A 72089-nucleotide genomic window follows, 5' to 3' on the forward strand; every position below is an offset into this window, starting at 1 on the left:
TGGGGAAGGTGAGGCGAGACTGGCAGAAGCTGGGCCCCATGGCTCTGCAGAGCAGCCACCACACCACCATGTGCTTTTCTGCGAGAGAGTAACACACTCTGCCTGTTTAAGCCACTGTTCTTCGGGCTCTCTGTCGCACACAGCCAAACCTGCTGACAGTGGACCAACGAGCAGCCTTGTACCACCCCACATCCTTTCTCTGCCCCCTGCAGGCAAGACTAATCTATCCCCATTCAGGGGTGACCTCATCACCAGTGCTCCAGCCGGACACTCCCAATCACTCAGAGCTGCCCAGAGAAATAAATCCAATGCCATCCCGGTCTGGAGGCTGAGAGATGCCACAACCATGTTCTGAAGGCTCCCTCTCTGCAGACAGGCATGTGTCCCATTGGCCTGTGCAGTAACCCACTCTCACTGTGCCTTGCGGGGGAGGATAGAGAAGGAGCGAGCCCCCACGGGTGCCCAGGAACCTGGCCCAGCCCGCTCGAGGATGCCCAGCCGCGGCTCAGGAAAAGATTTTGCATTCAGAATTCATGTTCTTCTGGGTCTGCTGTTCAACATTCTGTTGCAAAACAAAGGCACCCAGTTGGCTCCTAGCAGAAGTGCTTGAAATGGTTTTTTGAAAAGAGGAAGGGAGCCAGAGAGGTACCCAACAGAGAAGGCCCACGTCCATCAAAGATCCAGGACAGCTCCATCTGGGTTTTATTGTTGCCTAGAGGCGGACTGGTTTCCTGCCTCTGGTCTGCTCCTGAGGGATGAGCAGACGTGTCCTGGGGTCATCAGGTGCTGAGGAGGAGAAGATGCCATGACAGAGAGCCAGGCTCCAGGGCCAGGGGTCAGGCTGGAATCCCAGTTTTCTCCTCCCAGCCGGTCACTGCGGGCAAGGAGAGAGAAAGGCACGAGAACCTCTCTAAACCTCTGGCTCCTGGTCTGCAAAATGAGAATAACAGTGCGCAGCTCCTGGGCTCTGGGAGTGAATGGACGGACCTGCTTGACTTCAGAGTAACCCTTGGATATCTTCTGGGCTCTTCTGTGAGCTGAGGAATGAGAAAGACTGTATCAGAGATTAATACTCCTGGGACCCTATTTCAAAACACTCCTGAGCCTCCAGATTGTCCTCCAGTCTTCTTAGCGCCTGGACCCTAGATCTGCTCTGTGGAGGAGCCCAGACAATAGGCCGCCATGTTCCACTGGCCAGGTCCCAGATAGGGGGAGAGGCAGGGCCGGACCGGGCCTGGCCCACAGGACACATTGTTCTGGCTGCAGGGTAAAGGCCAGTCCTCCCCGGGGCACTGGCCACCCCCACCAGCATCCACAGCCCCCTACGTGGAGCAGGAGTGCTGCCAAGCACCTTGCCACATCAGCATCCCTCCCCTGGGCGGAGCTGCTTGGTGGCTGTCTGCATCTCCCTGCATTCTCTGGTGCTGCCACTGTCCTCCGCGAGCCACACTGTCTCTAACAGAAAAGTGCAAATAATAAAGCCGCCTCACAGGATGGTTGTGATGATTAGATAGACCACATATAGGAAAAGACTTTTCATTCTAATGAATCGTGGGACCAATGTTAAGTATACGTCTGCCAAGGAGAGGACCTGCATCCCTCCATTGAGCGTCGCTCTGAGCGGCTGCAGAGCTGTCCCAGGGCCGTGGGTTCTCCTTCTCTGGCTGTTTTCACGATCAGACAGACCTGGGGGTGACTCTCAGCTCTCCTCACTACCTCGGCCATGCATCACAAGTTTCTCGAGAACCAGTTTCTTCATTTGAAATATTAAGATAGCTCAAAGCTATTGTAAATGTTATAAATGTCATCACGATTAGAGATGAGAAATACAGTGGTCTTTCCTTGTCCACGGTTTCGCTTTCCACAGTTTCAGTCACCTTTGGTCAATGATGAACCAAAAATATTAAGTGGAAAATTCCAAAAATAAACAATTCATAAATTTTAAGCTGGCACCATTCTGAGTAGCGTGATGAAATCTCACATCGTCCTGCTCCATCTCACCCGGGATGTGCTCATCTCTTTGTCCAGTGGATCCACACTGTACACGCCAGCCGTCTGTTAGTCACTTAGTAGCCATCTGGGTTATCAGATCGACTGTCATGGTACCCCAGTGCTTGTATTCAAGTGCCCCTTATTTTACTTAATAATGGCCCAAAGCACAAGAGTAGTGAAGCTGGTAATTCAGATATGCCAGAGAAGTTATTGTTGTTAATGTCTTACTGGGCCTAATTTATCAATTAAACTTTATCACAGGTATGTATGTACAGGGAAAAACACAGTGTATACAGGGTTCAGTACTGTCTGTGGCTTCAGGCATCCACTGAGGGTCTTGAAAGATATCCCTGCAGATAAGAGGGGACCACTGCAACGTCAAACATGTATGAAATCAGGGCTTTTACTATTAACATTACTGTGACTCAGAGCCAAGAAGTGTGGGCTGTCATGATGGGGGAAGGATTTTCAGGAGGGACATCATCATCGTCCCCTGATGAGTATCGCTCCCCTCCCTCCAGTTCACCTGATCTCCCTGCTACGCCCACTTTTGCACCCCATTGTCTGACGCTCTCACACACACAGTGACCAGTGTCAGCTTATGATCTCCTTTTTTTACAGAGAAAATGGGGCTCCCTCTGTACAGAGGTGGCAGAGCCAAGACCCACACTCAGTAAGCTCTGGCTCCGGACACAAGGCCCAGCCCTCCACCAGGCTGGCTCTCCTTGTTTGCATGAGTTACATTTGGTTGCAGTTTTTTATGTTTTTTGGAGGAGAGGGGTTTAAATAAAATTATGATTAGTGCCTCTTCTAACTATAGCATCATCGAGTACAACACAATGAAAAGGGGAATGAGGAGCTGCCAAATCCTGATTCGGAGATGGATTTGGTGGTTTCTTTGTGTTGATTCCTTCTGTTTCATTGCAGCCCTGTGTCTTCTGCCAAAGAATAGCCTGGAGTTAATCCAGACTTGGCCTAGATACTAAGTCTCCTATTCTTGATACCCAGAGCAAGGAGCTTCTGTTTCCCAGGCAGAGCGGCCTCCCAGATGTCTGGACACTTAGCCTTTTGTTTGCGGTTGGGACGGGATGTTTTCCTGTACATCTAAGTGTTCATCTCATTGACTCGGGCCCTAGGGCTCCCAGTCAGTTCATCTGGGCCTGCTCTTATCACCAGCCCTTTCTTGCCATCCCGCCTGGCACTATCTGGCTCTCCAGGTGGTGGGGAAGGGCCCCAGGTGGTGGAGGAAATGGCCTAAGGTTAAATGCAGAGACTCCTGTAAACTAGGAGACCCACCACCACCACGGAGTCAATATTCAGTAGTGGCCCTGATGGACACAGGAGAGGCACATCCCCGACTACAGGCCTTCCAAGGGATGACTTGCCAGCAGGAAGTTATGGGGCCCTTACCATGTGCCCTGTATTTATTGGACAATTTGGAGAGTGCAACCTGCCTGCCCTTGAGGAGACAAGATATATTTACTTGAAATTCAGTACAGTTTACAGTAAAATGTATACAAGTGGTATATACCTCCAGGTAAGTTACAGGGTACAGGCCAGAGGAGTGTCAAGAAGGCGCTGAGATTTCCCATGCTCGCCAGCTAGCAATTGGCCTGCCACACTTTCAGGGATGTGGGCAGACGGCATACGACTGCTGGGCCAGAGACAAAGGATTTTAACATTCACAGCACAGCAAGACTCATGAGCCTCATGTTCACGTCAGCTCCCCTGGTCCCTCGAGTTCAGGGGTGACACAGAGCAGCCTCGGTGGGTGGTTGTCACAGTGGATCTTTGTCACAGCTCAGGAGCCCTGTGCTTTGGGAAACCCCCCATCTTATAAGGAGGCTGCTGGCACACCTGCTCAGCCTCAGCCCCGGATGGAGACGTTCTTTATTATCCTGGTCAGGAAACAGATCTGCCTTGTGTCCCAGAAGGAGGAATTTTTCTACCTTTCAAAGTTGTTTGCTATATAAACATCCTTGAAAACTCACCCAGAACAAAGACCATCATTGTCTCTGCTCACAATGCAAGAGACTCACAGAAAATTGTCTCCTGAGAAGCTATAAAAATCTATAAACCAGAAGTTAGAAATTGAAGAAGACTGCATCTAATTAAAAGAACAGGAGGCACTTCCAGTTGATCGAGGACACAAGCTGTGATTTTTTTCCAGCATTTTCCCTGTCTGATTATGTTTAACATTATGCCAGCAATCTGCATAGAGAGATTTATTTCTTGAGTACATGCCCAGGGGAGGAGTGACTGCCCAAACGATGTTGGGAGAAAGGGGGAAAACAGCCTGGAAGGTATAATTTTCTTGAAAGTGATCCAAAAGGTGGCTAATTCCATGCAGGGGATGAAAATCTGTATAAAAAAAAAAAAAAAAAAAAACCCTGGAGCAGAGACCATTAAGGGGCATCCTTCAGACATGCTGACCTAGGAAGCGAGGGAGGGATCGGCAGTGAAATGCCCTTGAAATGCTCTTGCGGGCGGGAACTTTGGTCCCCCTGTCCTGTTGGAAGTCTGGATTCGAAGATAATGATCAGGACCCTGGTTCTCAGCTGGCTGAGCTCACAGAGCGGTGTGCAATCCCAAGGAGAAAACCGTCTGGAAGCCTTGCTTCTCTCAGCCTTGGGAAGCATTCTGTGACTCAGGCCATCCTGCCTTCTCCATAAGGAGGAGGGAAACCGACAGTGTGGCACGTTCCCTTCGACTTCCCAGGATCGTGTGTTTCTTGGGTTTGTGTAGCCAGCACTGTGCCAAAAGGTACAGACGCCACAGGATAAAAGTAGCACATTTCCCTGGAGCACCAACTTTTTATTCATTCATTCACTTACTCAGTAACGAATTCGTTCATTTGTTTTAAACAATGAATTTACTCAACTTGCCGTAGACTAAGTCTTTTCACTCCATAGGTAATTTAAATTATAGTTTTTTGTAGTAAACTAACATAAATATTTTGAAGTAGGATGAAAAAGTCACATCAACTTTTAAAACTACACCTATAGACATTAAAAACTTTTCCCACTAGTTCCTTCCTTCATTCATTTATTCGACAAAACTTGACCAGGCACCAACTATGCAGTGGGCATGGTTCCAGGTATACAAATAAATGAATAAGATAATTTTAGGAACAGATGAGTGTTGTAAAGAAAATAAAACTAAGCAAAGGGATGAACAGGGATTGGAGGAAGAGATGGCTCAATTAGACAAGGTGGTCAGAGAGGAGGGGACATCCGAGTTGAGACCTGAATGATAACGAGAAGCAACAAGAGGTGAGCTGGCGTGGGGGTGGTGTTCCAGGCAAAGAGAATGGCAAGTGCAAAGGTCCTGAGGTTTGAAGTGTTCAAAGGGTAGGGAGGAGGCCAGTGTGGCTGGAGAGTTGTGAGCAAGGAGGTGAGAGGCAAGAAATGGCAGCAGAGAGGCAGAAGGAGACCAGCCTGTGCAGGCTTTTATAAAAAACCATGGGGAAGAGCCCCAGTGTAATAGGCCACCTTGGGGGGCTTTCAAGAGGGGAGCTATTTGTTCTGATGTATACTTTAAATAGCAGCCTGGGCAAGAGTGAAGGTGGGGCATCGGTCAGGAGGCTGATGTTAGTTCATATGCACCCTCCTCTGGCATTCAAGTACCCGGATGGAAAAGTCACATCAATACTGGGCACAGGTGGCAGAACACCCCCGGCATGCATCTGGAATACTTGGGTCATGTATGCCTCTAGACGCGGATGAAAATATATGCCAGAATCTTCAGCATACATCATAAACCTACAGACCATCAAGTGGACGGCTGCTGATATGCAGGTAGGAGCCTCAGGCCAGGAACTGGCCTTCTAGAAATAAAAAAGGCAAGACTTACACATCCACCTCCTAAGTCCGCCTCTTCCTCTCACCCTAAACTCTAGAACTTCTGATTAGCAGCAACATTCTGAACCTGTGTGTACTTTTCCACTTGAATCCACCTGCCCAGCAACATGGCAATTTGGGAGTAAGAGATTGCAAAGAGAAGAAGGAGAAACCAGGCAAGTACATCACCACCGAGGAATGTGTGTTGAACCTGTGTGTGCACAGTATGCAAAGAGCTGTAAGGCCTGGGCCCTGCCTCCTGGAGCTCACGGTTTGGATGGAGAGGCGGACGGAGGCATCCGAGAGGCACATCACAGGCTCCTCCAGTCCTCCAGGCAAGGGAGACTGACTCCAACACTCTTTATGAGATGGCCAGGCCTGTGCAATGCAGCTGAAGGTCATGTCAGGGTCAGGAGCTGAGCCAGGGCCCTGACTGGAGGACCTGGCAGAGTCTGGCTGCCCCAAGACCACTTCACAAAGGCATCAGAGACCACCCTAGAAGCCTCCCAGGAGGGGAGGTCCTGATGAGGAGGGGTCTCCACCCCCTCCTCCATGGCTGTCAGGCCACAGCTCACAGGCCACCAGGGCGGCCAAGCCAGGTCAAGGCGCAGGCCCAGTCTCCATCTGTCAACCATGTTGCCGTGCATTGTTCTCTCCCTAATTTGTTTCTCATTGCTCTCTCCCTAACTAATTCTTTCAAGCCTGTTGAAAGACCTAAATTATTATTTTACTTCTCCAGGAAAATTGCACACAATTCAGTGAGGGCACCGAGGCATGTTTGGAGTTCCCCTGTACCAATCCCGGGCAGGAGTCTGAAGCTCTCTGGTTTCTGGGTCTGAACAGTCATCTGTCAGCTGAGCCTTCAGTAAAGGATGGAGCAGCCACCTGGCCCCCTTGAGTTCTCAACTTCTTGGCCACTGTATTAGTCATGATTTGGGGTTGCAAACAACAAAACCCCACTCTGGATAACTTATGCAGAACAAGAATTTATTGAAAGGGTATCAGATAACTCTCAGGACTGAAGGGAGGTCTGAGAAAGAGACCAGAACAAGGGGGTGCCAGGTGGCTGCAACAGCGGCTGAATTCACACACGGGGACGAGTCTGGCAGGGACGCCATGGATGCTGCCACTGCTGGACCTGCCAGATTCAGTGTTAGAGCCTCCATCACCAGTGCTGGTGCGAAGTCTATAGGGTCCCCCACATCTCCACCTCACTCACTCCAGATGCAAAGTCCTGGCGGGAACATCTGGTTGGCCAAGAGTGAGCCACATGTTTGCACTGAGGGAATCCCAGCCTCTGACTCCTGTTCCCCAAACTTCAGAACGGCTTTGAGATGCTGAGCTGCAGAAAAAAGTTACAAATGTCCACGCTATCACTGATTGCTGTGGGGTATTAGGCGAAACCTTTTAAGTGCTCTGTGCTTCAATTTCCTCCTCAGCAAAGATTCATTAAATTGAAGTGACAACAAGTTTTGAAAACATAAACCAGTAGGAAATAATCTGATTATAATATTAGAAGAAATTATGCAGGCCTAAAGGACTTGAAATAGCACAAGCACAAAGGCCCGTTCGTGCAGCTGGCTGGAGGGATAACTCTGAACCTGGGATGGACGCTAGCCCTAGGCGGCCTGCTCCCCACAACCAGACCATGGACACTGACCCTAAGAGATCCGGCCACATAGTGGAGTCATCAGACATGCATCTTTAAATGACCATGATTAAAATGTTCAAGGAATTAAGTAAGATGATGAATTTTATGAGTAAACTGTGAAGTATTAAAAAAAAAAAAACCAAAAGGATCACTACAGCAACTATAATTAAACATTTAATGGATAGGCTTAGCACCAGATTGGATAGCCTTTAACAGAGATCAGAAGAAAATATCCAGAGTGAAGCATGGAGAGAAATAAGATAAAAAACACAGAAAAGAGCATAAAAGACATATTGGACAAGTTAAAAATGGTTTAAAACATGTGTAACTGGAATCCCAGAAGGAGAGAGGAGAGTTAACGGAGAAGAAGCAATATTTAAAGAGATAGTTAAAACTGACAAAAGACAGAGCCCAGATTCAAGGAGAATAGGAACTCCAAGCAGGAGAAATACCAAGAAAATCAAATCTACGCATATTACAGTAAAAGTGCTGAGGACCAAAGAGAAAAAGGGAAAATCTTAAAAGAAACTAGAGGAAGAAAAGTATGTTACCTTCAAAAGACCAACAATAAGACCAACCTCTAACTTTCATCAGAAACACTAGAGGCCACGAGACACGAACTCACATCTTCTAAGGGCTGAAAGAGAATAGCCGACAACCCAGCATCCTATAGCCACCAAAATATTCTTCGAATGTTAAGGTGAGCTAAAAATATTTCCAGACAAACCTGAGACCATTTGTTTCCAGCACACACAAACTAAAGAATATTCTTTAGACAGAAAGAAAATGATTTGGGGTAGAAGCATGAAAATGCAAGAAGGAATGAAGAGCCCTGGAAATTGTAAATACAGTAATAGATAGATCTAAATCAATACAAACCATATAGCTTAAGGCAGGAAGAAAGGATTTAAATATCCTAAGGTCTGAAATTTCCTGAGAAGTGGCAAAAGGACTAATTTATACTGGACTTTGATAAGTCAAGGATGCACGTTGAGATCACTAGGGCAACCACTAAAAAAATAGTAAGAAGGCATATATCTAACAAACTAACTGAGGGGTAGAATAAAGACAATTAGAAGACAAGATAGACGGGGGTGTGGGATGGGCGAAATGAGTGAAGGGGATCAAGGGGCACGAACTTCCAGTTATAAGATCAATAAGTCCCAGGGATTTAATATACAGCATGGTGACTACAGTCAATAACACTTTATTGTATATTTGAAAGTTGTTGAGTGAGTACATCTTAAAAGTTCTTATCATAAGAAACAAATTTTGTAACTATGTGAGGGTGATGGATGTTAACTACACTTATTGTGGTGATCATTTTGCAATATATACAAATATTAAACCATTATGTTGTGTACCTGAAACTAATATAATGTTATATGTCAATTACATCTCAATTTTTTAAAAAAGAAGAAGAAAAGATAGGAAAGAGTAAGAACATAGAATAGGAGTAACCAAAAGAAAACAGTAAGATTGTAGATTTAAACAAAAAAAAAAAAACAAAAAACCAGTGTTTACAATAAGTGTAAATGGACTAAAGAACCCAATTAAAAGATCAATTTTCTCAGACTAGATTTAAAAAGAAATAATTATATGCTTTTTGTAAGAGCTAGTCCTTAAACGTAAGGATGAAGAAAGTTGGAAAGTAGAAGGATAGAAAAAATATAAACTAAAAGCTGAACAACAATGAGAGCTTAAAGTTAGACATAAGGAAGACCTTCCAACATTCCAGAAGGACAGCAGAGCGAGCCATGGGAGAAAGTTTCTGGGGTGTATTTAAAAATAAAAGAAGATCCTCATTAGCCTTCCAGAAACAGGAAGATAGAAGAGGCAGCCTCAGGACAAGCTCTCTTGTTATCTCATGTTTCTGTAAAATACATGGAAAGAACATGGTTGGTCATTTAAACAAAAATTAGTAATTCATCATTCGATATTAATTAGTCACTTATCAGGGCTTTTTATACTGCCTCCCCAGGACATTTAACTGAGAAAATATCACAGTGAAAAGTCCAACTTTGAGGTTAGTCCATAGCACTGTCCCCTCCCCGCCACTTTCACCTGACCCTTCTAACCTTGACCTTTTTACTTTCTAAATATTCTACTGCTGACCTGGGTCAGCTATTAAGACCGCTTAAATCTATGGACAAGAGTGATCCTTTTCTGTCTGGACCACTGGTTTACCCCTTGGCTTCTGGTCCTTCAGAGGTTGCCACATGTATTGCCCTCCCCAACATGCATGTGTTCGCTCCCATTATCCACCTCCCTGCCCACCTTTCTCTGCCCTGGACTTTTAGATCATTTTACAATCCTCTTTCTTGGTGGCCCCAGGAACCTGAGTTAATTGAATTCTAATTTCTTTTTTTTTTAATTGAGTTAACGATAGGTTACAATCTTGTGTGATTTCAGTTGTACATTAATGTTTGTCAGTCATGTTGTAGGTGCACCACTTCATCTTTTGTGCCCACCCCCCACCCCACCTTCCCCCTGGTAGCCACTAATCTGTTCTCTTCATCCACATGTTTAAATTCCTCATATGAGTGGAGTCATACAGAGATTATCCTTCTCTAACTGGCTTATTTCACTTAACATAATTCCCTCAAGGTCCATCCATGTTGTTGCAAATGGGACGATTTTGTTCTGTTTTGCAGCTGAGTAGTATTCCATTGTATATATGTACCACATCTTCTTTATCCATTCGTCTGTTGATGGGCACTTAGGTTGCTTCCATGTCTTGGCTATTGTAAACAGTGCTGCAATGAACATTGGAGTGCACAGGACTTTTGGAATTGCTGACTTCAAGCTCTTTGGATAGATACCCAGTAGTGGAATGGCTGGATCATATGGTAGTTCTATTTTTAATTTTTTTTTTTTAAGGATTGGCACCTGAGCTAACAACTGTTGCCAATCTTTTTTTTTCTTTCTCTGCTTTATTTCCCAACCCCCCGGTATGTAGTTGTATATCTTAGTTGCAGATCCTTCTAGTTGTGGGATGTGGGACGCCACCTCAACGTGGCCTAATGAGCAGTGCCATGTCCCCGCCCAGGATCCGAACCCTGGGCTGCCGCAGCAGAGCACGCGACTTAACCACTCGGCCACGGAGCCGGCCCCCTATTTTCAATTTTTTGAGGAATCTCCATACTGTTTTCCATAGTGGCTGCACCAGTTTGCATTCCCATCAGCAGTGTATGAGGGTTCCACTCTCTCCACAACCTCTCCAACATTTGTTACTATTTGTTTTGGTTATTTTTGTCATTCTAATGGGTGTAAGGTGAGATCTTAGTGTAGTTTTGATTTGCATTTCCCTGATGATCAGCGATGATGAGCATCTTTTCATGTGCCTATTGGCCATCAGTATATCTTCTTTGGAGAAATGTCTGTTCATGTCTCCAGCCCATTTTTTGATTGGGTTGTTTGATGTTTTGTTGTTGAGTTGTGAGAGTTCTTTATATATTATGCACATTAAGCCTTTGTCAGATATATGACTTGCAAATATTTTTTCCCAGTTAGTGGGTTGTTTTTTTGTTTCAATCCTGCTTTCATTTGCCTTGAAGAAGCTCTTTAGTCTGATGAAGTCCCATTTGTTTATTCTTTCTATTGTTTCCCTTCTCTGAGAAGACGTGGTGTCTGAAAAGGTCCTTTTAATACTGATGTCAAAGAGTGTACTGCCTACGTTTTCTTCTAGAAGCCTTAGGGTTTCAGGTCTTCACCTTTAGGTCTTTGATCCATTTTGAGTTTATTTTGGTGAATGGTGAAAAAGAATGGTCAATTTTTATTCTTTTACATATGGCTTTCCAGTTTTCCCAGCACCATTTGTTGAAAAGACTTTCTTTTCTCCATTGTATGCCCTCAGCTCCTTTGTCAAAGATAAGCTGTCCATAGATGTGTGGTTTTATTTCCGGGCTTTCGACTCTGTTCCATTGATCTGTGCACCTGTTTTTGTACCAGTACCATGCTGTTTTGATTACTGTAGCTTTGTAGTATGTTTTGAAGTCAGGGATTGTGATGCCTCCTGTTTTGTTCTTTTTTCTCAGGATTGCTTTAGCAATTCGGGGTCTTTTGTTGCCCCATATAAATTTTAGGATTCTTTGTTCTAATTCTGTAAAGAATGTCATTGGGATTGTGATTGGGATAGCGTTGCATCTGTAGATTGCTTTAGGTAGAACGGACATTTTAACTATGTTTATTCTTCCAATCCATGTACATGGAATGTCTTTCCATCTCCTTATGTCGTCATCCAATTCTCTCAGAAAGGCCTTGTAATTTTCATTATATAAGTCCTTCACTTCCTTAGTTAAATTTACCCTGAGGTATTTTATTCTTTTTGTTGCGATTGTGAATTCTATTGTGTTCTTGAGTTCTTTTTCTGTTAGTTCGTTATTAGAATATAGAAATGCTACTGATTTATGCAAATTGATTTTATACCCTGCAACTTTGCTGTAGTTGTTGATTACTTCTAAGAGTTTTCCAATGGATTCTTTGGGGTTTTCTATATATAAGATCAGGTCATCTGCAAACAGCGAGAGTTTCACTTCTTCCCTCCCTATTTGGATTCCTTTTATTCCTTTTTCTTGCCTGATTGCTCTGGCCAGGACCTCCAGTACTATGTTAAATAAGAGTGGTGATAGAGGGCATCCTTGTCTCGTTCCTGTTTTCAGGGGGATGGCGCTCAGTTTTTGCCCATTGAGTATGATGTTGGCTGTGGGTTTGTCATATATGGCCTTTATTATGTTGAGGTAGTTCCCTTCTATGCCCGTTTTCTTGAGAGTTTTTATCATAAATGGCTGTTGGATCTTGTCAAATGCTTTCTCTGCATCTATTGAGATGATCATGTGGTTTTTATTCCTCAGTTTGTTGATGTGGTGTATCACGTTGATTGATTTGCAGATGTTGAACCATCCCTGTGTCCCTGGTATGAATCCCACCTGATCATGATGTATGATCCTTTTGATGAATTGCTGAATTTTGGTTGCCAAAATTTTGTTCATAATTTTTGCATCCATGTTCATCAGCGATATTAGCCTGTAGTTCTCCTTCTTTGTGCTGTCCTGGTCAGGCTTTGGTATCTGCATGATGTTGGCCTTGTAGAATGAGTTAGGAAGTGTTCCATCCTCCCTAATTTTTTTGGAATAGCTTGAAAAGGGTAGGTATTAATTCCTCTCTGAAAGTTTGGTAGAATTCCCCAGGGAAGCCATCTGGTCCTGGGGTTTTATTCTTTGGGATGTTTTTGATTGCTGTTTCAATCTCTTTCCTTGTGATTGATCTGTTCAAATTGTCTGCTTCTTCTTGAGTGAGCTTTGGGAGATTGTAGGAGTCCAAGAATTTATCCATTTCCTCTAGGTTATCCATTCTGTTAGCATAGAGTTTTTCATAGTACTCTCTTATAATCCATTGTATTTCTGCAGAGTCTGTTGTTATTTCTCCTCTTTCATTTCTGATTTTGTTTACTTGAGCTTTCTCCCTTTTTTTCTTTGTAAGTCTGGCTAGGGGGTTGTCAATTTTATTTATCTTCTCAAAGAACCAGCTCTTTGTTTCATTGATCCTTTCTACCGCCTTTTTCGTTTCAATAGTATTTATTTCTGCTCTGATTTTTATTATTTCTCTCCTTCTGCTGACTTTGGGCTTTATTTGTTCTTCTTTCTCTAGTTCAGTTAGGTGTAGTTTAAGACTGCTTATTGGGATTTTTCTTGTTTGTTAAGATGTGCCGGTATTGCGATGAATTTTGCTTTTGCTGTATCCCATATGAGTTGGTATGGCATGTTATCATTTTCATTTGTTTCCAGGTATTTTTTGATTTCTTCTTTAATTTCTTCAATGATCCATTGCTTGTTCAGTAGTGTATTGTTTAGTCTCCACATCTTTGTGCCTTTCTCAGCTTTTTTCTTGTAATTAATTTCTAGCCTTATAGCATTATGATCAGGGAAGATGCTTGTTATTATTTCAATTTTTTAAAATTTGTAGAGGCTTGGCTTGTTTCCTAAATATGGTCTATCCTTGAGAATGTTCCATGTGCACTTGAGAAGAATGTGTATTCTGTCTATCAAGTCCAATTGTTTTAGTTTTTCGTTTAGCTCCACTATTTCTTTGTTAATTTTCTGTCTGGATGATCTGTCCATTGATGTGAGTGGGGTGTTGAGGTCCCCTACTATTATTGTGTTGTTTTTAACATCTTCCTTTAGGTCTGTTAATAGTTGCTTTATGAACCTTGGTGCTCCTATGTTGGGTGCATAGATATTTATAAGTGTTATTTCTTCTTGATGAAGTGTTCCTTTGATCATTATATATTGTCCCTGTGTGGCTCTCTTTACCTGTCTTATTTTGCAATCCACTTTGTTTGATATAAGCATTACAACACCTGCTTTTTTTTCTTGCTATTAGGTTGAAGTATCGTCCTCCACCCCTTCACTCAGAGTCTGTGTTTGTCCTTGGGGCTGAGGTGTGTTTCCTGGAGGCAACAAATTTTTGGATCTTGTTCTTTAATCCATTTTGTCACTCTGTGTCTTTTTATTGGAGAGTTCGATCTGTTTACATTGAGAGTGATTATTGATGTATGTGGACTTAAAGCTGTCAATCTGTTGCTCATTATCTGGCTTTCCTGCTTTTCTCTTCCTGTGTGTTTTATCCTACCCATTTGATGCTGCAATTTCTTATGCTGGGTTTCTTAGATTTTTGCTTATTTATGTTTTGTGTCTCTGTTCTGTTTTTTAGTTTAGTGCCTACCCTGAAGTTTATACTTAGAATCTTGTGTATAATATAGTCTATTCTCTGGTGGTCTCTTACTTACTTGGCCTAGACTCATTTAATCCCTTTGCTCTTCCCCTCCTAAATTATTATTTTCATTTCTTATTCCAACTTGTGTTATGAATTTGTAGTTAGAGTGATAAGATCATCTTTGCTTTGGTAGTTTCCTTACCTTTAGCCTAACGCTATAGTTGAATATTTGCTATCCTATTCTGGTTCTATTTATCTGTCTCCCTACTCTGTGGTTTGTGACCCCTTTCTCCCTTTCTTCTTTTTTCAGGTGTGAGAGCCTTCTTGAGGATTTCTTGTAGTGGAGGACTTTTGGTTACAAATTCCCTTAACTTTTGTTTATCTGGAAAAGATTTAATTTCTCCCTCATATCTGAAAGATATTCTTGCTGGATAGAGTATTCTTGGCTGAAGATTTTTATCTTTCATGTCACTCCATTCTCTCCTAGCTTGTAAGGTTTCTGTAGAGAAATCCGCTGAAAGTCTGATAGGAGCTCCTTTGTAGGTTATTCTCTTCTTTCTTGCTGCCCTGAGTATTCTTTCTTTGTCTTTCATTTTTGCCATTTGTACTACTATATGCCTTGCAGTAGGTCTTTTTACATTGACAAATCTAGGAGATCTGAAAACTTCCTCTACACATATTTCTCCCTCAATCCCTAGATTTGGGACGTTCTCTTCTATAATTTCATTAAGCACACTTTCTGCTCCATTGTCCTTTTCCATGTTCTCGGGAATTCCTATGATCCTTAAATTCTTTCTCCTCATTGAATCTGCTATCTCTCTAATACTTTGCTCTTTCCTTTTAATCCTTAGTTCTCTTTCTTCCTCTCTCTGGAGCCATTCAGCCTGTCTATCTTCAATTATGTTAATTTGCTCTTCTCTGGTGTCTACACAGGCATTCAGAGAATCCACATTCTGTTTTATCTGGTCCATTGTGTTTTTCATCTCTAGTAATTCTGTTTGATTCTTCTTTATTTTTTTTTTTTTTTTGTGAAGTAAATTTTTGTGAAGTAACTCCAGAACTCAGCTTGTTTCTCTATCTTTCTCTCTACCTCATTGAGTTTTTTTATTATAGCTGCTCTGAACTCATTTTCACTTAGTTTACCTATTTCCAAGTCCTCAGGACTTAATTCTGTGTTTTTATTGTTTTCCTTCTGGTCTGGGGCTTTTATAAATTGCTGGATGGTAGAGGAGCGGTTTTTTCACATGATGGTAGAATTCAGTTGCAGTTACAGCCTGTCGCCACTAGATGGGGGTCGAGCACCACACCTTCTGAGCTCTCCGCCTTCAGGCAAGATGGCGGCGCCCAGTGCAGTTTGCCTGGGCGGGGAGGGGCGGTTTGTCTCACACACTGATCTGGATTTGATTAGTTCTGTTCTCTGGTCTCCTGGGGCCCTGGGTTTATGGGGTCCCCATGCACAGAAGCTTTCCCCCGCCAGTGGGTTTCCACTGTACCGGTGGCGGGAGTCCTGGATGATCCCCCGGTCACGTGGCTCCTCCCCCGCTCCTTCCCGGACCTGTGCGGTGATCCCGGTTTCTAGGGGAGGGAGCAAAGTTCTCTCCTACCCCATTCCAGCTCCTCCGAGGGGGGCAGCAGGGGCTCCGTCCTCTGTCTTTTGATACTGTAGGTCTCTGAGTCCTGGCATTGGGTTCATTAGCTGAAATTCAGGGGTTTTTTTCAGTCCTTTGTTGTACTTTGGAGGGGAGAGAGTCCTGGGTCAGCTCACCCCGCCATTTTGCTCCACCTACTCCCCTTGAATTCTAATTTCCAATTTCTAATTCTAATTCTAATTTCTCCTTGAGCTCGCATCCCAAACTCTCTATGTATCTCTCTCTCCTCTTCTCTTAGCTCTTAGCTTTCTATCAGCTTGAGCTATAGGCCCCCACATTCAAGTCATTAAATAATCATTTCTTACAAGAACTAATTTGAAGAGGCTTTTATTACCCAAAGTTGCTACAATTTGAGTATCAAAAAGAATAGTGACTATTATTGATTGAAATACATGGATTTGTTTAAATCCATGAGTCCATATTGAGGCCAAAAAAAGAAAGACCAAAAAGCCCCACAAAACCTTATTTGCCACTATTAGAGGTGGCTACTAAGCTGGTTCCTTCTTCTGAACACTGGTAATTAAGAATTAAGCACTTTTTCAACCTTTCTAGAGAGAGCTGTACTTCAGAGTAAGCAAACAGCCCCAGGTGACAAAGAAAACCTCTGATTTAGATATGAATGTCGTTAAATAAATGTAGAAGGCTTGACAGAATGTAAAAACCACCATTTTTCAAACCCTAAGGCAATAGTTAATTACAGCAACGATCATGATGAATACCAACACCACACAGCAAACAGTTGACGGGGAACTGGACATTCACATGGAGCCCAGGAATCAGCCTCCAGCTTACTTGCTAATCACAAGGGAAATATAACATTATAATAGAGAGACTTGACGTCTCGCCCTTAACCCAGTGATCAATCTTAGCACCAGACACAGTGAACAACCAATACGGTGTATCTCCTGGTGTGATGCAATATGACATACATGGTATCATCCAAAAACATAATTAATCTCAATCTGGCCAGGCATATAGCTCTAACACGCAGCTTATAGGAACATGAAAGATAGACGAACAAGTTAAGTACAAAACAGGGAAACAGACAATCTAATGTGCAACTCTGTACAAGATGGCTGAGTTTCTTCAAAATGTCAACGTCATTTTTAAAGGGGGGAGGAGTGGAGGTGTGAGAAGAATCGCTCCAGATTAAAAGAGACCTGAGACAGCAGAGAGTTGCTATCTTTGTTTGGATGCTGGTCAGAACAAACCAAGTGTGAGAGACATTTTTGGGACAACCAGGAAATGTGAATATGGATTACATATTGGGAGATATTAGAGAGTCATGGTTAATTTCATTTGTTATAATAATGGTATTATGATTATGTGAGAAATGACCTTATTTTTCAGAGACATCTACTGAAGTTTTTAGGGGTGAATAATGACCATACTTTAAAACGCTTCAGCCAAAAAGAAGTAGATGAAGCAAATATGGCAAAATGTTAGCAATTGTTTAAATCTAGGTGATGGCTATGTGGGTGTTCGTTAGACTCTTCACTTCGCTCCATTTCTCTGTATAATTACAATTTTTCATAGTAAAAAAAGTTTAAGTTTAGGAATAACAAAGGAAAAAGAGCCTAGCAGCATCCCCCTAACAGGGTTGTTGTGAGAATTAGAGGTAATGAACAAAAAGTGCTTGTCTCAGTACCTTACGTGTGCTCATTATGTTCTCAAAACATTTCCCAATCTTTTCACTGACGCGCAGAGAACAGCAAGAATATTAACAATTAAGGAATGGAAATGAGATCACAGAGTTACAGGCTTTTAAATGGCATAGCTGGATTAGGGTGGAGGTTATATCCTGGTGTGTGTTTGCTTTCTGTGAGAAAGGTCTGGAAGCCTTGGTCTCCTCCCGGTGACATTAAGAGGTGGCTTTCTGGCGCCCTCTAGTGGTGACATGTGGTAACTGTTCTCTACTCAGCTACTGAGTCTTGAGTTGAAAGGAATGTTCAAGGGTATCATTTTCCAGAGTCGGTGGAGGAGCCCTGTGGCTCCATGGGCCTCTTTCCCAAGAACCACGGGTGGCCTGCCAGCCTCTTGCTGACCACCACTTTGTAAAACAATTGAGAGCAGCACAACGTTGAGCAAAAGGTTACAGCATTGCTGAGTGGGCAGTAGGCATTTGGGGACCTTACAGAGGCATCTAGTGAAATTACATTCTTTGAAGATGTTGCAGCAATGGAAACTGTTGGCCCCTTTCTAGAACCTTTGTCATTAGCTCAGGGCAATGTCTCCATCCCCGTAGACTGGCAAGCCATCATCATAAAGAATCCAGAGACCTAAGATGTGCACACAGGCTGCTTGGAGCTGAGGCAGGGAGGTGACACCAATGGGAGGGGGCTATGTTCACAACAAAAGCATCAGTTAGCGAGCCCTACCCCAGGCCAGGCCCTGTCCTCGGCACTTGACATGGATCTTCTCACTCACTCCCCACGACAACCGTATCGAGGAGGAGCCATTATTAATCCCACTTTACAGACGGACACCCCGAGGCAGGGAGAAGTTGAGTTACTTGCCCAAAGCCACACGATTTTAGGTAGTGGAGCTGACACCTGGGTTCAGGTCTCCCTGGCTCGAGTGCATGTTTGTAATCATAGTGTCTCTTTTAACTGCCATTTCTTCTCCCCAACCTCATATTTCCTACTCAAAGAATCCTTAAAGAAAGAAATCGTCCATCTTAAAAGGTTCCACGTCAGCAGGTCATGTGCCCAGCAGGGGGCAGCGGTCAGGGGCTGGCCTGTGATGTTGGCATTTCTGGGGTGGGATTCTGGTTGTGTGGCCTGGGGAGGCTGCCGGGCTCTCCCAAACTTCAACTTGCATATGCATAAGACGGGGTTGACAATAGCTCCCTCAAAGGATTGACGGTGCGGATTGACTGAAATGCGATGTCAGGTTCACAGAAAGAGGTCAATAAGCAGGGCTCACTGCCCTGCTCTTGCAGCCCATGCTGCAGAAAAGCCAAGGCAAGTCTGAGCTAAGAGCTGAACAAGGAAATGCACATGTGTGGAGACCCAGCCTCCCCCGTCCTTGAAGATAGATTCAGGCCAGTTCAGAGAGGAACTAGAGAGAAATCGCAGCACCCAGTCCAAGCAGGCACAAGAAGCGTGAGGCCTGCAAGCGGGGGTGGCCAGCTGCAGAGGCACTGAGCTAAACGAGCTAACGCGAGTGTCATTCAGACTTTCACATGGGGTGGCCCTCAAGAGGTGGAGCCACTGCTATAACGGATTCCAGGGGTCTTCCAGCCAGGGCAGTGACTACTGGGGGATACAAATGTCAAATATTTTTCCAGGTCAGGGGCCTGGAGCAACGGCAGCTTTTGGGGTCAACACATATAGTTGTGTAATCTGTGCACTGAACAAAGGCACCCACCCAGGTCCATGAGAGGGTACGGGGGGCTGGCATTCGACACAGGCCATATTCCAAGCCAGCCCCCTGGCAGGAGATGGCACCCAATCTGGAGGAAAGGGCTCCTATATCCAACAGGTCCGTCCACAGGGGCCAAGTCTTTGCAATTTGCACAAAAAAGACAGTAAGTGACTGGAGCTCCTGGTGGTTTGCGTCCTAGGGATTCTCCCGGATGGCTCCGTGGGGCCTAGCCCTTGAAAGAACATCACCCCTGTGTCCTGCCCCGCCTCTGGGGAAGGCTTGATGCAAGATTACCCGACTTGGTGGGGATGGGAGGGGAGGTGGCACAGAGGACCGTGAGAGGGGAAGCTGAGGGGACCACTGGCCGTGAGAAAGATGCGGGCAGGAGAGAGGGGCCGTGACCATCACGGTTATTTCAACAAATTGTGGGTGATATGAATGCCGGCAATGTAAAAAAGAAAAACAAGGATGGAGGTTAGTCCCATTTTCATGAACAAATTGCCATTGCAATACAACTATTATAATAACTACAAAAATATTTTGCTTGAATGATCAGTAGGATGGAAGGAAAGCTGCCCGTGGGGAGTGGCAGTGTGCCAGACACCAGAAGGGAGGAAGGAAGCGTTGCTCAGGCCATTGCTCTCCAGAAACGCCGGCGCCACCGCTGCTGAGAGCCCCGTGACCCCGACCTCGCGTGCCAAGGAAGGGAAGCCTTGGCCCTGGCGGGCGGGGCAGGAGCCGGCCTCGCGCACCCACAGCCAAGGGAAGCAGAACCGCGCGCCCGGAGGGCGGCCCCGGAGAGCGGCGTTGAGGCCTAACGTCCCTGGATTCCCTTCTCAGCGTTCGGAGCCCCCAGGTCCTCCTCCAGAAAATGAAAATAAGTGGAATATCCTCTTTCACGGGTCGTTTTAGAGATCAGAGATAAATGTCTAAAATCTAGTGATCACCCAACACGCGATACCCATCGTAGACGTTATTAGCCGTTAAATCACCCCTCTGTACCTAAAGGAACTCATAAATGGTAAGATAGGCCCTCCTTTGGCATAGACACTGATAAAGAGGGACATTGCGTGAAAAACAAAACCCAGGCAGCGCGTGTTGCCTGCAGATGCTGAGAAGCAGGGCCATAGATGCCAGGAGGGGTGGGGGGCAGCCCTGGCCCCGGAGCGGCTGCCAACAGGTGCTCGGCGTCTACGACAACTCGCTCACAGCAACCGCCCCCACCCGGGGCCTCGCGTTACAACGGGGCAGGGAGTTCCCTGAAGCCCTGGGAAGATGGCCGAGTCGGGGCACAGGAGCAGAAATGGAGGTAAGAGAGTCCCTGGAGAAAGGGGCCCCGGGGGTCCGGTCAGCGCCACCGCAGGCTGGAGGAGAAGACTGGCAGGACCCGCGCTGAGAAGATGTGGACCTTCGCGGACGCCCGGGGCAGGGCGGCGTCGGGGCCAGCTTGCCGGGGGTGCTCACTCCCGGTCGCAGCGCTGGGTCGTCTGAGCGCAGGGACCACGGCCCTGACCCCTCTATTGGTTAGACAAGGCAGAGAAGGGCTGGAAAGCCAGCCGGAGGCTGTGGACGTGCGGGAGGAGTGTCAGCGATGCCGGGTGCAGGACGGGTGTAGGGTGGTGGGGTGCCAGTCACCCCGCCCCTGCCTCCAGTTCAGGAGGCTGCTCCCACTGAGGTTCTTCCTGGGCTGTGCACCAGCCCTGCCAGGCCTCCTCTAGGAAAGACCCCTCCCCATAGCTCCCCACGCCAGGAAGGAGTCCAAGAAAATGGCCACAGCCTTCGGGGGGCCTGGGCCCTGCAGCGTCGCACGCAAGGCCATGACGAGGCCCCGGGGCTGATGCCACGTAAACTCCGTCTGAATTGGCCCCAGTAAAACCAACCCACCCTGGGACCCTCCCGCTGTGGCCAAGCCTGAGCACCCCGCTGGTCCCTGCTCTTCCTGAGGAGGATGCTGATTGGAGTTGGAGCTGTTTGAGGTGGTGGCTGAGAATTTAGAAAACAGCTTCTGCTGTCTTCCACTGCCGCTGCTTCTGCCAAGAATGGGGCAGTCCTGAGAGCCCACGGACCTCCGACAAACACGTATATTTCCAGGCGAGTTTCCTAGTCTTAGGTGACAAAGTACAGACTGTAAAGAGAGCTAACACGCTCTGTGAGAGGCAGCGGTCATTGCGGGGGTCTTGTTCATTCCTTCGTTCTGCACTGTTCCATGGCAGGAATTGCTGCCTGCTGTTCACCAAACCCGTTTCTTCTTGGGCACATAACTACATTATATCTGCCAGGCTTCCTTCTGGTTAGGTGTGGTCGTGTGGGCAGAACTGATGCACTCGCTCAGCCTGGCCCAAAAAACCTTCCTGTGGCCGGGCCTCTGTGCTTTTCCCTCTCAGCCAGCTGATGCGGAGGAGTATAAAACCACGTGTGGAAGATGAAGGAGCCACAAGACAGAGGGATGAAGGGGCCCCGAGTCACTGCCTGGAGGAGGGCTCTTCTCTGGTCTGGAACATCAGTTTTGGACTTCTTAAGTCAGAAATAAACTTCAACCACTTTTGAGCCATAGCATATTTTTGGGGTCAGTGCACAGACCCTTAGCGTTCTGGAGGAAGGCTGTGTCACCAGAGACACAGTTACCATTCGGAAACTCTCCTGCAATGCCCTCGTGGACACCTAGTGCCTGCACACACAATGTCAGATGACTGTAAGGTGGGAGCCACCACTGCTATGGACAGACCCAGCAAACCAGGATGCTGGGCGGTCCCGCAGCACCACCTCCCATGGCACTGGCGCACTCAGACGTCTGGTTTCCCCACACCCCACAGCCTCACTGCTGAGGGACCCCAACTCAGAGGACCTCTCAGCTCAGCCCGGCAGTACGCCCGTTCTCGCTCATCCTTCTCCGCAGCTATTCCAGACTTGTGAGCACTGTTCTAGAACCATCTGCCCCCCTCCCTTCCTTTCCTTCTCATCAAATGGCCCTGCATTCCACTACCCCTTGAAATAGAGAGGCATTTTCTCCTCTCCTCATTTCCCACTCGCTCCCTAACTTCCTACTATCTTTATCCCACCCCCAGCTCCATGAGAATGGCAACTGGTTTCGTGAACAGAGGCCCCAGAGTCCCCAGTTCCCACTTTTTAGTTCTCATCTTTCTTGACTCCTGTCTGCATTTGGTACTGTGGATTCTTCCTGCCCCCTTAGAACTCTTCTTTTTTGATGCTGCACTGCTCTGGTTTCCCTCCTACTCTCTCATTCTCCTTTGAGGACTCGCTTCCTCTGCCGCCACTTTAGATATTGGCAGGGACACCCTTGACCCTAAACCCCTAGGCACCGGCATTCCGAGGTGAGACCTTTGGCAACAACAGATTAGAACACTGAGCATTAGTGAAACTAAGAGAGATGTCTTGGCCAAGCTGATTAGGGTGGGGGGGCAGACTCAGTTTGGGACATTTGGTCTTTGAGGATTTTGAAGTCTAGGGCCCATTTCTTCTTAGCATTCTCTATATATCTCTTGGTCTTGGTGTGTTCTCGGCTTGGAAGTCTTCTAGGAATCCGAAAGGTGCCAGAGGAAGGCCCAGAGCAGTGGAACCGTGAAGCAAGGAGCCTGGGTGCTGTGGTTTTTAAGAGAAAGAGAGAAAAGATATTCATATTAACCTCTAGTTGTTGAGCCCAGCTTACTAGGGTATGAAAGAAGCAGAGATAAAGGGAAAATTCTAAGACCAGGAGGAGAAAACATTGGTCTTGTGGCCAGATCAGCCCAGCGCACTCTCCCTGCAGAATCCGAGTTTCGTAGACGGGTCCTGGAGACTGTTTTTCATGAGTCGTGATGGAGACCTATTGAAGTTGCAGATCTTTCACTTCTTTCACCTTTTGAGTATATTTATGCTTTTCTATTCATTTTGTCTCTCTACTCCTTGCTCTGTTTCTTATATTCATCAATTTATGAGAACAATATTTACTGAGCATCATCCACTGCAGGCACCAGCAAGCATGGAAGACACAGTGGTGAACAGGGCTGACATGGTCTCTGCCTCTCTTCCTCCTCTCACCAAGCTCCACTCCTGACTCCCTCTGGTTCCATTTCTACCCTCCTAACCACCCCATCACTCTCCCTCCCTAAGCCTACAATGTGCTTTTTATTCACTCATTCAGCAAATATATAATGAGTGTTCCTTGTGTGGCAAACACCATCTGGGGTCTGGAGTACAGAAGTGAACAAGACAGAGGACTCCCAGCTTCCAGAAGCTTCACATGCTAGTGACTCTGAAGGACCCAAACAGGCCAGATCTCGAAACATGCCCAGCACCAAATGCAGCTCATTCTATATTCTGATTAATCTGGAAAATAGAATGCATACATCTTCAGCTGAACCTGGTCCAGCTTTAGGAGACTGAAGAAGGCAAAAAGGAAGACCCTTTTGTGTTTGTGTGTGTGTGTGTGTGTGTGTGTGTGTATGAATTTCCTTTCTTGAGAGCCTATCAAGTTGCTAGACTGGTAGATGAGAACAAATACAGACATAATGTTTATGGATTTGGGAAGATATTTGACAGTATTTTATGGAGAGTATTTTTGGTCAAGATGAAGGAATTTGGGTTATGATAGTGATATAGGTAGGTGTATTAGCAGCTGTTTCTGTCATACTTAAAGACTATTGATTAAAAGATTGATATCTACCAAGAAAGAAAAATCTTTTGGCATTTGGCCATGGACCCAGTCCTTGATACTATTCTGATCCAAAGATGTCACATACCAGCAGGTGGCGAACAGCTGAATGTGACCACAGGCAGACCTCAAGAAGGATTACTATGCCACTTCTATTCAACATTGTACCTGAGGTTCTAGCCAGGCTAGGGCAACAGGCTAGCCAGTTCGACAAGACAATGAAGGCAATGTAAATTGGAGAGGAAGAAGTAACACTATCTCTATGCACAGATGACATGGTCTTATATGTAGAAAATCCTAAAGAATCGACTAAAATATATCGGAACTAATAAACAAGTTCAGCAAAGTTTCAGGATGCAAGATCAATTTGCAAAAATCAATTATATTTCTATATATTTGCAATGAAAAATCCAAAAATGAAATGAACAACTCCATTTATAATAGCAACAAGAAGAATAAAATACTTAGGAATAAATTTAACAAAATAAGTACAAAACTTGTATTCTGAAAACTGTAAAACATTGTCGGAAAAAATTTAAGATCTATATATGTGGAAAGACATTCCATATTCATGGATCAGAAGACTTAATATTGTTAAGATGGGAATACTCCCCAAAGTGATCTATAGATTCAATGCAATTCTCATCAAAATTTCAGCTGGTTCTTTGCAGAAATTGACAAGCTGATTCAAAAATGTGTATAGAAATTCAAGAGATCCAGAATAGCCAAAATAATCTTGGAAAAGAAGAACAGAATTGGAGAACTCATATTTCCCTATTTCAAAACTTGTTACAAAGCTACAGTAGTTGAGATAGTGTGGTGCTGGCTAAAGATACACATATAAGCCAGTGGAAAAGAAATGACAGTCCAGAAATACATCCTCATAATTACAGTCAATTGATTTTCATCAAGGGTGCAAAACAATTCAATGGGAGGGAAGAATAATCTTTTCAACAAATTGTCCTAGGATATCTGGGTGTCCACAGGCAAACGAATAAAGTTGGATCCCTACCTTACACCAAACACAAAAAAATAACTCAAAAGGGATTAAAGACCTAAACGTAAGAGATAAAATGAGTGATATCAGCATCATGGCAGCATAAGACATCCCTCCTTTCTGTCCCCTCTTTAACAACTAAAATTCATTATCCATCCATGAACAAAAGTGGGAGATGCGAGATCAGGCACTAGACACCAAAGGTCCTGGGAAGAGTCTTGCCCACCTGTGCTTTGGATGATAGTCAGACTGACCTTGGGACAGGCTGTGGAACCAGAAGGAGCCTATAAACAAGCTTCAACCCCATTCAGCCACATTCTTGGTGCAACTGGAGAATTCTGACTTAGGCAGACAACCACAGCCTTTGCAGAAGTCCAGGTTTTACAGAGGAGATGTTCCAGCACTCCTTTAGTGCAAAACAGAGAAAAATGCAAGTTTGGACACATTGGAATGGGTAAGAGGAACTTTATCAGTATCACCTCTCACCACAAGGTAGCACAGCTGAGAGCTATAGGATGCCAGGGATGTCTCCTGTGGGGGAAAGAGAAAGGCAGTGAGTGACTGCCCAGCTTCCCAGCTGTGGAAGATGCTGCTAAAGAAACCCATCTCTCTCCCAGAGTATTAAAGTGAAAGCAACAAGTGGAGAGGGGAGGAGATCAGGAAAGAGGCAGATAAGAATATCAGAGGGCATTGAAGGGACACAGTTCCTGCTAACTGCATTCTGGACTCCAGTAGGAAGCCTGCCTATCAGGCACTGGGAAAACCTCACCCAAGGATCCCCTCACCTAGTTCACTGGAATCCCCAACACCCCAATGCCAAACTTACACCTCCCTGCACTCTGCAGCCAGCTCCTTGTGCACACTCCAGAGGGTGGCAGTGACAGTGCGCTAGAGTAGACAAGGAGTACACACAGGAATCAAACCAAGATCGTCAAGCAAGGGGGAAACCACAATCTTGAGTTGTAGTGCCACCTTCTGGAAAACAAAACAGAGGTTTCCAGCAGCCAGGCTGGTGTGTTGTAAGATAGTGAGAGGACATACCATCTTAAGAATTCCGCCATGAGAGGGAGCAAGAAGCATGGAGCAGGTGTATCAAAACAAGGTGGGAAGAGGCCCTAGATATAAGCAGGACCAATGAGATGTGCCTTCCGCCTGAAGGCAGCTAGTAAAGACTGGAGGAGGAGACTGCTACTTCATATGAAAAATACAGCAATGCAAAACTCCAAGGAACATGAAGAATCAAGGAAACTGGACATTAACAAAAGATCATCCTCCAGTAATCAAATCCAAAGACATGGAGATCTATAATTTACTGGATAAGAAGTTAAAAGTAGCTGTTTTGAGGAAACTCAATGAGCTACAAGAAAACACAGAAAGATAACTCAACAAAATCAGGAAAACAATACATGAACAAGATGGGAAATTTAACAAAGAGATAGAAATAATAAAAAAGAACCAAACAGAAATTCTGGAGCTTAAGAATTCAGTGAATGAAATGAAAATTGCAACAGAGACCATCAATATCACAATAGACCAAACAGAAGATAGAATCAGTGCGTTAGAAGATAAGAACTTTGAAATAACGCAGTCAGAGGAGAACAAAGAAAAAAATAACAAAAAAGAGCAAAACAAGCCTAGGTAATCTAAGGGACACCATCAAAAGAACAAATATCAGAATTATTGGAGTTCCAAAAAGAGAAGAGAAGAAAGTTTATTGAAAAAATAATAGCTGAGAACTTCCTGAACCTGGGAAGAGACTTGGACATCCAAGGTAATGAACTTAATAGATCACCCCATTATTTCAATACAAAATGATCCTCTCCAAGACACATTATAATGAAACTTTCAAAAATCAAAGGCAAAAAAAGAATCCTAAATCAGCAAGAGAAAAAAATATTTTAACCTACAAAGGAACCCCTATTAAACTATCAACAGATTTCTCAGCAGAAATGTTAGAAGCCGTGAGAAAGTAGAATGATATATTCAAAGTGCTGAAAGAAAAAAATTGCCAGCCGAGAATATCTGGCAAAGTCATCCTTCAGAAATAAAGGAGAAATAAAATCTCTCCCATACAAACAAAAGCTGAGTGAGTTCATCACCACTAGAACTGCCTTACAAGAAATGCTGAAAGGAGTTCTTTAAGCTTAAATGAAGAGACACTAATTAGTAACATAAAAACATATGAAAATGTACAACACAATGGTAAAGATAAATATACAGTCAGATCTAGAGAACTGTAATTCTGTAATATGATGATGTGTTAGCTACTTAACTATAATATAAAAGTTAAAGGAAAAGAATATGAAAATAACTACAGCCACTATAATTTTTTTAACAAATACACAATATAAAAATAGGTAAATTGTGACATCAATAACATAAAAGGACAGGGAATAACAGTCTAGTGTTTTTGTATGCACTTGAAGTTAAGTTGCTATCAGCATAAAATAGACTGCTATATCTATAAGATGTCTTATGTGAGCTTCATGGTAACCACAAAGCAAAAACATATAATAAATTTATAGAAGATAAAGAGAAAGGAATCAAAGCATATCAGCAAGAAAAATCACCAATTCACAAAGGTAGGCTGCAAGAGAGGAGAAAAAGGAACAATGGAACTACAAAACAGCAAATTAATAAGATGGCATTAGTAAGTCCTTACATATCAATAATTACTCTTAATGTAAATGGGTTGAATTCTCCAATCAAAAGGCACAAAGTGGCTGGGTGGATTAAAAAACAAGACCTAACTATATGCTTTCTACAAGAGATTCACTTCAGCTTTAAGGACAAACCAGGCTCAAATGGAAGGGATGGAAAAAGATATTCCATGTGAGTAGAAACCAAAAGAAAGCAACGGTAGCTATACTTATATCAGACAAAATAGACTTTAAGCCAAAAAAAGTAACAAAAGACAAAGAAGGTCATTATATAATGAAAAAAGGATCACCTTATCAAGAAGATATAACCATTATAAATGTATGCACACCCAACATCAGAGCACCTAAATATATTAAGCAAATACTAATAATCTAAAGAGAGAAATAAACAACAACAATAATAGTGGGGGACTTTAATACCCCACTTTCAGCAATGGATAGATCATCCAGAGAGGAAATCAACATGGATACATTGGACTTGAACCATATTTGAACCTGACAGACATATATACAACATTCCATCCAATAGCAGCAGAATACACATTCTTCTCAAGTGCACACAGAACATTCTTCAGCCAGAAAACAAGTCTTAACAAATTTAATGAGATTGAGATTATAAAAATATCTTTTCCAACCACGATGGTATGAAATTAGAAATCAACAACAAGAACAAAGCTGGAAAATTTATAAAGATGGGGAAACTAAACAATACACTCCTGAACAACCAATAGGTTAAAGAAGAAATCAAAAGAGAAATAAAAAAATTCTCAAAACAAATGAAAAGGAAAATGCAGCACATCAAAACATAAGGGATGCTGCAAAAACAGTTCTTAAAGGGAAGTTTATAACAATAAATGTGTATATTAAGAAAAAAGAAAGATCTCAAATAAACAACCTAACTTTACACTTAAAGGAAGTAGAAAAAGAAGAACAAACTAAGCCCAAAGTTACCAGAAGGAAGGAAATAACAAAGATCATAGCAGAAATAAATTAAGTAGAGACCAGGAAAAAAAAAAAAAAAAAAAGCTTAACAAAACTAAGAGCTGCTTTTTTGAAAGGATAAGCAAAATTGATGAACCTTTAACCTAGACTAACAGAAAAAAAAGAGAGAGGACTCAAATAAATAAAATGCAAAAGGAAAGAGGAGACATTAAAAATGATACCACAGAAACACATAGGATTGTAAGAGTCTACTATGAACAATTATACATCAAGTTGGATAGCCTAGAAGAAATTGGATAAATTCCTAGAAACATACAACCTACCAAGACTGAATCATAAAGAAAGAGAAACTCTGAACAGACTAATAATGAGCAAGCAGATTAAATAAGTAATCAAAAATCTCCCAATATAGAAAAGCCCAGGACCAGATGGTTTCACTGGCAATTCTACCAAACAGTTAAAGAAGAATTAACATCAATTCTTCCCAAGCTCTTTGAAAAAATGAAGAGGAAGAAACACTCCCAAACTCATTTTACAAGGCCAGCATTACCCTGCTAACAAAGCCTGATAAAAAGACTACAAGAAAAGAAAACTGTAGGCCAAACTCCCTGATGAATATAGATGCAAAAATTCTCAACAAAATGTTAGCAGACTGAATTCAACAGCACATTAAAAGGATCATACACATAGAGTGATGTCAGCATCATGGTTGAGTGAGCTCTTCTTTTAGACTCCCCACTAAGATACAATGAAAAGGATATTCATAAACGAACAGAGGACAATCACACAACACAATAGACATCTGAGAGACCCCTGCAGCCATATGTCTGAAGGTGAAGGAGGAGGCAGTGGAAGAAGGTAAGGGGATCTCTTCTCCCTCCCTGGCAGCAACCTAGAATGTGGGATTGTGTGCAGCTCTGAAAAGAGAGTGGGGAGGGGTGGCTTTCTGTGGGAACACCTTTGCTCTCTGAATTGCCTCCCAGCCATGGGAAAGCTCCACACAGAGGAGACTAAGCTATTGCAGGGGTGTCTTCATCAAGTCAGCACCTCAGGAGGGTAGATAGTGATATCAGAGTGAGAACATCCCCAGGATCATGCATGTGAAAGAAAGCGTCCTTCTCCCACACCCAATGCACCAGCTTGACTGGTCAGCCAGAGCGACAGACCGCCACCCAAGCACATGCACATTCGTTAGTAAAGCAGCAGCTGTGAGTGGGCAATCAGAGATGGGCCCTGTCAGCATGGACTCCAAAGATGCCAGAGATCATGGTGGGCTCAGAATACACAGCTCCTGCCCCCACCCAGTAGCAGGAGGTGAAATCTGTGACCAGATACTATCAATATGCAAAGGCACAAATCCACCCCATCAAATAATATGGGGAGGTATATTAATACTCCAGACCAGAAGGAAAATGGCAAGCACCCAGAATCAATACTGAAGGCACAGAAATTTACAATCTAAATGACAGAGAATTCAAAATGACTATTATTAAAAAAACTCAACAAGATACAAGAAAATTCAGAAAGACAGTTGAATGAAATCAGGAATAAAATTAATGAACAGAGGCAAGTATTCACAAAAGAGTTTGAAACTATAAAGAAAAACGAATCAGAAATGTTGGCAATGAAAAACACAATGAATGAGGTAAAGAAAAATCTGGAGTCCTTAAATAACAGAGCTGGTATTCTGGAAGGTAGAAATATAGACATGCTTCAGGTGGAGGAGGAAAGAGAACTAAGACTAAAAAGAAATAAAGAAGTTCTCCAAGAAATATCTGACTCAATTAGGAAATGCAACATAAGGATTATAGATATTCAAGAGGGAGAAGGGAGGGAGAAAGGAGCAGAGAGCTTGTTCAAAGAAATACTAGCTGAGAAATTCACAAACCTGGAAAAGGAGCTGGAATTACAAGTAAAAGAAGCTAGTTATCATTCCTAATTATATCAATGTAAAAAGACTTTCTCCAATGCATATAGTACTAAAACTGAAAAAGTAAGTGAAAAAGAAAAAATATTAAATGCAGTGAAGCAGAAGAAAATAACATACAAAGGAACCCCTATCAAGACTTTCAGTGGATTTCTCAGCAGAATCCTTACAGTCTATGAGAGAGTGGAATGATATACTCAAAATACTGAAAGACTTTCAGCCAAGAATACTGTATATAACAAAAATATCCTTCAGAAATGATGGAGAAATAAAAGCTTTTCCAGATAAACAAAAGCTGAGGAAGTTCATCATCACAAGACCAACCCCCCCCCCCCCCACCGCCGCCAACAAGAAATGATCTAGAAGGCCCTTATACCTGAAAAAAAAGAAAAGAGAAAGTGTTTACAAAGCCTTGAGCAAGGAGATAAATAGGCAGACAAAATCAGAAAATTGCAGTTCTCTATCAGAACAGGCTAGCAAACACTAAATTCTAACATTAAAGATAAAGGGAAGGAAAACATAAAAAATAACCATAATCTCGGAAGTGACATCAGCGTCATGGCAGAGTGAGCTTTCCCAGGACTCTCTCCCCTCCAACATACAACAAAAAGGAGCAACCATATTCCAACAAAAAATATCCTAATAGCACAGGAATCCTTGGAGACCCACAGCAGCCAAATGATGGAGGGCGGAGAGGCTGGAGCCCCCTCAGAAGAGCTGGAAGAGGGTAAGAGAGAACTCCACTCCCTCCCCTAAAGACTGGGATTGCTGCTGCAGAAGGCTGCATGAGGGAAGGAGTGGGGGAGAGGTCAGGCATCCACAGGATCATCCAGAACTCCCTAGCGCCCTTGCAGCCTAGAGAGAAGCCCTCTAACGGGGTGAAAGCTTTCCCGTGGGGTGACCTCATCAAGCCAAGACCCCAGGAGACCAGGTAGTGAGAGCTGATGGGGAAACCGGGGTCAGCAAGCAAGAGAAAGTGCCCCCCCCAACCCATGCTGTGCCTCGCCATCTCGGCTGAAGGTGGAGGGCTCAGAATATGTGGCTCTCGATCCCCATCTAGTGGCAATAGGCTGTAACTGCAACTGAATAATATCACAATGGGCAGGACCCATAGTTCCAGCATCTGGCAATTCATCAAATCTCCAGACCAGAGGGGAAACAATAAATACCCAGAATTATGTCCTGAAGACTCAGAAATAAGTAAACTAAATGACAATGAATTCAGAATAGCTATCATCAAAAAACTCAATGAGGTAAAAGAAAACATAGAGAAATAATTCAATGAGTTCTGGAGCTACTTCACAAAAGAGATTGAAACTATAAAGAAGAACCGATCAGAAATACTAGAGATGAAAAATACAATGGAAGAGATAAAACGAAATATGGATTCCCTGAATGCTCGTGTGGACACCGTAGAGGAGCAAATCAGCATAATCGAAGATAGACATGTTAAATGGCTCCAGATAGAGGAGGAGAGAGAATTAAGACTAAAAAGAAATGAAGAAAATCTCCGAGAAATAGCTGACTCAATGAGGAAATGCAACATAAGAATTATAGGTACCCCAAAAGGTGAAGAGAAGGATAATGGAGCAGAAAGCCTGCTCAAAGAAATAATAACAGAGAACTTCCCAAATCTAGGGAATGAGAGAGAAATGTGTGTGGAGGAAGCTTCCAGATCTTGTAGATTTGTCGATGGAAAAAGACCTACTACAAAGCATATAGTAGTAAAGCTGGAAAAAATGAATGACAAAGAAAGACTACTCAGGGCAGCAAGGCAGAAGAAAATAACCTACAAAGGAACCCCTATCAGACTTTCAGTGGATTTCTCTGCAGAAACCTTACAAGCTAGGAGGAAATGGAATGCTATATTCAAAACTTTAAAAGATAAAAATCTTTGGCCAAGAATACTCTATCCAGCAAAAATGTCCTTCAGATATGAGGGAGAAATTAAATCTTTCCCAGACAAACAAAAGCTAAGGGACTTCATAGCCATGAGACACCCCCCATAGAAGAAATCCTCAAGATGGCCCTCATACCTGAAAAAAGAAAAAAATGGAGAAAGGGGTCACAAAACACAGACTAAGGAGACAGACAGAATCAGAATAGAATAGCAAATATTCAACTATAGCATTAGGATAAAGGGAAGGAAAACACCAAAAACAAAGACAATCTTGTCACTTTAACCACAAACTCACAACACAAGTTTGAATGAGATATTAAAATAATAACTTAAAAAGGGAGGAGGAAGGGGGCTGGCCCCATGGCTGAGTGGTTAGGTTCGCGCGCTCCGCTGCAGGTGGCCCAGTGTTTCGTCGGTTCGAGTCCTGGGCGCGGATATGGCACTGCTCATCGAGCCGCGCTGGGGCAGCGTCCCACATGCCACAACTGGAGGAACCCACAGCGAAGAATACACAACTATGTACCGGGGGGCTTTGGGGAGAAAAAGGAAAAAATAAAATCTTATAAAAAAATTTAAAAAATAAAAAAATAAAAATAAAAATAAAGGGAGGAGGAAAAGGATTGAATCAGTTTAGACTAAGGAAATAAGAGGTCACCAGACAATGGACTATGTTATGCACAAGACTCTGAATACAAACTTCAGGGTAGCCACTAAACTAAAAAGCAGAACAGAGACACAAAAAATAAATAAGAAAAAAACTAAGAAACACAGCATAAGAAACTGCAGAAGTCAAGGAGTAGACCAAAACACACAGAACGAGAAACAAAGGAAATGCAGGAAAATGGGAAGACACGTAACAGAATGACAGCATTATGCCCTCATACATCAATAATCTCCCTCAATATAAACAGATTGAACTCGCCAATAAAAAGACACAGAATGGCAAGGTGGATTAAAGAACAAGATCCAACAATTTGCTGCCTCCAGGAAACACACCTCAGCACCAACGAGAAATGTAGGCTCAGAGTGAAGGGGTGGAAGACGATACTCCAAGCTAATGGCAAACAAAAGAAAGCAAGTGTTGCAATACTTATATCAGACAAAGTAGATTTCAAGATAAGGCAGGTAAAGAGAGACAAAGAGGGGCAGTATATAATGATTAAAGAGACACTGCATCAAGAAGAAATAGCACTTATAAATATCTATGCACCCAACACAGGAGCACCAAAGTTCATAAAGCACCTATTAACAAACCTAAAAGAAGATATTAAAAATAACACAATAATAGTAGGGGACCTCAACACCCCACTCACATCATTGGACAGATCATCCAGACAGAAAATCAACAAGGAAACAGTGGAATTAAACAAAAAGCTAAAACAGTTGGACTTAATAGACATGTATAGAACACTCCATCTAAAAACAGCAGAATACACATTCTTCTCAAGTGCACACTGAACATTCTCAAGCATAGACCATATGTTGGGAAACAAGACAAGCCTCTGTACGTTTAAAAAAATTGAAATAATAACAAGCATCTTCTCTGATCATAATGCTATAACGCTAGAAATTAATTACAAGAAAAAAGCTGAGAAAGTAACAAAGATGTGGAGACTAAACAATATGCTGTTGAACAAGCAATGGATCATTGAAGAAATTAAAGAAGAAATCAAAACATATCTGGAGGCAAATGAAAATGATAACATGCCATACCAACTCATATGGGATACAGCAAAAGCTGTATTAAGAGGAAAATTCATTGCAATACAGGCACACCTTAACAAACAAGAAAAATCCCAAATAAGCAATCTCAAATTACTCCTAACTGAATTAGAGAAAGAAGAACAAATAAAGCCCAAAGTCAGCAGAAGGAGAGAAATAATAAAAATCAGAGCAGAAATAAATGCTATTGAAACAAAAAAGGCAGTAGGAAGGATCAATGAAACAAAGAGCTGGTTCTTTGAGAAGATAAATAAAATTAACAAACCCCTAGCCAGACTTACAAAGAAAAAAAGAGAGAAAGCTCAAATAAACAAAATCAGAAATGAAAGAGGAGAAATAACAACAGACTCCACAGAAATATAACAGATTGTAAGAGAATACTGCGAAAAACTATATGCCAACAAAATGGATAACCTAAAGGAAATGGATAAATTCTTAGACTCTTACAATCTCCCAAAACTAAGTCAAGAAGAAGCAGACAATCTGAACAGATTAATCACAAGGAATGAGATTGAAACAGCAATAGAAAGCATCCCAAAGAATAAAACCCCAGGATCAGATGGCTTTCCTTAGGAATTCTACCAAACTTTCAGAGAAGATTTAATACCTATACTTTTCAAGCTATTCAAAAAAATTAGGGAGGATGGAACAATTGCTAACACATTCTACAAGGCCAACATCACTCTGGTACCAAAGCCTGACCAGGACAGCACAAAGAAGGAGAACTACAGGCTAATACTGCTGATGAACATAGATGCAAAAATTATGAACAAAATTTTGGCAACCTGAATTCAGCAATACATCAAAAGGATCATACATCATGATCAAGGGGGATTCATACCAGGGACACAGGGATGGTTCAACATCTGCAAATCAATCAACGTGATACACCACATCAACAAATTGAGGAATAAAAACCACATGAGCATCTCAATAGATGCAGAGAAAGCATTTGACAAGATCGAACAGCCATTTATGATAGAAACTCTGAACAAAATGGAGATAGAAGAAAAGTACCTCAACATAATAAAGGCCATATATGACAAACCCACAGCCAACATCATACTCAATGGGCAAAAACTGAGTGCCATCCCCCTGAGAACAGGAACGAGACAAGGATGCCCTCTATCACCACTCTTATTTAACATAGTACTGGAGGTTTTGGCCAGAGCAATTAGGCAAGAAAAAGAAATAAAGGGTATCCAAATTAACAATGAAGAAGTGAAACTCACTGTCTGCAGATGACATGATTCTATATACAGAAAACCCTAAAGAATCCATTGGAAAACTATTAGAAATAATCAACAACTATAGCAAAGTTTCAGGATACAAAATAAACTTACAAAAATCGGTTGCATTTCTATACTTTAATAATGAACTAACAGAAAAAGAACTCAAGAATACAATCCCATTTACAGTCGCAACAAAAAGAATAAAATACCTAGGAATAAATTTAACCAAGGAGGTGAAAGACCTATACAATGAAAAATGTAGTACATTCCTGAAAGAAATCGATGATGACATAAAGAAATGGAAAGGTATTCCATGCACATGGGTTGGAAAAATAAACACAGTTAAAATGTCCAGACTACCTAAAGCAATCTACAGATTCAATGCCAATGACATTCTTCATGGAAATAGAACAAAGAATCCTAAAATTCATATGGGGCAACAACAGACCCTGAATAGCTGAAGCAATCCTGAGAAAAAAGAACAAAGCTGGAGGTATCACACTCCCTGACTTCAAAATATACTACAAAGCTACAGTAATCAAAACAGCATGGTACTGGGACAAAAACAGACACACAGATCAATGGAACAGAATCGAGAGACAAGAAATAAACCCACACATCTATGGACAATTAATTTTCTACAAGGGAGCCAAGACCATACAGTGGAGAAGGGAGAGTCTCTTCAACAAATAGAGTTGGGAAAACTGGACAGCCACATGCAAAAGAATGAAGGTAGACCATTACCTTACACCAGGCACAAAAGTCAACTCAAAATGGATTAAAGACTTGAATGTAAGACCTGAAACCATGAAAATTCTAGAAGAAAATATGGGCAGTAGGCTCTTTGAAATCAGTCTTAGCAGCTTGTTTTCAAGTACCGGTCTGACTGAGCAAGGGAAACAGTAGAAAAAATAAACAAACAGGACTACAGCAAACTAAAAACTTCTGAACAGCAAAGGAAACCATCAACAAAATGAAAAGACAACTGGGAGATATTTGCAAACTATATATCGATAAGGGGTTAATATCTAAAATATATTTAAAAACTCATACATCTCAACAATAAAAAAAACTAACAACCCAATTTAAACATGGGCAAAAGATCTGATTAGACATGTTTCCAAAGAAGATACACAGATGGCTGACCTGTACATGAAAAGATGTTCAACATCACTAATTATTAGGGAAACGCAAATCAAAACCAAAATGAGATATCACCTCAAGTCTGTCAGAATGGCTATAATTAACAAGACAGGAAATAACAAGTGTCAGAGAGGATGTGGAGAGAAGAGAACTCTCACATACTGCTGGTGGGAGTGCAAACTGGTGCAGCCACTATAGAAAACACTATGGAGATTCTTCAAAGAATTAAGAATAGAACTACTATATGATACAGCTATTCCACTGCTGAGTATTTATCCAAAGAACATGAAAACATGAATGCATAAAGATATATGCACCCTTGTGTTTATTGCAGCATTATTCACAATAGCCAAGACTTGGAAACAACCTAGGTACCCACCAAGGGATGAATGGATCAAGAAGATGTGGTCAAGAAGTCAAATACCATGTGATCTCACTCATAAGTAGAAGATAAAAACAACAAACAAACACACAGAGACAGAGACTGGATTTGTGGTTACCAGAGGGGAAGGGGGGAAGGAAGAGGGTGAAAGGGGCAATTAGGCTCACGTGTGGTGATGGGTTGTAATTAGTCTTTGGGTGGTGAATGTGATGTAACCTACACAGAAATCGAAATATAATGGTGTACACCTGAAATTTATATAATGTTATAAACCAATGTTACCTCAATTAAAAAATAATAATAAAAATAGAACTAACATATAATCTAGTAATTCCGCTTCTGGGTATATATATCCAAAGGAAATGAAAACAGAATCTCGAAAAGATAGCTGCACTCCCAAGTTCACTGCAGCCTTATTCACAACAGCCAAGACATGGAAACAACACAAATGTCTGTCAACAGATGAACAGGTAAAGAAGTTGTGGTGTATATATACACACACACAATGGAATATTACTCAGCCCTGATAAAGGACATTCTGCCATTTGTGACAACATGGATGGACCTTGAGGACATTATGCCAAGTGAGATAAGTCAGAGAGAAAAAGACAAATGCTGTATGATATCACTTACATGTGGAATCTAAAAAGCTGAAGTTGTAGAAACTAAGAGTAGAATGCTAGTTACCATGGGATGGGAGATGGGGAGATTGAGGAGATGTTGGTCAAAGTGTACAAACTTGCAGTTGGAAGATGAATAAGTCCTGGACATCTAATGCACAGCACTGTGATTATAGTCAACAATACTGGATTACCATAGTCCCCCCTTATCCACAGGGATACGTTCCAAGACCCCCAGTGGATGCCTGAAACCACGGATAGCACCGAATGCTGTACCGTGATGATTGATCTGATAATGAAGTCTGCTACTGACTAACAGCGGGTAGCATATACAGTGTGGATCCGCTGGACAAAGGGATGGTTCACGTCCCAGGCAGGACAGAGCAGGACGGTGGGAGATTTCAACAGCTACTCAGAACAGGGTGCAATTTAAAACCCACAAATTGTTTATTTGGGGAATTTTCCATTTAATACTTTTGGATGCAGTTGACCATGGGTAATTGAAACCTCAGAAAGCAAAACCACGGACAAGGGGGGCCTACTGTATATACTTCAAAGTTGCTAAAAGACTAGATCTTAAATATTCCTGCCACAAAATGAAATAATAATTATGTGATGTGACGGAGGTGTTAGCCAACGCGATAGTGGTAATTATATTGCAATATATGAATGTAACAAATCAAAAGAAAAGGGAGAGTAAAAACTATAAAACTCAGGAAAAAGCATAGGAGTAAATCTTCATGACTTCAGATTTGGCAAAGTTTTCTTAGCTATAAGACCTAAAGTACAGTAACAGAAGAAAAAATGGGTAAGTTGAACTTCATCAAAATTAAACACTTTTGCACTTCAAAAGACACAATTAAGAAAGTGAAAAGACAACCCACTGAATGGGGAAAAAAAATTTGCAAATCTTGTATCTGATTAGAGAATTGTACCTAGAATATATAAAGAACTCTTACAACTCAATAACAAGAAGACAAATAAGCCAGTTTTAAATGGGCAGAGGATTTGAATATTGAGGATGGATATTTCTGCAAAGAAGATATATAAATGGCCAGCAAGCACATGAAAAGATGTTCAACATCCTTAGCCATTAAGAAAATGAGCATCAAAACCACAATGAGATACCACTTCACACCCACTAGGATGTTGTTATTGACAATGTGGAAAATTTGGAACCCTCATACACTGTGGGTGGGAATGCAAAATGGTGCAACCACTTTGGAAAACAGTCTGACGACTCTTCAAAATATTAAACATAAAGTTACTATTTGATCCAGCAATTTCACTCCAAGGTATACACAACAATAGAAATGAAAACATATGTTCACACAAAAATGTGTACACAAGTATTCCTGGCAGCGTTATTCATAGTAGCCAAAAACTGAAGGGAAAAAACCCTACTGGCTATCAACTAATGTATGGATAAATAAAAAGTGGTATATCCATACCATGAAATACTCTTCAGCAATAAAGAGGAATGAAGTATCAATAGATGTTAAAACATGGATGAAACTTGAAAACTTTGTAAGCGAAAGAAATTATTCACAGAAGACCACATAATTTTATGATTGTATTTATATTAAATGTCCAGAATAAACAAATCCATAGAGACAAAAAGTAAATTAGTGCAGTACAAACTTCCGGTTACAAAATAAATAAGTCTCGGGGATGCGACGTGCAGCCTAGTTAACAATACTATATCGTATATTTGGAAGTTGCTAAGAGAGTAGATCTTAAAAGTTCTCATCACAAGAAAACAATTTGTAACTGTGTATGGTGATGGATGTTATCTAGACTTATTGTGGTGATCATTTTGTGTATACAAATATCAAATCATTATATTGTTCACCTGAAACTAATAAAAAGTTATATGTCAATTATATCTCAACTACAAAAATAAATAAGTGGGATTCATATGCAACCATATTTTTAAAATTTAAAAAAAATAAAATAGAAAGTAGATGAGTGGTTGGGGCAGGGCCTCAGAGAGATGGGAAGTTTGGAGGGAAATGGCCAAAGGGCATGGATTTGTTTTTGGAGTGATGAGAATGCTCTGAAATTGACTATGGCGATGATTACACAACTCTGTGAATACACAAAAAAGATCACTGAATTGTACCTTTAAATATGTGAATTGTATGGTGTATGAATTATATTTCAATAAAGTGGTTGTGAAGAAAAAGGAGGAGGAGAAGGGGAGGGAAGCAGGAGAGAGAGAGGAAGATTCCTGCCCATTCCAGACCTTCTAAAACTAAAGACAATTAGGGTACGCCCCAGGCTCAGATTTTTCTTCCCTGACCTTGTGGGTAGAGGGGGAGCATGGTTGCTGGTATAATTCGCCTCCCACCAGCGCCCCAGGGGCTCCAGCCACACTTGCCCTCTGGGTAGTAGTGTCTGGGAGTGGCAAAGGGAACAAGGACGGTAATGCCATTGCCTCTGTCACTCAGGGGGCATGACGCTACTTTGGGCTCCAATAGTATGAATTACTTTTGATAGAGCATGAGTTTTATCTCCCCTTGACCAGAGATGGATCTAAGACAGTTCTGTGGACAGAAATTCTTAATCCTAGCTTCAGGACTACGTTACTATAGGTATAAACAGCCACATTTCCATTTCCCACGAGATGGCAGTGTTGTCACACTCAAATTCTGTCACACGGCCCCGTTCTCCCTCAGTAAGAACAGGAGACATCAACGAAATGGATTCTAGTTTTCTGGCCTCTGAAATCACATAGGCCTGAGTTTTACTTGAATAAATGATTATAAAATAACTATTAAACTGTTAATTAAAAGGGAAAGAATTACGATTATTTAAAATTAAACAACTCTTCTTTATTAAACCTCCTTACTAAAAATGTATTGTGGAAAAAATATTCCTTTCAAGCAGGAAAGTAAAGATTTCATTTGATATTGTTTTTAGCCCACATTGACCCCATGCAAATTGGAGCTACCCTGTGTCCCTTGACACCTTCTCTTCCTGAAGTGGAAGGATCCCTCAATGAGCTCGTTTAGCCCAGGGCTAAACAGCAAAGTTGCTGAGAGGCGGGGGCTCTGGGGCCCACAGATCCGCACTTGAATTCTGACCCCGCCACCTGCTAGCTGAGCGATTTTCACCTCTGCATGCTTGATTTTTTCATCTGTAGGAAAGAGAATAGTTCTTCCCTCACTGAGTGTTGTGGGGAGTAAACGAGTACTTAGAACAGTGCCTGGCAGATAGTACGCGCTCAATAAATGATAGTCATTTACTCAATGGTTCTCAGCTCTGGGTGCTCACTGGCACCCCCTGGGGAACTTTTTAAGCATTAATCCCCAACGCAAATCAAAACCACAATGAGATATCGCCTCATATCCATTAGCATGGTTGTTATCAAACAACAAACAGAAAATAACGAGCGCTGCCAAGAAATGCAGAGAAACTGGAACCCTTATGCGTTGTTAGTGGGAACGTGAGACGATACAGCTGCTATGGAAAACAGTGTGGCAGGTCCTGCTAAGTCAAACAGGGAATTACCGTATGATCCAGCAATTCCACTTCTAGGTATATATGCCCAAGAATTGAAAACAAGGACTCAAAGAGAGATTTGTACACCTATCTTCACAGCAGAATTGTTCACAATAGCCAAAAGATGGAAACAATCCCAATATCCAGTGACAGATAAATGGATAAACAAATGTGGTATATACACATAATTAAATATTATTCAGCCTTAAAATGGAAGGAAATTCTGACCCATGCTGCAACATTGGATGAACCGTGAAGACATTATGCTACGTGAAATAAGCCAGACACTAAAGGGCAAATATTGTACGATTCCACTCATATGAGGCACTTAGAGTCAAATTCATAGAGATGGAAGGAACGGTGGTTGTCAGGGTCTGGGGGCAAGAAGGAGTGTGCAACTGTTGTTTAATGAGACAGAGATTCAGCTTTGCAAGATCAGAAGAATTCAAGAGATGCATAGTGGTGATGTCTGTACCACAGTGAGAATGTACTTAATGCCATGGAACTACACACTTAAAAGTGGTTAAAAGGGGGCCTGCCATGGCAAAGCGGATAAGTTCACTCACTCTGCTGTGGTGGCCAAGGGGTCACCGGTTCGGATCCCGGCACTGCTCATCAAGCCATGCTGTGATGGTGTCCTACATAGGAAATGGGGGAAGATGGGCGAAGATGTCAGCTCAGCGATAATCTTCTTCAGCAAAAATAAGAGGATTGGTGGCTGGTGTTAGCTCAGGGCTAATCTCCCTAAAAAAAAAAGTTAAAATGTAAATTTAGTGTTATGTATATTTCACCACAATTTTTTAAAGTCTTTCTCTTTTCAAAAACATTTTAAAGAGAAATTACCAGAACAACAGAAATCCCAGTTTCTGGGGTATAGTCTAGGCATCAATATCTTATAACAACTGCCCTGGGAATTCGAAAAGTCCTCGAGTGGGTGGGTCATTCGGTCATTCGGAGAAGAAGCCGGGAAGGGAAAGCAGCGGAGAGAATCTCAGGATGCTGGGACTCTCAGGGCGACTCCTTTCTGCCCTCTGCCGGCCCAGCTCGGACTCCGAACCCTCCAGCCTCCCCGTGCTCAGCCGCTAGGATCCGGGAGGCTGAGGGGTGCTCTGGGTGAGTACAGGAGTCACCAGAATTCAAAGCTGGGTAGTGGCTTTGGGACCACCATGTGATGACAGCTTCCATTAGGACTGAAATCTGGAAATAAGCCCATTCGTAGGCCCCGACTGCCCCACGGCAAGTACTACCCTGAATAAAAGCCAGCAGTGACCTTCTGAGGGGCACTCCAGCCTCGAGAGTATGTATTTCAGCCGAGAGCTTTCATCCATCCAGCATGCCTGTCTGAGCTGGCCTGGGCCCCACATGGACATGACGCCCCTCCCAGGGCTCACCCTCTTGGTGTCTAAGCCCCAGAACCATAAACTGACCTAGTGGCCTCCTGGGACCCTGAAGAAGAGAGCTTAGCCTTGGGTCAGGGTGCCATTTCCCAGCTAGGACTGCAGTTGCCCCGAGCAAGGCCCAAGGGGCGCAGCGCTGTGGGAGGAACCTTTCTCTTCTTCCGAGCTGCCCCTCTGGGCGAGGTGGGCTGGGCCTGGGGACTGCAGAAGTGGCCTGCGGGGTGGTGGAACGAGTGGACAGACTCGAAAGAAATGCCGATAATTTAAGGGTGAGAGGGCTATGGAAGGGCCATCCTGGGAGCTGGGAGGGAGGCCCGACCCCCACCTCTTGCCCCCAGGGGTCTCTGCCCAGCCTGCCCTTCCTCCTGCCGCACCAGCCAGGTCAGACATGAAGCTGGTACGCAGAGTTGAAAGTGTCCCCCAGATCCACTATGCTGTACACGCGCAAACACGAGCATACCCACACACACTCACTCTCCCATGTGTAAACAGGCGCATATATGCACAGACGCAGACGCACAACACCATCGGGCAGCTACATTATTAAAATGTGCATTGACAACATACTAAGGGGGAGTGGGGGCAGCCCCTGTGAAACTGTTCAAAACTCACTCTGATTAACTGCCCTGTTTTCCTTTTGGAACAACAAGGATGTCACAACTCCACAGAAACACCCCAAACAGGAGCCAGCGGAGTCGGGGGACGCCTGTACCAAATGCCCTGTCGGGATCCGTCCAGGCCCAGGCTATTACTAGTGTGTAAACACCGAGGGCTAGAATCACCAGGAGGCAGAGGAGAAGAGAACCAATTAGATAAACCTTCGTGCTTACAGCCCCATTAGTTAATTAAATGATCACTTTACTGTGCCCAAAGCGAGCCATAAGACTAATCCACGTGTGACCGGCTTTATGGGGGCTGTGGGCTCTTTACAAGCTTCCTCTGCTCTCAAGTGTCAAATTGGAGCTGTGTTGATAGATAAAAGAAAAATCGAGCTGCTGTGATGGCAGCCTTTCCCTTCGATATCTTTATACTGTGCTATAAAAGCCTATTATACTTAATTTAAAGAGTGAAAATTGTTGACATCTCTTTCAATTGCTAATCTTTAGGAAACAATGAGTGGAATATTATTTGAAATGAATAACTACTCAGTTTATTGGAGAGTAGTAAAAATCTAATAGTTGGCAAAACAATATGGTGTTTACTCTTCAAGATAGTCGGGTTTATTAGCTTAAGCACCAAGCGGCGAGAGAGTCAGCTCAGCCCTTGTCTTCCCGGGGTTTACTCAGCTTGTGGCACCTGAGGTTTTGTTTGTTGTTGTTGTTGTTACCTTTTTCTTTTTTTTCTTTCTTTCTCCCCTCCCTCCCACTCCAAAAAGGATCAAAGGCAACGCTTTTAAAGAACTTATTCTCGAATGTGGCGTATATTGATTTAACTGAAAAATATCCTTCAAGGGAAAAGAATGTTTGTCGGACGCTAAATTCTTAGAAGTCATAATTTCCCAAAGTGAGAGATTTCAGGTCTGGAAGCTAAAGTTCAGACGCTTGACCAGGTCTGGGAGCAAGTCTGATGGGTTTGTGTGTCCAGGCAGCCCACGTGCACGCACGCACACACACAAACAGACACAAATACACACACATTCTCACACGCACACCTACGGCAGGATTGGGAGAACCGAGGCTGGCTCAGGGCCCTGTGCTACCTTGTCACCACACTTAGCAGCCACGTCCTCTGCTTGTCTGCTCCACTCGCCCGGGAGCTCCAGGAGGCAAGGACTGGGTCTCGTTCAGCTGCGTCCTGGCAGCCTGCGAGTGCTTGGAAGACAGGCATTTCATAAACACTTGTGGAACGAGGTGGTAAATGAGTCGACCTCAAACCAGAGAAATCATTTTTATTATAACATTTTGAGAACAGACTTTTTGTGCTAATGGCACCTGATTCTTTCTTCTTTAGGCCTCAGCTTGGTTCCCACCCCAGGAGTCCTCTGTGCGTCTTCTTCAGGGAGGACCTCTGTGCGGCGGTGGGAAGTTCACACCTGTCTGTCTATTTCTACAGAACTGTTTTCATTGTCGTGTGCTTATTTATAGCTAAACCCTCAAATGTCCAAATCAGGGTGAACAGCTGGGCGGTTCATTCACTAGAACCTGACCATGCTTTTGTCAACTGCGATTGCTCGTCTGTTTACAGAAATAAAGCTCTTTCGCCTTCATCAGCCCTCAGTAAATGATGATGTGTGATTTCTTTCACTTTGGGGCCTTCGGCTCCTGGTTTTCACACCACAGGGTCAGGGATCAAGGCCTAGGCCCATAGTTCCCCACCGTGACCATATAAATTTGCCTGCACAGCAGCCCTGGGGAAGGGCCCCAGGAAACCACATTTTTAACAAGCGCACTGCGAAACTGCAAGTGCTCAAAATGACTTCATCCTAACAGAGACCACTTTTCTCCAGCAACACCATAAGCGGAAGCAGAATTTATGAGTATGCTGTTAAGCTCCACTTTGGGTTCTGAATTCGCTGAGGGCAAGTCTAGGGCCCAAGGAAGGTTCTGGAGCCTCGAGGTGCAGCACAAAACAGGACCCTAAATATTGGCTGCCATGCTTTCCATTGGCCCATCCCATCCTGGAATCAGGAACCAAAACCCCACCACTAGCTTCAGCCGAGGGGCCACGCAGGTGGCGGGGCCAGCGTCTCCTCTCTGCTCGCAGTGCTGCTGTGGGATTGTGGAACAGCAAAGAGGAATCAGCCCCGAGTTCAAAAGGCGAACAGGCCTCCCGAGCAAGCCCCTGCCGCTGGGCCTGCAGATCACTCACGCCAAGAAACGCTGCTTATCTCCTGAACTTTCAGCCTGCTAATTCCAACCAAAGTACATATCGCTTAGCTTTAGGCAATAAAAAGAAAAAAATTATGTTTATCTGCTGTGGCCAAATCCAGTCTCTCCCAGATGACTCTTCTGTGGGACTATTTCCTTGTTCTCCGTGTTCCAGTTTCTGCAGTCAAGGCCAGCCAAAGATCAAGGCTCGCCCAGTGGCCTGAGAACTTGGCCTCATCAACGAGGTCAGTCAGAAGGCCCTGCACCCAGTTACCCAACAGGCTCTATTCAGGGTCACTGCCAAGGTCAGGAGCACTTATGCAGAAAAGCATTGGCTCTCAGGCTCTCTGTTCCATAAATAATGGGCTGCTGGTCAACTGAGATTCAGAAGGCATTGGAGATATCTAAGTAAATCCCTTTTTTAGGCCAGGTTAGACCTCTAGGAGGTCCAGGGGGACTAATGCCTAAAGAAGCCACCACCTGACTCTGGGCGGTACCCGAGCCCCAAGGGTGGCCAGAGACAGGCCGGGGGGGCCAGAGACATGAAGCCCAGCCCTGCCGCTACCTGCTTTACCTGCCAATGGTCCCCGCGTCTGGTTAGCAGCACTGTCGGGGAAGGGAAATGTATTGGTGGCAACTAGCAGATGTCGCTTCTTCTCAGAGGCCTCTGAGAGACAGGACCAGGTGAAGGATGAGCCAGACACATGCACCAGAGTGGCTCTGAGCCCACAGTCTTGGCCCCAGCCCTGGCTCTCTTTGGTTTTGCAGTTGGCAAAGGCTCAAATCCGCTGGTGGATATGTGGGAAGGGTGAGGTGGGGATGGGGGTGCCCCACTAGTCATTTCTTAGGGCAGCAGCCCCAGAGAAGCATCCTGAGAGGAGGCAGGCCCTCAGGGCTCCACTGTGCCAGCGCCAACCCGCTCCGTTCAGCCCTTGCGCCACCACCACACCTGTCAAGAGCAGAAAAGTTTTCTACTGCCCATTCTGTGAAGGGCACCTCCTTGCTAGGACTGAGCTGCCCAGATGCAGGCTGCATCCAGAGATCTCCCCTCTAGCAGGACACCTGTTAAGAGTATGTTTGCCTGTCCGCTGCCCCCACTGCAGCGTGGTTTGACAGTTTTATTTCTCCCAGAGGCAGTGTAATTTGCCACATGTGACACTGTTCCTACAGAAAGCAGAGGCCCCATAGGAGCTTCTAGAAAAGTGCTGCTCTCACAAGCGCCAGAAATGGCAGCCTTTAAAGACACCCAGCGTTCAGCACTGAAGAGCTGGAGGACAGAGCAGGTGACATGCTGGAGGGATGTCTCTGGTTTACTTGCACTTGCTCCTGGGCAGCAGGCGGTCCCGGCGTGGAGGCTCGAGCCACAGGTGTGCGCTGCAATTGGAAGGGAAGGGAGGGGAGAGCCCATGCAGATTTTTTTGGACGCGTCTTCTATATCTCACTGTCTCCTCACTCAGCAGGCAGCAGCATCCACATGCAGCACTGATTCTGCCAGAGCATTAATGATGCTGTAAAATAATAAGGCTCGAGACCGCCCGCATGAGGGTGAGCACTTGATAAAAGGGAGATTTACAGCCACATCCATCAATTTAATTATCTTTTACTAGGGTTTAAACTTAGTGGTAACACTAATCTCTATTTAGTACAGTTTACGGGATCTATGGACACTTTACAATCTTCCTCTATTCACAAGTGTCAAATTATGGCAATATTGATAAAACAGTGGAGTAAACGGGAGGTGAGACAACCCCAGAACCAGCTAATATGCTTTTTACTGCACTGTAAAAGCCTATTACTCTCTGATTTCAAATGAAAATTTGTGGCCAATAATCTGGGTTGATAATGTTTCGGAAGCAATCTACAGATAATAAAAGTTGCCTCTTAGCCTTCTTCGTCAGCCCCCACCCCAGCCCCAACCCCGAGCCCAGCCTCCTGCATGGACTTGACCATAAAAGCCAGGGCCTCAAGGGCCCAGATGGAACCCGCCGGCTCGGCCGATCGATCGGCAGCCTCCTCCGGGCCGGCCTGCGGGGAGCCTGCCTGCCACCTGCATGGGCCGCCTGCAAGCAGCCAGTTTTCAGAGGCCTTTATAGGAGTGCATGCTCCACACTTTTCAGGGGAAAGGAAGAAGGAGCAGCCCAGACCTTTGGTCCCTGAAAACTGCCTCCTGGAACGTCTCTAGCCAACTGTGTAGCTATATTGAAGGGATCTGTGGGCCAATATTGTGCTTTTGAGCCCAACACCCCCAGAAGGTACCGTTGCCCTCCCTGAAGTAGCTGTTTCTTTCTAATCCACTCCCTTCTGCGGTCAGGCTGATCCCTCTTCCCCGACGCCCTTTGCGTGGTGTTCAATCTGGGTGTTCTCTTTCTAGAACATGGCGTCAAACGTTTGGTACTTCCCGACTTACTTGGAACTGAGACCCAGGCCTTCCGAGGCAAGCACGCCACTGTTTTCAAACCGAGGCTCCCTGTAGAACGGAGAGTTCTCATCAGAGAACTTTGCTGGTTCTGGATGGAAAGGGGAGATGGTCTGTGCCCCTTTCTCAGCCCCTACAACCTCCTCAGGGCCCTGAATCATTCAAAGCCCCCAGGACTGGCTCAGCCCGCACTGCCTCAAACTCCGGGCAGGCTGCCTCCATCCCACATGGTGCTTTTGTCTCTTTAGAGGAAGGCACTCCTTTCTCCAGGTGACTTCAGTCCTGTGCCCCACGCACACCTTCATCGCCAGGGCTGAGCTGTGGAAGAAGCTGAGGCTCAGCCCTAGGGAAGCACTGGCTCCGGGCTCTAGACGTGAGTTTCCCAGTGTCAAGTCCGGCTTAAAGTCTGTGCTCCAGAAGCCCCTCTCTAGGCAACTTGCTCCCTAGTTCTAATTCTCTATCTGCATCACAATCTGGAAGGAAATGGTGGCTGGGGACGCAGGGACAGAGTGTTTGGGGAGAGAGGGAGACGTCCCCCACCCCTCCAGGGCACAGCGATCCCACCAGCCAGGCTGCTGAGGACGGTCCGGTGCACTGAGATGGCTCAGAAGAGACAGCGCCCACTGTCATCATGACTCTTACAAATGCTCTCGATACAGCTGTGGGTGCAGAACACTTTTACAGCCACAGACTCTAATCCTCTCCAAACAGGAGCCTCTACCAACAGTAAATAAGGTATTACCCTGTGAATCGGAGACAGCCTTGTCTCTGGCTTGGAGTCCAAAGAAACTAGCTCTGTGACTCTCACAACTTCTCTGAGTCACAGATTTTGATTTGTACGATGGAATTACTTGCCCCCTCTAAGAGCCTTTATGAAAATCACATGAACATGTAATATACACGGAAGCTCTTTGTAAACTGTAAAGTGCTATAACAATGACAACAATAATATAATGACACCAAACAGTTACTCACTATGTGCCAGGCAGCGGGCTAAGCATTTCATATATGTTACTTTCTTTAAATACCCCCCAAAACCTTATAATGGAGGTATTATTATTATCCCTATTTTAATGATGCAGAAACTGAGGCTCGGAGAGGCTGAGGGACTTGTCCAAGGTCACATAGAGACAGAGGCGACCTGACTCCGGTGCCCGTGTCCTTAACCACCGAGTGCTGCTCATGAAGCTGTGGGGGTGATGGGCTGTGGAGCCTGGAAAACAGAAATGCTGTCAGTGTGGTCAGTTGGCCTTGTGGGTTGCAGGAACCCAGAGTCAGGCTGGCATATGAAGCCATCGAGAAGGGACTGGAGCCCTTCCTTTGCCAACTTGGCTCTCCCAATCAAAGCATAAAGATAAACAATGTTTTTCAGAGCACTGGTGTTCCCCAGATCTGAACCAAGCAAAATAACTAGATACAAATCTAGACTCCCTGAATTTGGAAGCTGGTGTTGGGCATGTGAGGCTGTGGGGGCTCGAGGATCGTGTAAGCCACCAAGGCAAGATGACTTGTTTGAGGGCATGTTGCAGATAAGAGGCAGACGGGAGACTATAAGACGGCTTTCTCACCTCCCAGCTCAGGGCTTGTTCATCGCGCCAGGTGAGCCTTTGCAAGCAGTGAGCCATATCCTGCATCAGCACCATCTGGGGAGTCTGTGCTCAAATGTAGATTCCAAGGCCGTCTTAGCTTGCTTCTGACCAGGAATCCACATTTAAACAGACATATATGTCTTTTACATGCCATACCCTGCCCCTCGTCCCCTAGGAGATGAGGTGCCCCAGTGCCATCTTTGGAGGCCTCTTTTTGCTCTGTGGACTATGGTAGAGGGACTGGGCGCCAGCGGGCATATTTCTTGGATTCATTTTAAATGAGGGACTGGCAAAGAGGCCGCTCCACGATGGTGAATTAAATCTAGCCCCACCCCCGGCACACATTGCCGCTTCTGAATTTTCACACAAATCTTTAAAAACCACCTTCCCCTCCCCGCAAATCCTTTTTCAGATGGCTTTTCCTCTCTCTTTCCAGGCCAGATCCAATCCAAGGCTGGTCCTTCAGTCCCTGTGTCAACCCCACTGCATCCCTGAAAAACACTTACAGAACGTGGCTGTGATTTCATCCTCCCAAATGCAAGTTGGAAGATGGAACCCCGGCCCTAACCTGTGCCCAGAGCTGGGGGAGAGGCGGGTTTCTAATCTGGGCCGTCACTGTATGTGCCCTGTACTTGGACCAAGGTGCCGGAGAGTGAGGCCAAAGAGGTGGAAGACAACAGCATTTCACAGAGCAATGGTGGACATTGACGTACGGGGCGGCAGGGCACGTGGTATGATCCGAATGGTAGAAATGCCACCACTCCTGTTCAATATTCTGTAAAACTGCGAATTTGAGAGAGGGGAGTAGGTATAACAAATTAGAGCTGTCTGGCATTCTCACCTTAATGAGGATTAGTTTATCAACTTGCTTTTCAAGAGGCCTCAGGACACATACAGGTGCATTTGGAAGAGAGATAAATGAAGAAGAGAGCAAGACAGTTGCTCCAGAAGGCATGCCTGTGGGGGAAGGAGGTATATGGGTGGGGCGGGGGGGTGCACCGCAGCAGAGAAAAATCAGGGAAAAAGGAGACCCTCAGGCTGGAGAGAAGGAGGTTAGAGTAGCAGAAACACAAAAGCAAGATAAGCAGAGCTGTCTTCATAAGTTTTCTCTGAATCTGCTTTACAACCTTTCTAGAACAATGTGAATTATAAAGTAGCCCCTTAATATTTTTCTGAGGACTGAGTCTGGCAGCTGTGATGAATTACCTGGATGTGCGCACTGCCATTGCCAGAACATTCCTGCTGTTTCTGAGTCCATCCCAAAATAGGCAGAAGCCTCAGAGTTCGTCCATCTCGCCCGACACCAACAGGGGAGCAAGGATCGGAGGGGCCAGGTGCACAGAAGGTGAGCAGCGTGGATAGTTCTGGAAAACCAAAGAAACTTCTTTTCATTCAGGAAAGAATCCTTCTCTCCATCTCTAAAAAAAAGGACTTTCTAGTGATAAAAGAAAGTTTCCAATTGCCAATAATAATGAGACAGATTAAAGAACATTCGCAAAGATTGTCAAGGCAATTGTAGTAATGTCAATAAAGGCTGGAAATAAAGTCAATACAATTTCTCTACCTGAAAATATAAATGTTCTAGAGATGATTTATTTGGCCATAAATTATTTTCATGCACACATTTTTCATCTTTTCCACAGTGCTTATTTTCAAATTAGTGTCATTTGTGTGAACAGTGTGGGGATTGAAGTGCTCAGATATTTTTAAATCTTTAAAACAAAAAATCCTAAAACTGTTAAGGAGAAATAGTAGTTGGCTTTTAGGGGCAGGAGTGTCTTGGGGGGTGTCACTAGTTCTACAGATGAGGCGAGAAACAAAGGACTCCAAGCAAGGGAAGAAAGAGAGCCAGTCCAAGCCCATTTTGTTTGTCTTGGTGCATGGAGGCAAGAAGTCAGCTCGGGATGCCGCCCTATCTTATCCAGCCCATCTTATCAGGTGGTAAATCTGTCCTTTGATCTTGTCAACAATGTGGAAAGTCGGAGACAGCTGCCACCACCCCTGGTCAGCAAAGCCTCGCTATTCCCTCATAAAACATTTATGAGGCCCGTAATAAACAGGCCTGATAAGGAAGAGAGCTCAAGATTTCAAAAGTCAGCAGCTCCACAGAAAATGCCCTTCTCTCCCTCCAAGGTTCCTTTATTTGAAGAGCAAACACAAACCACCAATTCCCGCTGGCCATAAAGTCTCTGAGCAAAGAGTTTCACCAAACCCTGAGATTAGCAGAATTTGTTTGGAGTCTTACCCCTATTCAGAAACCAGCTCCCCTCCCCTGCCCGAAATTCTCCACACTGACGTGGGCACAGAGGGGCCAGAGTGACAATAAAAATTCAGTCATGGAGAAATGAGGAGTCATTTGATGGCACAAAGTAAACTAATATTCTATCTCTGAGCTTAGAAAAGAGAAGAAGGAGTAGCATTTCAGTAGCATATCATATAATGTTGGAAATATTTATTTTACCTTCTGTTTTATTTTCTGGGGAAATTAATCGAGCTCTCTGAGTTTAGCAGAAGTAGAACGAGTCCTAACGATCCCTGGCTCTCCGGGAATTTTCTGAGTTGACTTTCCTGGGCAAGCGTCAGGTGTGTTCGGTTGCTTAAACCAAAGGTCTTCAAAGAATGAAGACGTAAAGCAAGCCCCGAGGAAGGTGGGGAATGCGTGAGACTGCAGACACTCCAGGGGGCAGTCCTCTGCTTCAGGGAGGGAACGCTGGCCGTAGGTATAACGCAGGAGAAGGAAGGCACCGTGAGGGTTTGCCAAATGATGACTAGGCAAATGAAAGAAAGAAGAAGTGGTGCCACAGGCATCTGAGGGAAGATAAGCAGCACACTTGAGCGGAGAGAACCTCTTTAACTAGAGCCTTGCATTCAAGGCAATGACAGGCAACACAGCCGAAGGATAATTGTATTGATTGGGGGGAGGCGGGATTTCCAGATCTTTCAACTCTTCTGCCCCAAACTGGTGACCAAAAAAGAGAAGGAGGAGGACACTCAGGGGGGAATGGGGAACAAAACCCCCAGGCCGAGCAACTCCCCTGCACGGAAGCTTCTCTCTCCCCCAGCAAGGAGAGATTTCCCCTTGTTTCTGCCTCCTCAGCACGCACCTGTTGGGAAGCTCAGCTCATCGCTCTCTTCATTGTCCACACTTGCCTCATTGCTTAACATAAAATAAATCCTTACACACCCTTTCACATGGGCCCCTGAGCGCTGTGAGTGTTCTGTGTGTCCACTGTGTTTTTTCCATTCAATTTTTCTGTGTTCAGGAGGGAGGAGACAACCATGACTAACCTTGTAAGCACCTGCCCCAGCGCCAGGCACCTGGAGCTGACAATGATGGTGGTCCAGAGAGTAGTGCGAAAAGATGGGGACCTGGAGGCCCTCACCCCCGTGATCAGCTTCTGCATTTCTATGCTGCCTGTTTAAGTTTCCTGGACCAATGCCCAGCAGAGGGGCTCCAGGGCAGGTGGGCTCCAGGGGCAGGTGGGCTCTGATGGACTTCAGTGTTCCAGTCATTGAGAGCCAGGATGCCTAGTCTACTGGAAGAAGTAGAGATGGGTTTCAGCTGTAACTGGTGATCAAGGATATGTAGCTGGCAGCATCTAAGATGCCCCAAAGTGCTGGTCATCAGCATTGGTCAATAGTGGTTTGGCCAAAATCCATCAAGGGACGCAGAAATGAACTCATCATCCTATAACACATAAGACTCCTTTAGTAAATAGGCCATGTTATTTAGGTTCATATCTGAAGTGTCCCCAAACGCTTCTGGAACAGACCAGAGCCAGACTTTCATGGAGAATTCAGCCCAAGCGTTATATTTAGGAAATCCCGTCAGATGTGCCATTTCCCGTCTGCTGCTGTCTCAGGCCACAGGACTCCATGTGGTGCCGTGAACCACAGCCTCAAGGAACAGGGGACTGATCACTCAGGGAGGGCTGTGTGGCAGAGATGAGGAGGATGCCTAAGGCCACCCCGTTCTCTAGAACAGGCACACAGGCTCCCCCAGGACAGGAAGCTCCCGGCACTTTCCACAAGTCAAGAGGCAGGGAAGTGCCGGGATAAGGCATGCGCTCTCCATCAGCTGCCAGGGCCGCACTTACTACTCCTGTGACCTTGAGCACCAAAGGCTGTGCCTCAGTGTCTCGTCTGTAAAAGCAGGATGATAAAACCACGGTCCTCGCTGGGCTGCTGTGAGGAATGGAGGAGACAACGCAAGTCTGGCATGTAGAAAGGCTCAGCAATTAATTGTCAGCCGTCATCATTAGGGTTTTGGGATGTCACCAGCATTTTTGCTTTTTAGTGCTCAGAATATATAGCTTGTGATTTTCATGCACTTTTCATGTCCACAAAATATTCTGTGTGAAGCCTGGGGTTTGCCCTGAAGGCTGGCATTTTCTGCTTCTTCTGCTTCCTCTTATCCACTCTTACATCAGCCACCTAGATCCTCTAAAAATCGCAACTCACTATCTCACAGCATTGTCCACGTAATGATGACAAAAACACATAAAATGGGTGCGGCTATCATCCATTTTACGGGCAAGGCAACCGAGCTTTGGCACTGTCCTGGGTTCGGAGCATGGCTGGTTCGGGTGTGGACCAGGGCGTGAACCTCAGCTCTGCTGGGACCTGACTGAATGGGACCCGCCAAGAAGAGGCTGCAAAGGGGGAGGCCAAAGGCAGGGACTGAGATGAGAGTGAGACAAGATGTGTTACAATAGGTCAAACCGGGGCCATCCTGGGAAAACCAGAGCACGGGGATGCCCTAGTTGAAGGCCACAAAGAACCCAGCCCGAGACACCCCAGTTGAGGTCAAGGTGAGCAACATTGCCACGAAGCTGTGGCATGTTTCTCCTCACAGCTGGGCTGGGGACAGGCAAGGCTGGCCACCATTTGCCCCTCTGCTGTCTCCCATTTTCCACAAACGTCCCTGTCTGGGGCTCACCCAGACCCAGCGTGGCACCTAAGAATCCTGTCACCATCCCACCCCTCTGCCTGCCTTCCCCACCAGTGTGGGGGTCCATCGCTCTGACAGACACTGTGGGCTTCCAAATGGTTTAAAAGCTTGGCTGTTGGGTATTTGTACACCCATGTTCGTAGCAGCATTGTTCACAAAAGAAAAAAGATGGAAGCGACCCAAATGTCCATCGACAGCTAAATGGATAAACAAAATGTGGTCTACCCCTACAATGGATATTATTCAGCCTTAGAAAGGAAGGAAATTCTGACACACGCTACAACGTGGGTGAGCCTTGAGGACATTATGCTAAGTGAAATAAGTCAGTCACGAAAAGACAAATACTACATGATTTGGGTTACACAAGGTACCTAGAGTAGCCAAATTCATAGCAACAGAAAGTAGACTGGAAGTTGCCAGGGGCCTAGCTGGGGGAGGGGATATGGGGAGTTAGTGTTTAACGGATACAGCGTCTCCGTTTTGTAAGAGTTCTGGAGATTGGTTGCACAAGAATGTGAATGTACTCTACACTACTGAACCGTACACTTAAAAATGACTAAGAGGGTAAATTTTATGTTATGTGTATTTTATTACAATTTTTTAAAAGTTTGGATGTTGGGTCCTGACACCGTCAGACACAGTGGGCTGACACGGTCTACCGTCTGGGGAAGAAGCTGTCTCCCCTGCCCCGAGGGGGCGCCCTGGCCTCCCTCCACAGCCACCTGCCCACACCCTGCTCAGCAAGCTCGTGTCCTGGTGCAGGGCTGCTTCAGCCCAGAGGAAGGGGGCCTTTTCCTGGTTTGCACAAAGATGTCATTGGTTCCCCCAGCCCTGTGCCCGTGCGCTGTGTCTGCTCAGAAGGGTGCATTCCTCAAATCCCACAGGGCACCTGTAGGGTCTGGGGTGGCCCTGCAGACCTGGTTCCCTCCCAGCTTGGCTGAGAGCTGCCCAGAGCAGGGACCATGCTTACTTTTCTCCATATCCCCAGCTGCCTACGCAGAGCCCCACACACAGTGCTTAATAAATATTTGTGGAAAGGAAGAGAGAAGGAAGGCAGGGAACCAGGGAGGGAGAGAGAGGAATGGATGCATGGAGGGGAGACACAGAAACTTTTTCTGGGGATAGACACGGACACGTCTCAATCTCTGGTTTGTGTGCATACATACGGCTGGAGTCTCTGAACTTGCCATGGATTACCCGAGGTTCATTTTAGGACTTGATGTGTTCTTCCCTTATCTCACTACCTAGAATTCTGAAAGCTGTGGTGGGCCAGGACGGTATTCCAGGTCACTTGCTCACTTGCCCTGGGCGGTGCAGAGCCCTGGACGTGCTCAGAGAGAGCTGCGCCATGCTCCCTGCCGCCTGTGGTCAGTGTTCACAGCAAACGCCGGAGCAGCCACAGAGGTTCAGACTCACCAAACCCGCTCATCTCCCCCGCTCCCACTGGGGCCCTTAACGACACCTACTCCCCCATTGCTTCTTGATATCTCAGCGCAAGGAACTCAGAAGGCCCCCGTCCTCATGGAGATGAAGTATATTTCTCCTTGCCCGCTCTCTCCTGCCCCTACCCCTCCTCCTCTCTGGCTTCTCGGGCCTCGAGGCTCACATCTCCCAGCCCAGCCCACCCCGGGCGGTTCCGTTATCTGCACGGAATGTTCCCAGGCGATAATGCAGCTCGGGTCAGGCTCAGGGGGCTCTGTGGACTTGCTGAGGCACAGGGATTTTCCTCGCTTGTCGCCCCTGCTGTTTGCTCACCTGTCATTTCAGCTTTGTGACAAGGCTGACGTGAAAGAGGGAAGAGGGCACATTTTTGGCAGGAAAGGTAATTTACTGGAAGGCTCCTGGCTATAAACATGCCCGTTCGGTTTTCGATTGCAGACCTGGGCCCGCCACATGGCCTGGTCCCCTGTTAATGCATAACCAGTCACTCTCGAGGCCACTCTCAAGGCAGGTGCAGAAACGAGGTTTTACCCTCGGTCTGCTCCTCTGCTCTCTGTATCGGGGCACGTCATCCTTTGCTGGGCGCAAACCCTGCTGAAAAGTGAAGTCCAGGAGAAGGGCCACAGCACTCCAGCCCTGGGCCAGGCTCAGCCGCTGGAGCCCACAACCTGCCCCCAAACAGACCTTGGTTCTCCAGCTGTAGTCACCAGACACGAGTATGGCTCAGCCCATGACCTCTGACCCTGGAGGAGGACAGGGCATCAAGGTCAGGGGTGGTGGCTCCGTGTTGCAGAAAAGAAAGTGCAGCTTAAAGGTTAAGGAGCAACGGCTGAGAGCTGAACTCCGTCATCTCGTCAGCACCTCCACGTACGACCCCAAATACACTTCCCAGAGGAGAGAGGAGAGGCCGTTTACCAGTGCAAACTGGACACGAGGCTGGGGTGTATGAAAGACTCATGTTTTTAGAGAAAATCAGCCTTTTAGAGTCTATTTCCTTAGAAGAAACGTGAGGAGCCAAAGAAAGTAAAGTACAGATTCTGGAAGCCAAGCACAGCATGCTCAGCATGGGGTGGAGGCAGTGAGAGCCACAGGGCGGACAAGAGGGCTCTGCAGTGAGGCCCCAGCCAACCCCCTGGAGCGCCCGGCACAGGCGTAGAGAGTGAGGCTGGCAGGGGGCAGCAGAGAGCCCACGGGGTTGGAAGGCCAGGGGAGAAGAGATGCTCGTGGCTTCCTTGGGTGGGGCCTGTCTGTCCTCTTTCCTCTTGGACTCCCCCCCATCGATGGCCCGCTTCCCCCAGCCTTTTTCTCCTCTTCTTTGTTCCTTCTTCTCCTGGTCTTCCTTAGAGGTTGTGCTGTCAAGGTCAAAGCCAGACCCATGAAAACCATGTGCTTAGTCATCACATCTTGGAAAACTTCCACCTCCTTGGAAAAGCCCCCATTTTACAAATGTAATTTGACAGGCAGTGACATGGAGTCATTCTTTCTGAGAGCCTTGGGCAAGGCCATGACCCTCCTGGGCCTCAGTTTCGTCACCACAGAGCACCCAGGCAGGCGTGGGATGGCTGAGAGGGCATGAAAGAGCTCAATGTGTCCCCAGGATGAGCATCTTGCTGTCTATTGCCTGCCCCTTGGCTCCAAACAATAAAGGAAGAAGAGGAAATTAACACCTTTCTTGTTCACCATGCCAATTAGTGCTGCAAAGTGCTCTGGAGTGGGACTAGACAGCAAGAAGCTGTTAAAAACCATGACGCAGGTATGAAAGCCATCAGTGGTTGTACGAATGTCACAGAGCCGTCCTAGGAAACAGGTGAAGAAATAGATTATTTAGATGACAGGCGATTGGCTGAAATAAGTTCCCAAATGGCAACAAATCCAGACTGAATTTGATGGCTTTTCCAGAAAATCTTTTCTTGAAATATAACATACATCCAGAAAAGCACACAAACCACAGGTGCACAGCTGGATAAATTCCTGCCAAGTGCACCTGCCTGTGTACCCTGACCCAGATTAAAAAGCAGAGCGTGACCAGCACCCCAGGCGTCCCTTAGGCTCTTTCCATCACTTCCTTCCCAAGGGTCACCACCATCCTGACTTCAGACACAGCAGATGAGTTATGCCTGTTTTTGAATTTTAGGTAAAGAGAACCACACCGCAAGTTCTCTTTTGCGTCTGTGCTCTCACTCAGCCTTTCGTGTCTGCCCTCTCGCTCAGCGTGGGCCATGCGCAGCTCACATGTGTGGTTGCATAGGGTCATCGTTCAGTCATTCTCGTTGCTGAATTGCATTCCATCGCATGACTGTACCACAATCTATCTACCCATTCTACTATTAACGGACACGAGCGGGGTTTACAGTTTGGCCCATTATGAGTGAAATAGATGTGCATGAACTCTTAGTGGACATATGTACGTATTTCTGTTGGGTCCACACCAGGATGGGGAACGGGCTGGACTTTGGGGGGTCTGTGAAGTCCTTTTTCTCTCTGAGTTAGGCAAGCTGTGAATATCAAAATGGAATGTTTGTATAGCGTTGACTTTTAATGAAAGTGGGTATAAAAGCTGGGAGAGAAAGAGATAACATGCTACTAAAATGCAGGCTGATGGCTCTTAAAACTCTCACAGCTTCCAGTAAGTGGGTCATAAATGTGGCTGGCAGGTAGAAACAGTGTGAGTGGGGGAGCATCTGAGATGCAGTGCTGTGGGGAGAGTTTTTGGTGCTGGGCAGAACTGATTGGAGAAGGATGGAGGCATTGGTGTTACTGGGCAGGGATTGGCCACTCACTCCTGCAGGAGCCCACTCCCATGGAGCAGGAAGTGAAGGCTGTATGAGAATGACGTCACCACCTCCACCCCCTTCCTCCTGGGTGTTGGAGGTGCAGACATTCATGTGGGTCCCCATGTCCCTGTCTCTGGCTCCCTCACCATTGGAGGAACAAGCAGAGCAATTTCCCATTGTGCTCTGGCTGGCTCCTCTTCCTCTCCAGTGCACGCACAGAGCATCGCCTGAACGTAGGATCAGTGTGCTCAGTCAGGCCTCCCCCACCCCACGCAAAGTTCCATAAAGGCTCTCCTCTCTCTGTTAATGAAAAAGGAGCAGGTCTCCAGTAGGAAGGTGCCTCTTCTAGAAAATATCCCTGTGAATATCTGGAGTTAGCTGAGGGTTCGAGGAAGGGGCAGCTGGAAGAAAGAAAAGAAACATCGACAGCACTTCGGGAGCCCTGGTTCGTCGCTTTAAAATTCAGCCTGAAGGAAAGCAATCAAATTGTAGGGCGTTCCGTGGAGGTTTCATTCTGGAGCCCAGTGACCGCTGCCCACAAGTAAAGCCAAAGCAGTTAAGGCCACTTCAATGTGAGCCCCGCATCCAGTTCAAAGCTGTCAACTAAGTGGGCAGCGGATGTAAACACAGGGAGAGCCACAGCCACATTGGGGCCCCTGGCCCGGCCAGCTGTTCCCTCTGTTCTCAGCAGCTACCACCAGGTCAGCTCCTGCTGCCCGTGGTCCTGGAGGTGGTCCTTGCTCTCTTTCCATCTGAAGGGCCACACAGGTGGCTGATGGGCAGGTGGTAGTGAAGCTGGTGAGGGGAGGGAGCGATGCTGAAGAAAATACCGGTCTGTAGCCACAAAAGGAAAGTGACAGGTTAGGGGAAAGGAAATATGGTGAGGCGCAGTTTCCCCTTCTCAGCGTGTCTGGAATGACTGATGAGTCAAATTGGCCCTATGAGTTCCTCAGCTGAATGGGGACACATCTCCCCCAGCTTCTTCCCCATCAGCTGTGTCTGCACCGGAGCCCTTCGACTGTGAAGTTTACAGGTCACAGAGAGGCCTCTGGACTCACGCAGCTGTGAAGCTCGGGCATGCCTGTCGCAGGAGAAGGAGCATCACCGTAAATACCTGAGGCCATGCTGATGTGTTCGGGAGCCCCTGCTCACGCACCCCGCAGCCCCCATACTCGAGGGAGAAGAGAGACGTTGTCTAACTCATCAAAACGGGCCTCCCAGCAATAGTTCACCCAGTTATTATTTTATGAGATTGTTATCACTGACAGCCACAGGATTAATAAAAATGGAGGGTAATAAAAGAAATCACAGAGGAAACTAATGCTATCAACTGTGTAATAAAAGGGAGGAAGCAGGCTTTGTCTGTAATGACAAATTCTCCTTGCCTCACAAAGAGCAGAAATGAGGCCCAGGAGGACCAGTAGGCAGCTCTGGAAGAACAGACCACACACTGGTTCCAGGTAACCGCCTCTCAATGGTGTCCTCCACTCTGCGTGAGCTGGAGAGCTCCCCTCCACGTGAACTCAGGGTAGAAGAGGGAAAGAGTCTTCTCGTCTAGTCTGTGTCTACACCTTTTCCCCGCAGCCCCATCCCCCCGAGGAAGATGCTGCCATCATTACCATTATCACCACCCCTACTGGGCTCAGAGCAGCCATAGCCAAGGCCTGGAAGAGCCTGCCCAACAGCACCCTCCCTGGCCACGGCCCAGCTGGGGCCTGGAGTCCTGCAGCTGCTCCTCTCTCACTGGGCCCCAGCCACCCTTTCTCCCATCTCTTCAAAGAAGCCAGCAGGGTGCCCAGTGCGCTCAAGTCTACAAAGCCACCTGAGAAGCAATGCCCCAGCATCCTGCCTGCCTCCTCAAATTTCCTGAAGCTTCCTGGGCAGGTTCTCCCTCAGCCTCTCCAAATGGCTCCTTTTTGCCCCTCTCTTCACCAGGCCTACACAGTGGGGCTGAGAAGGCAGCCTCGCTGACGGTTGGTGAGGGCAACGGCAGTGGATGAAGTGTGGGTGGGAGGAATGGAGGGGAAGAGGAGGACGTGCCCAGGACACTCACACCCAACCCAGCCTTCACACAGCGAGCTCCAGAGCGGAGGTCTGTGGCCAAGAATGGCCACTTCAAACTGAAGGACGTGAGACCAGTGGAGGAGCTGTGACTTCCAGCACCGGGGGACTCCGGGTTCCCCCATCACTGCACGTGGGTGGGAGTAGCTCCTACCACACACACAGGAGGGAGGGAAGTAGCTTTGAATCACTATTCCCCTCTTGCACTGTACAAATACTCACCCAACTCCCAGCCTGACTTACCAGGGACACAGATGTGGTAGTGAGGGGCCACTTAGAGCTCAATGTCACCCCCTGTGGTGTCCCTATATTTGGAAAAGAGCCCTGAGCTCCCCGGAGAGACATAAAGGCAAGGGGAGCCCCAGCCCCAGCCTGGGAACTAACTTCAAGGACAGCACAGAATCCACTCAGATCAAAGGAAATGTAGACTCGTGCCGCACAGACCCCAGCTCTGAGCGCCACGGTGTGTGCACTGAGGGGTGCAGGCAGGAGCAGACGCCGCTCGACACGGCATTGAAGAAGGGAAGGACATGTTAGGCCAAGAATAAGGACAGTCTAGATAAGGAGAGCGGCTGAAAGGAGGGTCTAAGAAATGGTTGCTTAGGGGAGGAGAGGGGAGCACAGACAACGGGGGTCAGAGATGGGTAGCATCGCTGTGGCTACCAGGCATGAGATGGGATAGATGAGACAGAGCTGGAGAGGCGAATGGACACTCCTCATTTTATACGGGGTGACTTGGTCACGGCCAGGCTTTCCTGTAAAACCTGATTAGTTCAGGGGGAGTCATTTGGGCAGATGACCATGGAACTCTCCCAACTTTATTTAATTCCTAAGAACTTTCTCACAGTTGTCCAGAAAACTAGGAGGTGCTTCTGGGGAAAGTCAGCGTGATTTTGCAATTTGCGCAAATATCTCTGATTTGTCTCAGCTTCTATGGGGGAGACACCATGAAGAAGAGGATTTCAACACAGGATGCACAATCAGGGCCCCGCTGTTTGGACCCTGAGCAAAGCGTCCACAAGGAGCAGGGCACTGACTCATCCCGGCATCTTTGCCTTACCAATTCTGAGGTTTTTCTGCTCTGGATCTGGGCTCCCTGAGGCCCAATTTCATTTCAGGGCTTTCTCCAGGAGGAGATGTGCAGTGCTCAGTGCCAGACCTCTCCGCAGCTGGAGGAAGTGGGTGCTAACAACCCAGACGCTCCAGTTTCCCAAGAGGGGCCTGACTCCTGTGTCCAGCAAGGGCTGAGCTGGAGCCAATTGGCCACCTATCAGTATGCAATCCAAACACAGGCCAAGGCCCCTCGGCCAGTAATAAATCCAGCCGGCTGCAAAAACAGGTCAGAGAGGCCGGGGAATACAGCCCTGCCCTTGTAATGATTAACTGGCAGCGAGGGGGCCCTGGAGGTCACAGTGATAATGAGAAAGTTTCCCTGAGCTATCTCAAGTGCAGAGGGCCCGGGGAGGGGCCCTGGCTGGCGCCAACTCATAGGCAAACGCTTCCTGCCCCCTCCTGGGCGTGCTCTTGTCAACGACTAAACACTGCGCCTCCCCATGGGAACGGGAGAGCTGACATCACAACCCCAGGGACATGGGCCCTGGTAAAGTCCACGGTGAAGATATCAATGGGAGCGTCTTCCGAGGAGGCAGCTTGTCCCCCAACCTGAGACTGAGAAGCCCTTGTGAGAAGAGAACACCGCTGCCTATCTTTGCTGTCTGGCATGTCCTAAGACACTGAGGGTCGCTCTGTTTGAGGGAAACACGGAAAGAGTTTTCAGTCAGACTTTCTGCTCTCTGATTTTTTTTCGTACTTTAGCATCTTGCAAAGGAGTTCTCCAGCAACTTTCTTCTGAAATTCCTAAACAATTTCAAATGCAGTTCATGCTTCAGTTCAAACTAATGAGGATTGCTAAGCCCCTGCCATGTGTCTACTGTGGTGCTGAGCACAGAGCTCAAAAGATTTCTTCCACTGGGAGGCAAGGCCAACATAGAGGAAAAAATAATAATAAAAAGGACTCTAAGATGAAGTGTCTATAAAGCCTCTCAATGTTCTAGGCAATCACAATGTCACCTGGGGACTGATGGGGTCTCCCAATATTCAGATAGAAGTGAAGGCACAAAGAAGTGACTCACCCGAGAGCGTGCCCATCAAAATGGCACCATGAGCTGCTCTCCGAACCCCAGCTCCCGCACCTGCTCTTCTGCACAAAGTGTTCCCACGTCCACACTGTCTGTCCCTCCCTTCTCTTCAAGTCCACCACCGCCTCTGACCCGACAGCTATGGTAGAAGCATCCTTTCTCCCGAACACTGAAGCCAGGAGGCTCTTCACACACTTTCCAAATTCGTCTTGTAGAGAAGGAGCCACATACGGTTCTTGAAAAAACTAGTCCTGATTCCTACCAACACGCCCATCACATGTTACTCAAAGTGTCCCAGGAACTCATCAAATATGGCACATGTCATCAAATATGACAAATATGACGTACTGGGCACGCAGGTAGCAATGCTGAGGTAAGACGAGTGCCCAGTTCTGGAATAGTACTTAGGAGACCAACCAATCACTGAGCAATGCTCCTGTATCCTTTCGTTTATTGCCTAATTCCTCAAATAACTGCTATTAAGACACCACCCAGAGCAAAGCAGTTCCATTTCCAGTCAGTGTCTATTGGGTAAGTCAGTTTTCACATTTTTCAGATGTGTATGATAACACTGTTCTGCTTTTAATAAGCTACGCTTTAAAATATCCACAGCATTATGTGCTCCTGATGGAAACAACACCACCTCTTGTAAATTAAGTTGTCTTGACAAAAACAGTAAAATCAAGTTTCCAGATCTAACCACTAGCTTACAAGAAATACAGGATTAGGAAAAAAATGTTACACAACACCCAGGGTTGCAGTCAGTAGAACCTGGAATGTGGGAAACTGTCTGTTGATCCCTGTTATAGCTGGGTGATAGGTACAAGGCGGGTCATTGTATTATTTGCTCTGCTTTTGTGAATGTGAAATTTTTATAGTTAAGGGTTAAAAATACCTGCAAGTGTTTGGCACATACACACACACACACACAGATCCAAAATAACATCCAATCAGAAACCTTTCCATAACCTGTTGTAATGGGAGGCAGTGATGACAGAAACCTGAAGAAAGGACCAGAACCTCCACCTGGCTCTTTCTCGCACGTCACCTCCCTGCTGACCTCTAGGTGAGGGTCCCCAGGAGCACCTGGCTGAACTGGTTAAAGTGCTGTCTCCAAGGCCCCCTTTCCTCGAGGATCGTGAATGGGCACAGTTCCTGGGCACAGGTGTGAGGCACATGGAAGGTTTATGCCACCCTCAACTGGCCCATCAGACTCTGAACCAAAGGCAGTTATAACACAGATCCAGGAAACACTGAACATGGGTGCACAGGAGAATGCCAGCCTGCATTCTCAGGACTGAGGCCTACATCTGACTCTGCCACCCACCAGCCGAGTGACGTTGAGCAAATCGCTTAAGCTCTCAGAACACCAATGTTTTCTTCTACCAAAAGAAGGAGAATCATTCGTTCAACAAACACTTGTGGTGGATGTGAAAATGAAGTAGACAACAATCCTTGCACTTAAGGAGCAAGAAATGAGCACATGGAATATATTACACAAGACTGGATGGGAGAAGGACCATCCGAGAGGCAAATACCATTAGGGGTTCTGAGCTGAAGACAATCACTTCTCTCTGAAGATCAGGGAAGGCTTCCTGGAGCAGGTGGTATTTGAGCTAGACCCTGAAGGGGATTTCAGCAGGTGGATATGGAAGAGGAGGGCAAGCCAGCAGAGGGATTCTGAGCCCAGGGCATAAGAACACAGTAGCACAAGGTCTAAGCCTGGGGAGGTAGGTCAGGCCCAGGCTGTGGAGGCCGTGAGTGCTGCCCAGTGTGTTGGAACCTTATGTGGAAGGCAATGGGGAGCCATTTGGAGACCTTTGCAGAGAGAGTAGTTTTGATCAGGACCATTCTTCAAGAAGGTTATTACAGAGAGGATGGATCAGGGAGGAAGACTTCATCTTATTCACAGCCAGAAAGAGGAGAGGAGAGCTCAGCCTCCCTGGGAGCCATTTCTGATCCTAAAGAAGGCAGAATGTGTCCCACAGCACAGCAGCCTTCTTTCTCTGGGGGAAGAAGTACACTCACACACACTCACACTCACATGCACACACACACAGTTGTGAATCATGAGGTTTGGGGCAGGCGTCCACAGCCACGCATGACAGAAAGTACAGCTGGAAAAAGGAAATACGTCAACCGCCAAATGCAGATGCAGTGAAGCAGGGAATGCTGGGACCACCTGCCTCTCTTCTCCTGTTTCAGAGAACTCTCTTGGCATCCCTCCCTGGTTTGTTCTGGGACAAGTTCTCCAGGACCCAGAGGACAGGGGCTGGTCTCCATTGCTGGGTGACTCAGGCTGACCAGGACGTCACCTGGCCCCTGCAGCCAAGCCTCCATCCCTGAGAGGGTGTTGGGAAAGCAAGGCCGCCCCACCCTGGCCGCCCAGGACGCTGTGTTACCTTCATATTCTCTCTACAGACAATGACATTTGCAAAATCAAAATACGTGCAAGTAAAACAATGTAGGAAAGAAGTTTTATAGGGGCGTGCCAGTTTTATAGACAGTTGATTCATAAACATGTTCCCTTTCTGTTTGTGGCATTTGTCAGCTTTTTAAAACTTGTCATTTGATGAGATTTTTCTCTTCTCATTCTAAAAAAATTAACTTTAGTAAACTTTGTATTCTTTTTCTTAAACTCCAGGCCCCTGAAAATCCTCGTCCCAAGTCCTCGGAGTAGAGAACACCCCTGAATTCCTACTTTCCCTTGTTCTCTGGGCAAGTGAAGATGTTGAGGACCCCCCCCACACACCCCACCCCAAGGTTCACTGCTCCTTGTCCCCAGCTCAGCTTTCCTGATGTGAGCACAGCAGCTCTCCTTTCAGCAGGCAGCTGCGGGAACCCTGGACTGTGGGCCCCCAGGGCTCGCTGCCAGGAAACTGCAGGCTGATGTGGAAATGCCTGCAGCATAGGCGCTCAGGGCTGACCCCTGCTCCCCGCACCCCTGGCCCCAGGGCTGCACTGCTGTTCCTTCAGAAGGGCAGCCCAGGCCAGCCCTGCTTCCTGGTGATGAGGGGATGGCAGCCGTCAAACCGGGTGTATCTACTGTGGGGGTGCACCTGCAGCCTCCCCGGGCCCCTGGCGCGGGGCTCATGGGCTCTGGTCTGGCCCATTTCACAAGGCAGTGTTGGTGTAATGATCTTCACCAGATTACCAAAACCCCAAATCTGTTAGCAAAGGTAGCCTTCCTATTTCTAAGAAAACCAAATAAGCAAAACCCTCCTTCTTTGGAGTAACTAATTCATCCAAACCGTAGAATACCCCTTATAAGACGTGAAGAGTTCCAGGAGCAGGAACAGACAAATGTCCTTCTCCTTCACAAAGTTCCAGTAGCAGAAAAGCGCTCATGACCCTGGTGGGTCAGTGAACTGGCTGCAGGGATGTGGACCCCTGGAAGAGGCCCTGAGGCCTGGGGTGAGCTGCCCTTGCCAGTTTCAGTGCCCAACTCTTCCGGAGCCTCTGGGCTCCCCCAGGCAGTGAGAGGGGGAGATGACAGAGGCACAAAGGAGCCCGTGCTAGAACGGCAGTGGCAGAAGTGGAAGCAGGTGCCATGAGAGGATCCCACATTGTCCTGGCACTGCCCACACAACCACAGCCCAAGATGGCAGCAGCAAGGCCCCCGCAGTGGACTGCGCAGTCCAGCTCCCCGAGAACTTCCCAGTCCCACCTCTGGGACCCCTCGCACGAAGCCCTGCAGGCCGGCCTCCTCCTCCCTGTGTCACTCCTGGAAGACAGGACCGTCTCCGACCCCAGCAGAGCCCAGCACTGCCCTTCGCAACAGTGGATGCTCGATAAATATTTGCTGAATATATTAGCCCTAAAAATCAATGCACCTGTTTACTTTGGAGCCTGGCCTCACTTGTTGGTAAGGACTACAGGTTCCGAGCCCCCAGGACACGCATGTTAACTGTCTCCAGGAGCCTGCCCAGGGGCCAGAATAACAGAAATGATCGGGGCCCTCGCAGCCCACCCAGATAAGTCTTCCTTTCCACTGAGTCCTCATTCCGCCCGGGCTCCAGGCTGCACAGAGCTGACCGCTTATGCAGCTACATCTGCACACGGACATTGCCTTCCACCACGTGTTCACAGAGCTGAGCCCATCACAGGGGCCCAGGGCCCTGGGCCTCCAGAGAGGCCTCCCGGTTTCGTATCCAGTGTGAAGACCGGGTTTCACCTGGGTAATCGTTCAGTGGGCGCAGCAGGAACTGGCGGTTTGTTTTTGTTGGGGCTGCCAGGGAGCAGCTGTTCAAACCTACCCGGGTCCCCGCCCTGCTCCCCATCACCACCCCCACGCTCTTGTCTTATCATCCCTCAAGAAACCCTTTTTGAAGTTCAGATGGCAAGGCTGCCTCTCTTGCCCTTGTTTGCAATCCCAGATCTCCACCTCTTGGGTTTTTATTGAGTTTGGCCTCAGAACCCTCATCGGTGGCCTGGAGGGCAGACACGGGATGCGTTTCCTCTTGGAGGCCTCCAGAGACTATTATCAGGCAGAGATCAGGTATCACGGGGGGGGGGGGGGGGGGGGGGGGGGGCGAGGAGGCAGGACGCCCAGGGGGGACAGAAAAGGACAGAGGGAGAGTGCTGGCACATCCACTAGGATCATCGTAGGCAGCGGGGAAAATGAGAAATCTTACAGCATCGTCTCCAGGCCCACAGAGCCCAAGGCAGCAGCCAGGAAGGGTAAGAGGAAGGAGATGTGGACGTGGTAGCAAAGTGGTCACTAGATGTGTGATCCCAGGCTGGGCATGAGCCGCTCTGAGCCTCAGTTTCCCGATCTGTAAAATGGGATAACAATAGTTGCTACCTCATATGGTTGTTCTGAGGATTAAATGAGTTTAGATAAAGCCCTAAGACACTGCAAGTAACATAGGTCTCTTACGTTTGCTTAAAGATATTTCCCAGGCTCTTCGTCCTGCCAAAGGCATCTAGGGGGAGGGAGAGTTCATCACGGATAACGTGTGGTACCTAACACAGAAATTTAAACTCCTGCTTTGGCTTGGAGGCGCTGGGAAGGAGGGCAGCTCGAGAACAAGTCCAGTTGGAATCCTGCTGCCCTGGACGAGGTGGTGTGACTGTGCAGGTGGCTCAGCAATCCTGCCCCGTCCTGGAAGGACAGCCCTGCCACAGGCCGCGCTCCCCGGCCACGCTCTCTCTGCTTTCTAAGGAAATTTGTTAGGATTAATAGTACATATTTTTCTTCCTATCCATCAATAAAGTCCTAAAAGCTATTTAATGTTCATTTCATTCTTACTAAGTGTCTTCGTACAACATACTCAGTAGAAAGTGTAAAAGGTCATTGATATCTGGAAATTTCCCTTTTGCTGGTGGCGGGGGTGTAGGGGAAATAACTCCTACAATGGGTAGGGGCCGCTTCTCGGATCTTTGGGTAATAGTGTGGATTCCACCTATCTGACCAGTTAGGCAGGGGGAGGATGTCCCTTTTAAAGAGGCAGAGATGAAGTCATTTGCCCACAATCATGCCCTGACGACCTAGCTGAGACCCTAAGTCCTGGGCCCCAGGTAGTGTATGCCACCTCGCTCTCTCCAATTTGTCAGGACATGGCAAACCCAGGAACGTGCCTACCATGTGTAGCATCTTCTCTTCTTAGTTTTGATAAATCAACCTAAGCCCTCTGCACACCTCTCTTCAGCCTGTCATGGTCATTTCATCAACGGGAACAGCTTGTAGTCACTTGGGCCATGAACTGGCAAAATTAGTCATGATGGCCATCTTTACTGATGGTCCTGACCCCAAGGAGGCAGGAAAGACCCCAGGTGCCAGAGCTCCATCCATCACCCTCCCTCTGCCTGGGCCTGGGTACTACCTCAGCTCCAGGGCCTGTCGCTCAGGGAAACGCTGTAGGATTAAGGATCACTGAGGTCTGTCGTCATGCTGTTGAGCGCCAGAGTTGATACTGATGAGGAGTACTCAGGAATGGCAGCACGAAGTGGTGTGGGATCATTGTTGAGTCTAATGTGCACTGAGAAGCATCTCTGGGTTTGCTTGTTTGGAACTCACGTTCACGCTTTCGTCCCTGGGAACCACAAAAGCCCCACTGGCAGCCCACACTGTCCTCACTTGCTGATTTCTCCAGATTTCCCACCACCCCACCCCCACCCCCTGGACCTCTGTCCAAAGGCTCCCACCTCTGCCCCTGCTTCTGAGGCCCCAGACCAGACCTAAGCCCAGCATCCACCAGGAAAAGACGGTTGGGTAGTGCAGCCTCGCTAACTGTTGAATCTGGGTGATGCGTGTAACAGGGTCCCTTATTCTAGTCTCTCTATGTTTGTGTGCGCTTGAATTTTGTAACAATGAAGATTCAAAACTAAAAAGACTGTTGGTGGATCTCCAGGATTATGGAGCACAACACAAAGCTATTAAATGGTTACAATAATGATTCATGTTCGTTGGCCACACGACAGGGGCTGAGCTCGTACTCAGCATTGCACATGCCTTACTTGCTGTAGTTAGCACCTCAGACTCATGAGGCCAGCACCCACAGTCCCACCCTTTGTAGATGGGGAACTCAGAGGTAAGTGATAAGACCACGTGGACACAACTGTGTGGTGAGCCCCAGCTTTTACAGTCAGTCCCTGAGGGGCGACGCTATGGGCTGAGTCAGGACAGGAGGGCATTGACACCATTACCTCACTATCCCGAGACCAGGAGGAAACTAGGGCTTGGGGAAGTGACTGGCCCAAGGTCACAGGGCCAGGAGCAGCAGTGCGGGATCCACACCCTTCTCACCCACTGCTTCCGGAAGACCCCATGCGACCACGGCTTGCTGCCTCTGCAGTTACCTGGGGGCTCCCTCTCCATCCTCCTGGTTGAAGGCCCAGCCAGAAGTCTTGTCAGGTCATGGCCTCCACAGGAAGCCCAGGCCAATGAGGCGGTGAGGGTGCTGGGCTGGATGTGGGAGGCCATCTCCCTCAGCACCCATGGAAAGCAGAATTCCTGGGTCGGTCTGGCAATCTGTGTTTCAGAAGCTCTCCAGACGATTCTTGGGAGCACTGAGGTTTGTGAGCCATGCCGCAGCGGTTGAAATCACCCTTCTAAATGGCGTGCAACGGCCCCTTTCCTCACTTGTTTGCTGCCTCTCAAACCTGAAAGGCACATGCATGGGAAGAAGATGGAAGAGAGACACCCAAAATATGACCAGAGGGTGTCTCTGGAGGGCCAGCCGACATGTGACTTTTATTTTCATGTTATTATCCGTTCCTTCTCAAATATCCTTGAGAGCTTGAATAACTCAAAAAGATCCTGAATCTTTATGGCCTCTAGCTTGCAACAGAGGAAGGAAGCAGCAGATGACCACACGGAGGGATGTTCACGGAACAGGATGTGACAGCCAGTGGGCTGTCACTCATTATAACTGGGCACTCTCTGGGTTCCCTGGCCCCGCGGACGTACCAGGGAAGGAACTCTGGCCTCGTTTGTGTGCAACGACAGGAAACTGTTTGGCCTGCACAGAGCCTGGTTTGAACACATTCGTTCACGTGTGAATTTTCTAACAGTGAAGATAAAAGCACAAGACTGTTGGTGGGGGCCCTGCTGCCACGGAAGGACTGGGTTTCGGTCCTGAGCTCTTTAGGGATCACGGGGGACCCAGCTTCATGAGAGGGCGTTTATGTTCCTGATTCACTGGATCTTAGGGAAACTCCCAGGCTTTTATCTGCCATGGTTTGAGGGCTCTTTCTCGAGGGGGCAGGGAGACAGGTGAGATGACTCTTGGAGGCCTTGCCCCAGCTTTCAGCCCATGCTGTGGGAACAGGCAGCCAACAGCGCCTCCCCGGGAACCAGTGTGACAGCCAGTGGGGCCACGACGTGGCTGGCAAAGCCCCATTGGAAGCTCCTCCAAGGCTGTCGCCACGGCCAGATCAACATCCACGTGGATAGTTGAGGCCGTGATGAAGTGCGCTCACTGTTGGCCTGAGAAATCAAGCAACACTGGCTCTTCCAGGAAGAGTGAACCTTGCCAGTGCTGTGTCCATTGACCTGGCACAGAGGGGACATGGCTGCCAGCTGAACCTCACTCGTCAGAGGAACTCCTTCCGATTCCAGGGACAGCGGTCGGCTTCCACTGAGGTTTCCAACAAAGCTCTCCAGAACCTGGGTGCCACTTGTCCTGACCAACCGCAGCAGCGGCCATGCTCACGGGGGCAGAGATGGCCCAGGGACCCGGGCCTGGAGGGACGTGCGGCTCCGGGTTCCAGGAGGATGCTCCCACTGTGCCTGCGGAGCTCTGCTCACAGGAGAGCGGCTTTCCGAGTGGCCTCCATCAGGGAGCCATCAGCCATGGCCCAAATTTCCTTGGTTTGTCAGTTTTCCCTATTGGCAGCCATGTTCCAGTTAGGAAGACAGCTTTCTAGAACTTTCTGCTCAGCTCCTGCTCTCTCGATCTTTCATTCCTATTCCCTCCCCCATGCCTCATCCCCCCCGGCACCTGGGCCAGAGGGGCAGGGAACAAAGGCAAGAGCAGGCAGTTCTAGCCCCGAATGGGACGAACAGGTCATCTTACTTTCTCCCTAAACATCATCCTCAGCTCTACTTCCCTGTTGAGAAATCAGAACATGAACAGCTGGCGGACTTAGAAGGGGTGACCAGGTGGGCTGTGAGAGAGGGCAGATCAGAACACAGGTGTCCTATGTCCGGGGCCCTGAACCAGGCCCAGCCACCCCCAAGGGGTCTGCACTCGCTCTCCCCCAGGCTTCACTCGCCTGCTCCAGAGACTTCTGCTGACCATTCCCCACATCCCGGCAGCATGCTGAGTTACCATGGCAGCCGCCTCCGGAACAAGGACCACAGCCCTGCCCATGGTGGGCGGCAGTCAATTTATAGTAATTGTTTTCCACAGAGATCTCCTCGTCCCCACCCAAATTATAGTTTAAATTGTATTCAAGAAAAAAGAGCTGTGTGTTCCAAAGCCCAAAGATAGTAATAAAAGCAAGCAAGATAAAAATCTGGAGTAAAAGTGGTTTACTCTGATGTGTTTTTCACCTTACAAACTGCTAAATCAACAGAGCACACATAGCCCCAGAAGTGTTTTATTGCGCTTCCTGTGTGTATTTCCTGAAGATGTTTCTCTGCATATCTCAGCCTCCATAATTTAGCTAAAGCTGCAGAGGTAAAAAGCAGCCGGGCCATCTGTCCCCACATCAACTTGGGAGTCGCGTGGCTGTGTTACCTGTGCTTCTGGGAACCGTAGCCCTTCAGGGCTGGCAGGGGGACTCTGGCACCAGCAGGTGGCCACATCACAAGCAGCTCCTGTCCCTGGCTGGTGGGATGCTGCTCATCCTTGTTCCAGCAACTTGGAGTGCATTGTTTCCATTTTATTTCTGTTGGTTTCCACGAAACGTATCTCATCCTATCTTTCAATCTAATAATTGGCATTTCGTGTGAGTCTACTTGTTCCAAAGTCATTTTTGAAGGAGCTAAATGATTCTCATCAAATCTGAGACATCCTTAAGCAATGTCAAGCCATACCTTGGACTCAAAGGTGGTTCCCGCCACCATCTCAAATAAAATGGTGGAGCCCAAAAGTGTCCAAATACTCAGATCTTCTACAGTGCTTGAAAGATTGGTGTGCAATTTGGTTTTCAAGTAAGTTTTTCAGTAGGTCCCTAG

At 46.3% G+C, this 72089-nt stretch overlaps 2 long non-coding RNA genes across 2 annotated transcripts; both read left to right on the plus strand.

Annotated features, from left to right (window-relative positions):
- Positions 1 to 20073: 20073 nt before the first annotated feature.
- Positions 20074 to 44504, plus strand: LOC138918492 (uncharacterized). The gene is made up of 2 exons (XR_011427926.1): positions 20074 to 20520; positions 44239 to 44504. It is a non-coding gene; the product is annotated as an uncharacterized lncRNA (long non-coding RNA).
- A 3462-nt stretch (positions 44505 to 47966) lies between these two features.
- Positions 47967 to 50671, plus strand: LOC138918491 (uncharacterized). The gene is made up of 2 exons (XR_011427925.1): positions 47967 to 48246; positions 49537 to 50671. It is a non-coding gene; the product is annotated as an uncharacterized lncRNA (long non-coding RNA).
- The last annotated feature ends 21418 nt before the right edge of the window (positions 50672 to 72089 follow it).

The sequence above is a fragment of the Equus caballus genome, chromosome 17 (assembly GCF_041296265.1).
Source record: "Equus caballus isolate H_3958 breed thoroughbred chromosome 17, TB-T2T, whole genome shotgun sequence".
In the NCBI taxonomy this organism is placed as follows: Eukaryota; Metazoa; Chordata; class Mammalia; order Perissodactyla; family Equidae; genus Equus; species Equus caballus.